This window comes from Cibotium barometz, chromosome 42 (assembly GCF_041138505.1).
Source record: "Cibotium barometz isolate CiBa-2024 chromosome 42, ASM4113850v1, whole genome shotgun sequence".
NCBI classification, from domain to species: domain Eukaryota; kingdom Viridiplantae; phylum Streptophyta; class Polypodiopsida; order Cyatheales; family Cibotiaceae; genus Cibotium; species Cibotium barometz.
Window position 1 is genome coordinate 44,890,620 of NC_141087.1, and position 72,089 is coordinate 44,962,708.

Sequence of the window (72,089 nt, forward strand, 5' to 3'; positions counted from 1 at the left end):
GGGATGACACCATCTTTCCCTTTGATAGAGAACTTCTCTATATCTTTGGGCATGGATTAAAAAAAGATTGTGGTTACATCGTTAATTCCAATAGAGGCACTAAATATTTTAAGTCTGGCGTTTGTAGATTTGGAGCCTTTGGGAGGGATTTTATCTACGGGATTAGGTCTGAGCATTCATAATTGTTTATTCTTGCTGCATCACCATGTATCCACAAGTTGTGCATTTTCTTGTAGATTGATCCAAAGGATTATGGACCATATTTGAATGGGAGTAGGCGGCCATTGCAAGTCTATTCACACCACCTTGAATTTTTCAAATTCATGTCTAAGCACAGCAATTGTCTTTATCCTAAAGACATCTTTAACATTTTTGTGAACCTTGATTTGTAGTTCTCGATCGAGTTAAAGAGACGGCTAAAATCATATGCGGGGTATCTCAATCGAGATAAATGGACAAATGAGATCACATGTAGATATCTCGATTGAGATACATGGTTGATGTTATAAGGGGGCACGAGTGCATTACATGGCATTACAATACATTTCTCGATCTAGATTTGAGTAGCACTTATGTTCATGTCAAATGAGATTCCTTATAGTAGTGACATGGATCCCAATCGATTAGCTATCTTGATTGAGATCTGCAAGCTTAATCGAGATATGTGATCCCTCTTGAGGCTACTGGCGTGGTGATGATTGACTGGTCTGAGAACTTCATTCCATTTGGACATCATCTCTTTTGAAATGTTGATCTTTGAGGTACCTGTAGGTTCTTGTGGAACTTATTCTTTGCCAATCCTAAAATTTGGATCAAGTTTTTGGGCAAAACTAGCTCGGTTACGCTCATCAAAACTTTGTTAGCATAAGACGCATCACACACAAATTTGTTAGCATAAGACGCATCAGACACAAATTTGTTAATGGTTTCTCTTAGGGATATAATAATGTTATGCACTTAGATAAAAGTTTATTTTTGTAAGGTTATTAGAATGCTTCACAAATTTGTCAATGGTTTCTCTTAGTGATATAATTATGTTATGCACCTTACTTAGATTAGAGTCTATTTTTGTAAGGTTACTAGAATGCTTCTGCATTTTATCATTGATTGACCTAAGAGCTTTTGTATGCCAATTCTAGTCTCTTTGAATCCATAGTGTCAACATAAGGGGTAAAGAATTTGTAATGTTTTGGGATGACACCATCTTTCCCTTTGATAGAGAACTTCTCTATATCTTTGGGCATGGATTAAAAAAAGATTGTAGTTACATCGTTAATTCCAATAGAGGCACTAAATATTTTAAGTCTAGCATTTGCAGATTTGGAGCCTTTGGGAGGGATTTTATCTATGGGATTAGCTCTGAGCATCTTGAATGTGGCATTCATAATTGTTTATTCGTGCTGCATCACCATGTATCCACAAGTTGTGCTTTTTCTTGTAGATTGATCCAAAGGATTATGGACCATATTTGAATGGGAGTAGGCGGCGATTGCAAGTCTTTTGACACCACCTTGAATTTTTCCAATTCATGTCTAACCACAGCAATTGTCTTTATCCTAAAGACATCTTTAACATTTTTGTGAACCTTGATTTGTAGTTCTTAATCGAGTTAAAGAGACGGCTAAGATCACATGTGGGGTATCTCGATCGAGATAAATGGACAAATGAGATCACATGTAGATATCTCGATTGAGATACATGGTTGATGTTATAAGGGGGCACGAGTGCATTACATGGCATTACAATCCATTTCTCAATCTAGATTTGAGTAGCACTTACGTCCATGTCAAATGAGATTCCTTATAGTAGTGACATGGATCCCAATCGATTAGCTATCTTGATTGCGATCTGCAAGCTTAATCGAGATATGTGATCCCTCGAGGCTACTGGCCTGGTGATGATTGACTGGTCTATGAACTTCATTCCATTTGGACATCATCTCTTTTGAAATGTTGATCTTTGAGGTACCTGTAGGTCCTTGTGGAACTTATTCTTTGCTAATCCTAAAATTTGGATCAAGTTTTTGGGCAAAACTAGCTTGGTTATGCTCATCAAAACTTTGTTAGCATAAGACGCATCACACACAAATTTGTTAATGGTTTCTCTTAGGGATATAATTATGTTATGCACTTAGATAAAAGTCCATTTTTGTAAGGTTATTAGAATGCTTCACAAATTTGTCAATGGTTTCTCTTAGTGATATAATTATGTTATGCACCTTACTTAGATTAGAGTCTATTTTTGTAAGGTTATTAGAATGCTTCTGCATTTCATCATTGATTGACCTAATAGCTTTTGTATGCCAATTCTAGTCTCTTTGAATCCATAGTGTCAACATAAGGGGTAAAGAATTTGTAATGTCGTGGGATAACACCATCTTTCCCTTTGATAGAGAACTTCTCTATATCTTTGGGCATGGATTAAAAAAAGATTGTAGTTACATAGTTAATTCCAATAGAGGCACTAAATATTTTAAGTCTGGCATTTGTAGATTTGGAGCCTTTGGGAGGGATTTTATCTATGGGATTATCTATGAGCATCTTGAATGTGGCATTCATAATTGTTTATTCTTGCTACATCACCACGTATCCACAAGTTGTGCATTTTCTTGTAGATTGATCCAAAGGAATATGGACCATCTTTGAATGGGAGTAGGCGGCGATTGCAAGTCTTTTCACACCACCTTGAATTTTTCAAATTCATGTCTAAGCGCGACACTTCTCCTTATCCTGAAGACATCTTTAACACTTTTGTGAACCTTGATTTGTAGTTTTCGATCGAGATAAAGAGACGGCTAAGATCACATGTGGGGTATCTCGATTGAGATAAATGGACAAATGAGATCACATGTGGATATCTCGATTGAGATACATGGTTGATGTTATAAGGGGGCACGAGTGCATTACATGGCATTACAATACATTTCTCAATCTAGATTTGAGTGGCACTTATGTGCATGTCAAATGAGATTCCTTATAGTAGTGACATGGATCCCAATTGATTAGCTATCTTGATCAAGATCTACAAGCTTGATCGAGATATGTGATCCCTCTTGAGGCTTTTGGCGTGGCGATGATTGAGATCTCGAATGAGATATTGGGCTTCTGGCTCAGGGGACACATGTCATGCTGTGAGTGCTCTAATCATCTCGATCAAGATACCTCGCCTATGACCTTGCCCCCTTGTGATGGATGTCCTATTTCCCTTAAGAGTAAACCGAAGTGATCAACCTTACCATGTATCCACCCCATAATGTATCGACATATTTATTTTCACTAAGTTATTGTAAATCTTAAAAGTAAACTTTTGCAAGTGAAAAAATTTGAATTAAACATAACTTTTTACTAGTAGTGGTATACAAGCTAGCTTGATTGATGTGTTCTTTTCCTTAATAAGGGGAAAAAACTTGTCCCTCAAGGCACCACATATCATGCTATCCTAAGCTCTCAAGGGTTCTTGAGCTAGCAATTGATCAAAATTCATAATACCTCCACATGTCCTGACTTCGGGAAACCATATTTGTTGTTCATTACTTTAGGCAACCTTCTTATGTCTTGCCATCTTATAGATTCTTAGTATAATTTACCATGTCAAACAACGTTCCTAATCTCAACAAATCAAACAATGTAGTTTTGCTTTAATAAACCTAAAGTGTAATTTTTTTATAAAATTTCCAAGTACAAGAGACTCTAAAATGACATTGCATGCACATAATAAATATGACATGCCTTCATTTGAACGCATGAAAGAGAATCTAGAGCACCCATCAATTCAGTGTATGAGTGTGCACACCAAGACAATATCACCCTGTAAAGCAAATTTCATCATTTATCACATTTCCCCCCCACAGAGTTGTGTCTTTGTAAAGTTCCTAAATCGTTGAAAAGAGCCTCATCATTAAGTACTTCATGAAGAAGGATCTTGATACTTAAAAGGACCCCACAATGAGAGGAGATGGTTACAAGATTTGTGGACAAGGGTGGAATTGAGCAAAGGAGGGAACTTGCTCATGTGTAGCCATCAGTTCAAGTTGCTAAATTGTGTGCTTAGTAGTTCAGAATGTTGCATGGGGACCTTTATAAATCTTGTAGCGTTGCCCAAAGTGCTCTACTTGTAAATCTTGGTAGAGTTGTGCTTGGTAGTTGAGAAGACCTTTGTAAATCTTGTAAAAGTGGTCTCCTTGTAAACCGTGTAGAGTTGCTTCAAAAGTCCTCTACTTGTTCTGACTTAACCATCATGGATACCTTTGTATTCATTGTAGATAAATCTCCACTTTTCCTAAATATAAACATAAATGCACGTTTCCATTTCTAGCTTTATCTTCTTCCTCTTAACAAGCATGGTGAAAGTGCTTAAGGGTACAAAAGCCACATGCCTACCTGGGAAAAGATGCAAGGACAACCTTTAATATCAAGGCTAAAAAATGCTATGCATGATAAATTTTCAATCAAGCACATGATTGTTTTTTTAATTAAAAATATTGACTTGAAAGTAAAAAATACACATGTTATCACCCACACACATGATTGATTTTTTTTCAATATTTCTTTTGATATATAAGTTTTTTATAAGAATTTATTTATTTTTGGCTTCCATTGGGCTTATCCATACAAAACACAACAAAGCCTTCGAACTCCCCATCAAGCCATGGCTGCAGCTACTGCGTATAGCCTCGTCTCTCTCGCCAAGGCTCTGGTAAATCTACCGTCTCTCTCTCTCTACGCACTCACTCACGGGGTTTTGCACTTTAAGCGGTACAACTGTGCGTATGTGTGTGTGTGTGTGTGTGTGTCTCCTCTCTCTCATCTAGGGTTTCGTTTTCCAGCATCGTTCTCAAGTTATTTCTACGTGATTTTGGTAACCCAGCATTTCCAGCCAACCAGCAATGTGAGCAGCAGCAGAAGTTGCTCTTTCATAGGGAGCAGGGTGTCCGGCCTCCCGGCCACCACTGTTCCCTGTGTGAGTTACAGGCCAGTGAAAGCCGTGATGATGGCTAAGAGAGAGCAGGAGCTGGAGGAGCTGAGGAAGATGAATGACGAGGACCTGAGGGAGGGCGTGGTGGAGCTCAAAGGAGAGCTCGTCGTCCTACGCATGATGCAAGTTGCCAGACAAGAGATCAAGAACAGCGAGTTCCTGAGAATGAGAAAGCGGGTAAGTTCGGAGCTCTAGTTTGTAGGCATACATCCGGATGCATGATTGTCAGCTATGTGTGTATGCATATGCATGAATGTACGTTCTTTATGTTTGCATGTGCCAACCTAAGGGCGTTTGCAGATATTCCCCCACCCACTCATCCGATGGGCTGGGGTTTGGTCGAGTGAGACCCCCAGACCGTCAATTTTGGGTGGCTAAGATGCTGGGAAAGAAGTGGATTTTCTATAGGCTGTAGACACCTGAAGCTATGTATGTATGTGCAGCTGCATATATGAGGCATGTGTGTGGTCTGTGTTGAATCTTGAGGAGAAATTGGTTGCAGGGATAAGCCTTAACGAGGACCATTTTGTACCCTAACCCCCAATGCTCATACTTTCGAGGAGATGGGCAATCAAATTTCTGCACAGTTTCAGCTGTATGTAACTAGAAAAACCAAAAGGTTATGGTTTCGTAGTGGTGGCTTGTCAAACCTAGTCTAAAGAGATCATATGCATGAGCTTCACAAACAGATGCATGTCTCGTGCTAGGGCTACTAGTTAGGGTTAGGTTTTAGCAAGGGAAGGATCCCATACCGCGTTCAGGGCATGGATTGGTTTCCATGCTTTCAAGAATGAATTCGATGACCCCTACGTGGGCAGTGTCATTGAGACCAGTAGCTGTAAAATGGTAAGGGCGTGGTAGCAGTAGGGAAAGCTAGTTGGGTTGAGGGCAGCCATTACTCTTTCCACGAAAAGGAGAGGAGACATTGTAATAATAGCACCGTTGTTTCGGAGAGCAAAATGTAGGATGAGGAGATGAGTAGGATATCGCCACAATCAAATTTATAAGAGCCTCTTTTTAAAAAGAATCCTGGAAAAGTTCACATCTTGAAATGTGAAGTGTTCGACACTTTGTAAGATAGGCCTTCTTAGATGAGGTTTTCCCACACTTCTCCCTTTTTTCTCAGATGAGGCTTTCCAAGGCAGCAACAGTTTGGGCTCCAACCTCGTGCTTTTAGTTGCATGCAATACTCATGTGAGCATGCAGTACTTTTGCTTAATCCCCTCTGTACCTGCACTTAAACATTCCAACTGCAAGATTGTAGACTTCATGTGTGACCCACCTGCAGGTACAGCCTGCAGCGCTCATGTGGCAGCAACATGTACAGGCCCAAGGACTTGTAGGCTGTTAAACCCTGAAAATACTGACCAAACAATTGGTGAAGTCATGGGCTGAATGCTGGCCCTTGAAGTTGCCTCTGCATGACAGCTTCTGTGTGGTGTTTTTTGCTTCTATTGGCTGAATTGCCTTGTGTTTATGTTTTAATGCAGATGTGGGACTGTTCTTGGCCTCATGTGCCTTGCGTTTATGGATGAGGGCTGCCTTCATTCAAACAGTGGTATCAACCATGCGTGTGCAAGAATGATGAGATGGTGAGCTTAGGGATGGGACAGCCCTTATATAAGAGCAGGAGGCTGGCCGACTTGCTGTGGGCTTAGTTAAGGCTGGCCGACTTGCTGTGGGCTTAGTTATGGGAAATGGGAAACAGAAATGGAAACAAAAACAAAAATGGGAATGGATACAAAAATGGCAATTTTGAAGGGGTTGAAAATGGAAATGCGGAAACACCACATCAGCAATGGGAGGAGAAACTGTAGCATGCAATAGGTTGATCATTGTAACGCGCAACAAAGCCTTCTTTAAACATGTGAGTTTATGCTATCCACTTTACGTTGAGAGAGAGAGAGAGAGAGAGAGAGAGAGAGAGAGAGAGAGAGTCGACACAGTATTGGGTCCCAATCACCCACTAAGCCCCCTCCTCCCCCCCCCCCCCCCCCCGGCCCTTGCAAGCAAGAGTATTTACTTGTATTTCTTTGGAGAACTTTGTACAATAACAATGAATGATGATTGAGGATTGCCCAACGCAAGGACAAAGTAGACCGAACGCAGGCCGAACCATATGCTATCCAAGATACCTTGAATAACTCTTCAATGACCACTATGCAAAACCAAAACTGAGGGATGCACATATGCTGGCTGAATGCTGAAGAGGATATTCACGGAGGCCTTCGGATTGTAGCACAATAAAGTGTTGAATGCTGAATGTATGCGCAAGAGGCGCTCTAGCTGCTGATCGTTTCGCTATTGATGCTGTTGGCCTGTTAATTGGACAAGAAAATGCTTTTTGCTACCATTAAATGCTGCGCATCGTTCCCAATGTTGTCCCTTAATGTTGGCTGATTGCAGTGTTGGCATTGCATGCCTCTGTGGGCTGCTGACTGGGTGTTGGATGCTTATGGGGCTGCCGATTGGCTGCCCATGCCAATCCAAGGTGTAGAAGGTAGCCGCCATTGTTGAATAGGCTAGCTAGGCTAGCCAACATGCTTAGGAGAGGTAGCATAGGGTTCTTAGACACATGTGCTAGGCACTCCCCACGATGGGGTGCCTTATGGTTTGGCCCATCTAGCCCTTGTGCATATGCCCCTATGACGCTTGCTAATGCAGTACCTAATGCTAGGGTTGACTTCTACATGTACCTATTTGATGAATTCTCCAAGTGGGTAAGAGGATTGACACATGCAAACGCTCTATGGCTTTGGAGACTGACATGTCCCGGACTTGGGCTCACAATGGAGCCATGACATATGACAAAATGTTTCTAAAAAGGTAAGCCTGTTGTAGAAATAGTGCACTGATGTTAGTCGTTTTTGCAGGTTGAATTAGGGTTTGCGTTTTAGGGTTTGAAAGCCAAAATTAGGGTTTCCTTGATTTGCATGAGTTCAACCCTAGCAACATTGTTTTCAGCCCTAGGTTCAATGTGAAAAGTGGAAAAACTAAATTAGGGTTTTTGTTTGTAAAGTTTCAATCTATTTTTGTTTGTAGCTTAGGTTGCGTGTAGGGTAGTATGTGCATAAGTCTTAGCTTAGGTCTAACCTAGGTAGGAAATGAGCTCTTTCGGGCGTTCCCTCAATAAGAACCTCACACTGATGGAGAGCTTTGACGACAATAAGGAAATGCATCGACTCGAGGAGCTCACAGAGGGGTCCCAACAAAGGCAAGAAGAGATTGAACAACTCCTTGAGGATATCTATGAGTCGGAGGAGAGTGTAGCCCCAATTAAATAGATAGGAGAGGCCAAGGAAGAGAACCGTCAAGGACGCGAAGAAGAAGCACAGCTTTGAGAATTTGCCGAGCCTCTCATCGACAAACCGTTGGCAGGATGGAGGAAGATAATGGCAACATGAGCAAAGGCCAAGGTGGAGTCACGTAGGTTTGTGAGGCAGCCCAAGATCGAGTGTTGGCCCAAGAAGGGGAGAGCTTCCAAGAGACGAGGAGCTCTTGAGAAATGCGATCATAAAAAGAGGTGTTCCTGAGGAGGCGTTGTTCGAGATGCATGTGCTAGAACCAGAACCATAACCCATATTAGAGCCAGAATTGAAATTCAAGTCGTAGATCGAGTAGGTGGATCTCTCTAACTTGTGTTCGGAGGAGAAAGAGGTCAGCCCAATTGTTTTCGAGGTGGTGGATCTCTCTAAATTTTGTTTGGAGAAGGATGAGGTCAATTGCCGACAGTTTTCGAGGAGCCTCCAAAGAGTCTCTCCGAATCCTGTGAGGAGGATGAGGCTACATTTGATCCCGAGTTTGTAGATGAAACAACATAGGCCGACTGTACATGTGGGGGCATATAAATAGGCCCCCACCAACCCCATACCACTCATTGTACCATACCTCGGGATTTTCTTGTGTATATCAGAGCAGAGTTACATGCCTACATCTCTCTCTCTCTTGTGCTGTTTTTCTGCCTGCGTTTTTTGCTCTTGTATTCCCAGATCTGGTCATCATCTCCGCTGCGTATTCTGACAAGATAGCCCACTATTATCCTCAAAAACATTACTAGAGATATCATCCTGGCAAGGAGAAGTATGCAAAGAAACTGAAGGCAAGGCAACATGAGAAACAACCTCCTCAAATGCAGAGCAAAACTAGCCCGCTATCCTTTGCTGTAGGAACATCTCCAAAAGAAGTATCCACAAAATCACTGGTTGCATAGCACCCAGAAGTAGAAACCATCTGCTACCACTGGCATGACCATACAGGTCACAAAGCAACTGCCACACATAGAAAGTAGAAGCATCATCAGGAGCATAAATGAAGTGTGGAAGAACCGAATCCTGACATTCAGGAGGAGAAAGCCATAGATCTGTCCGTCAGTCTTCCTCCACCGACACACATCCTCCGCAGAGGCAAGGTCCGGCAAGCACCACGAGAGAAACTCCATCAAACCATACTCCCTGAGAATAGAAGTAACCTGCAACTTCCATGACTGAAAGTTACCACCATCCAACTTGTCTGCCTCATCAAGGAAATAACAAGAGAGTGGTACGAGAGCCAAATCTGAAGCTGTCATCATTGATCCAATCAATAGGACCAACCCTCATAAGATAGAACTGTCCAAATCAGAAAATGTTGATATAGGGTCTTTCCTCCCACCAAAATGCAGCCCGAAGAGGCTGGACAGCACCCGAGAATCCTCCTGTAGCAAAAAACGCAGAAGCTTGTGTTGATTGTACCTCCAACCTTGAGGTCACCAGAAGAGGGAAGCAAAAAATGCAGATTTGATATAGAGAGGAAAGGCAGCCACACAGGGCTTGGGAATATGCTGTAAGAGGGTGCAAGAGGGAAAGGCAACAAGGACAGTAGCTTGGGCTCTCCTTAAAAAAAAACGCACAAACTCTGAAGTAGAAGTGTCCTCCACAGGTACCAAGAGTGCCACCAAAGCCTGAAACACCACAAACCCTCTCTGCAAAGGGGAAAGCCCACTGGAGAGGAAAGTACTGAAGCAAAACAGTCCCAAGCAAGAGACACTACAAGTGTCATAAGTGAGGGAGCAAATATGTACAAGACTGAATGAACAATGAGAGGCCAGCACCTCCTATTTATAGTTGAGGTGAGCTGGCCGACTGGAGCTGCAAAACAGGCCGATTGGAGCTACTGGACTGGCCGATTGGAAAATGCCAGAAAGGTTGGGAAAAATCCCAGGAAAATACATAAAAAAGGGGTGGCCAGCCCACAAGCAAGGGCCATGCAAAAGGGACCAAAAGGACACTAGAAATGGGGAGAAATTGGGGATGAATGTGCTAACAGGTGCAACACCTACAGCAGCACATAAGGGCCAAGGCACCAGAAGCATTTAGGGCATGTAGTATTTGCAAGTCATGGCTTGGGAACCAGCCGACAACATGTGAACCAACCAAGTAGGTATTATCACCAGTCATCGGAATTATTAGGCAGCCGATAGCATTTTAAAGCATTTAATGAGGTCGTGGAGGTCCCAGATAACTGGTCGAGAGGAGTAGGTACAACTAACCAGCAACAACATATCATATATAAGCAAAAGCACATCATTCAGTTTAGGCATCTTCTCTTCTCAACGTTTTCGGCTTGAGGAGCAAGGGCAACATATGTAGGCAGCAATTTAGTCATAGTCAGCATTCAGTTCAGCCTCCTGCCTCATACATAGAGGGAAGCCAACATCTCAAGGGTGGATCTCAGCATTGGAGAAGGAAACATTCAATCAGCATCAGCATTCAGCCTCTCTCTCTTCCTAAGATAGATGTTCATCTAGGACAGACAGAGATCTATTCATAGATCTTCATTGTAACCATTCATTTAATATAGCTGCATTGCATTTGCATTGATACCATTGTCTATCTCTTAAGTATAATTTAGTGCAGTTTAGGTAAGCCTAAGGTTGTTTTACTACGGTCAATTTTCCGCATGTCACGGAGAGCTATGTAGATTGACCGTCATTTTGGTCGGTATTGGCAGATGGTCTTGGCAACGAGCTCCATAGATTTAAACTGAGACTTAGGAGTCATGCCATATGTGAGTGTGGCAGGTGGTTAGTTCCTTATCTGGAATGGATTGCTGTTCCGGAATAAGAGGGTTTGTGTATCGGATAACGTTGAGATTAGCAAAGGATCCTGTATAAATGTCGTGAGGCTCCTATAGCGGGTCATCTAGGGGTACAATGAACCTATGAATTAGTAAAACGTTCATTTTACTGGTCTAAGATGAGGGTGAATGTTGAGGTCTATGTGGTTAAGTGTAGTCTATGTCAAGTAGTAAGGGTGAATGCCTTAGGGATGGAGGTATGTTACATTCTCTAGAGATCCCAAGAGGAAAATGGGAGAGTAGTTCCATGGGTTTCATTGTAGGTTTTCCATGGATCATAGTAGAGGGCATGGTACTACATGGGTGGTAGTAGATAGATTGACTAGATGGCATGGTTTTTACCTACAATAGTGACAATGAAGGCAATTAAATTGGCGCAATAGTTTGTTGAGCAGCTTTTTAGATTGTATTGACTGCCTTTTGATAGAGTCAGTGATAGGGACTTCAAGTTTTCTAGACATTTATGGCAGCTTATTTTCCACAGATTGGAGACTATGTTGAGTACAAGTTCCTCTAATCATCCTCGATCTGATGAGCAAACAGAGAGGGTGAATGAGGTTTCGGAAGATATGCTTCGTGCATACGTCTCCAAGAGACCATCAAATTGGGAGAATTACATCCCGATGGTTGAGGTTGCCTATTAGAGTGCTTAGCATGTGGCTACTGGTTATAGTCCGTTCTAGTCCGTTCATGTGGATGTATGGACACCAACCTAGATCTCCATAACTAGTTGGACTTAAGGGTATTCAGATTGATGTGGCTAGAGATTTCTTAAGCAGATATGCAAGAAATGCTAGTTAGTGCATGAGAGGCTGTTTGTTTGAGAGTGCCCGAGAGTTTAGAGCGTTATGTAAGGGGAAGGTTGTGAAGTTATTCCCTAGGTACTGAGGACCTTACAAGTTCTTGATAAAATTGGTGAGGTTGCTTCTAGACTTGAGTTGCCTTCGAATGTGAAAGTTCATCTAGTCTTTTAGGTCAGTTGATTGAAAGACATGCTGGTGTTGAGCATAACCTTGCTACTCGTCAGGAACTTGTTGAGGTTGAGGACTTGTCCTATGTTCCACATGAACCCAAGAGGGTGATAGATTTCAGGGAATGACTTCGGTGGTATGGGATGCCGGAGTTAGACATGGGCCTTGGCTCGGGGGAGATCGGCGGATACCGGTTGCGGTTAGGAGGTGAGCTAGCCTTCTACCTCATGATTTGGTTTAGGACTAATCTTGTTTTTAGCTATGTTTATGACAGATTTTGGAAAAGACTTCACAGGGAACTAGGGAAGTGGTTCTGGCAGGACCCAACATTTTGTTGGAGGCCCTTGGCATTGTCTTCTTTTAGGATTTGGCCGGGTTGGGCCTCCGCATTTTATTACAAGAGATGGATGGTCTTGCCGCCGCCACCGCTTGCTAGCAAGCCTTGGGCCTCTCTCCGAGTTTCCTCTCAGACTTCTGGAATGGGCTTTGGTATAGTTTTCCGTCTCACACTCACCTGCAGCCTTGTAACATGTGGAAGCTTTGGTATTATTCTTTCAGCCCCGAGTACTGCATAGGAACTTTTGATGCAAGAGCAACCAACATAGACAGAGAATAGAGAGAGAGAGAGATGGCTATGTATTCAATATATTCAGATGTTACAAAAAGGTACAATAGTCTGGCTACCTTTAGCAACCCCAAAATGTCCTATCTAATGACCAATCTCCATATGGGGGAGAGAGAGAACAACAATGATTCTTGGTATTGCCTTTTATAGGCTTTTGGAGGAATAACCAATTGGCTGACCTGTTGTCGGCTAGTTCCATGGACAACAATAAAACATATATGTTGCTCCACATGGGAGAGAGATAACAACAATAATTCTTGGTGAAACGGGAGGCGGACGCGTGTATTGGAATCATATAAATGTGAACAAGATTCTGAGCACTTAACACTTGAGCATTACAACCACAAAGCTGAAAATGACAGTACACCACATAAAGGGGCCGATGATAGGCTGACCCCCCCCCTTTAGGTTATATTACCAAAAGAGTCTGCAAAGTACAAGATTACGGGTGCCTGGGGATTCACCACCAGCCTGCACCTGATTCTTCCAAATACATCATGAATATTCGAATACATTTCAAACAAGAGAATCTGTAGGTACATCCGCCCTACACACAGGTACATCCGCCCTGCACAAGCCTCTTCACAGGTACATCCGCCCTGCACAAGAGTATCACAATCCTCACAGGTACTTCGCCGTGCACAGGATGTAAATGGATCTTTAGGCCCTGTTTCCACGCGAGAAACTGATCCAGAAACCTGTGTTCTCCGCGAGCAAGTGTCCCCAATGCTTGCCCTAAGCACCTGTTACACCAGGAATCCCTGAGACACATCCATGCTCACATATTCCATTGCTGTCCGGCCTGTTTTGTGCAATAACCAGTCCAAAACAGCAGCTTTCTATCGCGAGAAATCCACCTGTAAAGGGTCCTACAGCCCTGTGGAGGTCCCTAGAGCTGTCCTGTACTGTCCAAGTTGACTTTGGACACCTGTAACCAGCCCAAAACTTGCAATAACCAGAAATTACAGGTCTGAAATTTACCAACCAGCCCTTTAGAAGAGTGTGGAGATCATTATCCAAGCTTGTGTGAGTCCGGGAAGCAAGCAACCAGCCCTGTAGCAACTCCCAAAGCTTCAATCAGCTCTCCAATGTGTTAAGTTATGAATAAAACAGCCCAAATGGCCTCTTGAAGGAGGCGCCTTTCTCCAGTGCCACCTATGGGGCTTGGTGGGTACACAAACAGGCTGACAAGTGTCCCCATAAGGTGTCCAGGTAGGTGTCCAGCCCATAGTGTCCATTTGTCCTGTTTGTATAAGTTTAGGTCCAACCAAATGGGAAATGGCCATAAGTTGTCCGGACTTCATTAATTTTAGTCCAACCAAATGCGAACGCATTATAAGTTGTCCGGCCACTTATTAATGAGTGTGGACCTGCAAACCAATAAACTTTAGTAGTAAATGAAATAAGCTGTAAATTGAGTGTGGACGCACTTACCACCTGCAAAACCCATAAGCCCACAGTTTTAGGCCCAAACAGGAGTGCACACACGCGTCCACAAGGTGCTCGGGCGTCCCCGGTCCCTCGGACTTCACAAGCCAAAATAACAAGCATTGTCCAGGCAGCAAGACAATGTCACACAAAGTAAAATAAAGTTATGGCATGCATCATTTATGCATTGTGCACATGTAAACTTGGAGAACCACCTATCATCATTCTTGTACTTGAAAATATTCCGCCTGCCATCATAACACACCATGTGTGCATGGCCGGAATCCACACGGGCACCGCCCGAAAGTCCACAAATGTCCTGCCATGTCCTTGGACTCATATGCATCCACTCATATGATCCATACACATGCCCAGGTATAATACATACATGCATCCGCATGTTTCTAGGCCTGACACGCATCCACATGTCCCTAGAATATAGGGATTTGTGACATCCCCCCGGCTTCTAATCAGTTGACCGCAACTGAAAAGCCTCCAGATAGGCCTTCAAAAGATCTGGGTAATCCTCGAAGTAGGCCTCATCCATCCATTTCGCATCCAAAGCTGAATAATTCTTGAACTTCACAAGGTACCTACGAACAAGTTTGCCTCCCGCAAGCTTTCGTTCCTTGTGAAAAACAATCTGTTCAGGTTGAAGAATCTCTTCCAGCTCATCCACCTCGGGTGGGTCTTCCAAAACCGGCTCAAACGGTGTCGGTCCCACATAAGGCCTCAATAGGCTCACATGAAAAGCATTATGCATGTTCCAATGATCTGGGAGTACAAGCCGAAATGCAACATCATTGATCTTCTCCAAGATCTGAAAAGGTCCATAGTACCTGTTGGAAAGTTTAGGGTACTTTTCCTCTTTTCCTGGCCTCTTCCGAAGGCGTGCCTTTTCAAATTTCAGCAAGACCCAATCACCTTGTTTGAATTGTACATCCCTTCTATGCTTATCAGCTGCCTTTTTATTCTTGGTTTGAGACCTCTCTATGGCTGTCCGTACCTGTGCAAATGCAGTATCCAAGTCTTTGACATACTCATCTGCTGCAAAAATCTCATCCTTTGTACGAAGGATGGGTGGTAGTACTACCTTGCCATAGATAATCTCAAAGGGCGCCTTGCCCGTAGAAGTATGTACCGTATTGTTGTAGGCAAACTCCACAAGTGGTAAATACTTCTCCCAATCCGATTTGCGGTCAGATACATAAGATTTCAGCAAGTCGAGGACGGCTGAATTTGCTATTTCACTTTGCCCATCTGTCTGTGGATGGTAAGCTGATGAGAAGTTCAGCTTTGTACCCATATTGTCAAACAATGCGCGCCAAAATAAGCTTGTGGTTCTAGGATCTCTATCCCCCACAATAGATTTAGGCATGCCATGGTGTTTGAATATCTGTGCCAAAAACATCCTAGCCATATGATCTGGCTTTATTGTCTTGCGCACGGGAATGAAATGTGCCTGCTTGCTAAACCTGTCAATAATGGTCCAAATAGCATCATTTCCCTGTGGCGTCCTTGGCAAATCCATAATGAAATCCATAGCAATGCTTTCCCATGGTTCATTTGGTATAGGCAAAGGCTGAAGCAATCCAGCTGCTTTATGTCGATCAAACTTGACCTTTTGGCACACCATACATTCACGTACATATGCTTCAATATCCTTGCGAATATGTGGCCAAAAGAAATACCTCTCCAAAGCTTGTGCTGTGGCCAAAATGCCTCTATGACCTGCATATGGAGGAGCATGGCACTCATCCATAACCTTATGGCGAAGGTTCTTTACCACACACATACGATTTTGCATCATGAGATATCCATCTCTTATGACATAAGATGGGACAGCAATACCCTCTTGCAAATCAGCCCATACATGTGCAAAATCCTCATCCAGATGATAAGTATTACGCATATCCGATAAGTCCTCATGGTATGCAACTGTAATAGCATGAACCTGTGGTCGTCTAGATAAGGCATCCGCCACCACATGCTTTTTCCCTGGAGTGTGTAAAATCTGAAAATGAAACATTGAGAGGAAATTTGCCCATCTCATATGCTTCTCTGAGAGCTTACTTTGAGTCAAAAAGTATCTCAAACTTTGATGATCAGTTTTGACCATAAAATCAGCCCCTAAAAGATAGTGTTTCCAAATAGTAAGGGCATGAATTACAGCCAACAACTCCTTCTCATAAACCTGTAAGTGAAGCTCTGCATGTTGCAAGCGTCTGCTCTCATAGGCAATGGCATGTCCTTCTTGGTTCAAAACAGCCCCTATGCAGTCCCCACTTGCATCACATTCCACCACAAAAGGTTTGTGCAAATCCGGAATAATGAGTACCGGTCCCGAGATGATTGCACTCTTCAACTTTTGAAAGGCATCTCTCTCTTCTTGTGTCCATTTAAAGATTGCTTTCTTCTTCGTTAAGTCATGTAACGGAGCGGCAATGAAAGCAAAATGCTTGACGAACCTCCTGTAGTAAGCACATAAACCAAGGAAGCTCCTCACTTCATGGACTGATTTCAGCTCTGGCCATTCTTGCATGGCTTGTATCTTTGCGGGATCCATGCGCACACCATCTTTTGATACAATGTGACCAAGATAGTGAATCTCTGGAAGGAAGAATTCACTCTTTTTTGCATTTATGTAGAGCTGATTTTCCTTAAGCTCTTTAAACACAATAGCCAGGTGCTCACGATGTTGGGCTTCATTCTTTGAGAATACAATAATGTCATCAAAGAATATACCTGTGAACTTTCTATGCTTTCTGAACACCCTGTCCATCATCCTGTCGAAGGTAGCGGGTGCATTTGTAAGACCAAAAGGCACCACCAAAAACTCATAAAGACCAAAGGCTGTTCTAAATGCAGTCTTGTGAACATCTTGAGGTGCCACTCTCACTTGATGATATCCACTCTTGAGGTCTATTCGGCTGAAACATGCCGAACCTTCAAGCTTGTCCAAGATGTCATCAATGTGCGGAATCGGAAACCGATTCTTGATGGTTATCTTATTAAGGGCACGGTAATCAACACACATCCTGTAAGTACCATCCTTCTTTTGAACAAGGAGTACCGGCGAGCAATATGGCGAGGAACTTGGCCGAATCAAACCCTTTTCCAAAAGTTCATTCACCTGAGCCATAATCTCTTCTTGTTGACTAGCACTCACCCTGTATGGTGGCCTATTAGGTGGAGAGCTACCGGGAATTAGATCTATGCAATGATCTTCCGGCCTCTCTGGTGGCAACCTTGCTGGCAAAGCATTTGCAAAACAATCTTTGAACTCATTCAAAAAGTTAAGCTTGTCTTGATCTAATGCACTAACATCAACACTAGAATGTTCAATGGTATCACGTACAAAAACCAAGTAAGAACAAGCTGATTTCTTTATTGCCTTATTAATTTGTACATGGCTTACAAGAGGTATGGTACTTCCAGTAGTACCAGCATCTATAGAGTGCTCACGGCCTCTATGTACAAAGCTGATTTTCTTCTCTTTGTAAGCCTTAACAGGCTCTAAACGGTGATGCCAGGGCATCCCCAACAAAACATCACAACCTGTAAGAGGAGCCACCAGAAAGCTCTCATAGTCGAGGTAGTCCTGTATATGTACACGGAGCTTACCAATGACCGGAGTTACATCAACCTGTTTGCCCTCAAAGGCGGCATCTGCATTCATTTGCATTCCCATGTCATCCACATTGAGACCTATGGCGGCAGCCATCTGTACGGATATAAAGTTATATGTGGAAGCATCATCAAAAAGAAACAAAGCGGACTGATCCTTCAATTTGCCCCAAGCCTTGCATATGACTCTACTCTTGGGCTCATGCCCTGTATTACCCTGCACATCGGGTACAACATTCACAAGAGGCTTTTGCACATTAGGCTCAGCATTCTTAGGATTCTGTGGGCATTTAGGATATATATGATCTTTACTGCCACACTTAAAGCATTTTCCAGCCTTCCTGTACTCTTCCAATTGCTGTTTTGAGAGCCCAAAATTGTGGCGTTTACCCCCCGGCTTCTTTTCGGAGTCATCCTTTGTATCTCGGCCATCTTTGGGAGCATTCTTAGGTGGCTGTCCACCCTTTTTCTGGTCATAACCAGCCCTGAATTTGCTCTTGTTTTGACCTGCAAATGGCTTATTTGTGGGTGCTTTTATGTGCAAGTTCTCCGCAATCATGGCTGAGTGTATAAGCTCTTGTATGGTCTTATTTGCGTACACTCCCAAGCTTTGTTGGATGATGTGATGGAGCCCCGATTCAAACTTTCTCTTCTTCTCGTCCTCTCCAATCTTCATGAAGGGAGTAACCTTGAGGAGGACTTTCCAAAACTTTGCTATGTAAGAAGCAACGGACTCTCCCTCATCTTGGGACAGCCAATCCCACTCCTTGCGTACATCCTTTGCAAAGTTTGGTGGTAAGAATTGATCATAAAACTGAATTTTGAAAGAAGACCAAGTTGGGGCAGCACTTCCATCAAGTATTTTTGCAAGCCACCAATCACTTGCCGTATCCTTGAGATGCATTCCCACATGCCTGAGCATAGACTTTTCCGAAAAGTCTTCATTGCAAAAAGCTATCTCAAACTGTCTGATGAAAGCAAGTGCTTTGGTAGAGTCCATCCGTCCCTGAAAGTTTTCAAACTTTACATCCTTGTCACCGGACTTGAACTCTCGAGGCTTCTTCCTTCTATATGCATCCCTATGTACATCCTGTTCATCTGCATGATGATGATGCCGCGATGAAGATTCACGATCCCTCTTCGTTCTCTCTTGAGCCACACTCTCCAAATGAGTGGAAAGCTCAACACGAGAACGGACATGTCTTCTTGGAGCAAAGCGGGAATGAGTAGAGGATCCCTCATCCTTACTCTTCTCTTGACCTGCATCAAGCCTAGCACCAGGGACTCTTGTCCTTTCAGCATTTGGCACTTGCTGTGCACTTTCTGCTTGTTGTGCATCATATGCATCACCACGGGCAGCCATGAGGGGTGGCTTCTTGAAAGCCAAACTACCATCTGCTTCAGTGTATACATCACCCTTAACCATTAGGTATGCAAGTGCAAGCTCTCGGGGTTTCTCAACATCCATTTCCTTTGCAATTGCTTCAAAAGTGACTTCATGGACTGAAGCCTTTGCCTTCGCAGCCAACACCCTTTGTACATCCGGGTCATTTTTCAATGACCTAAGCTCTTCGGTTTCAGCCCTATAGCGTCGCACTTGACGCCTCAAAGATTCCAAATCAGAATGCATAGTGTCATGAGTACCTGCATCTCCATAGACATCATTGCCTGCAGCATCTCTTGCATCCCTTGTACCATGAAGTTCACGGTCCTGTGTGTTCTCCACACTGTCAGAAATGTGGCTGTCCATGACACTCAAATCAGGTCACCACTTATGATTCCAAGCCTCAAACCGTTTTCCAATGAGGGGAAAAACTGAGCTCTGATACCAATGAAACGGGAGGCGGACGCGTGTATTGGAATCGTATAAATGTGAACAAGATTCTGAGCACTTAACACTTGAGCATTACAACCACAAAGCTGAAAATGACAGTACACCACATAAAGGGGCCGATGATAGGCTGACCCCCCCCCTTTAGGTTATATTACCAAAAGAGTCTGCAAAGTACAAGATTACGGGTGCCTGGGGATTCACCACCAGCCTGCACCTGATTCTTCCAAATACATCATGAATGAATACATTTCAAACAAGAGAATCTGTAGGTACATCCGCCCTACACACAGGTACATCCGCCCTGCACAAGCCTCTTCACAGGTACATCCGCCCTGCACAAGAGTATCACAATCCTCACAGGTACTCCGCCCTGCACAGGATGTAAATGGATCTTTAGGCCCTGTTTCCACGCGAGAAACTGATCCAGAAACCTGTGTTCTCCGCGAGCAAGTGTCCCCAATGCTTGCCCTAAGCACCTGTTACACCAGGAATCCCTGAGACACATCCATGCTCACATATTCCATTGCTGTCCGGCCTGTTTTGTGCAATAACCAGTCCAAAACAGCAGCTTTCTATCGCGAGAAATCCACCTGTAAAGGGTCCTACAGCCCTGTGGAGGTCCCTAGAGCTGTCCTGTACTGTCCAAGTTGACTTTGGACACCTGTAACCAGCCCAAAACTTGCAATAACCAGAAATTACAGGTCTGAAATTTACCAACCAGCCCTTTAGAAGAGTGTGGAGATCATTATCCAAGCTTGTGTGAGTCCGGGAAGCAAGCAACCAGCCCTGTAGCAACTCCCAAAGCTTCAATCAGCTCTCCAATGTGTTAAGTTATGAATAAAACAGCCCAAATGGCCTCTTGAAGGAGGCGCCTTTCTCCAGTGCCACCTATGGGGCTTGGTGGGTACACAAACAGGCTGACAAGTGTCCCCATAAGGTGTCCAGGTAGGTGTCCAGCCCATAGTGTCCATTTGTCCTGTTTGTATAAGTTTAGGTCCAACCAAATGGGAAATGGCCACGGACTTCATTAATTTTAGTCCAACCAAATGCGAACGCATTATAAGTTGTCCGGCCACTTATTAATGAGTGTGGACCTGCAAACCAATAAACTTTAGTAGTAAATGAAATAAGCTGTAAATTGAGTGTGGACGCACTTACCACCTGCAAAACCCATAAGCCCACAGTTTTAGGCCCAAACAGGAGTGCACACACGCGTCCACAAGGTGCTCGGGCGTCCCCGGTCCCTCGGACTTCACAAGCCAAAATAACAAGCATTGTCCAGGCAGCAAGACAATGTCACACAAAGTAAAATAAAGTTATGGCATGCATCATTTATGCATTGTGTACATGTAAACTTGGAGAACCACCTATCATCATTCTTGTACTTGAAAATATTCCGCCTGCCATCATAACACACCATGTGTGCATGGCCGGAATCCACACGGGCACCACCCGAAAGTCCACAAATGTCCTGCCATGTCCTTGGACTCATATGCATCCACTCATATGATCCATACACATGCCCAGGTATAATACATACATGCATCCGCATGTTTCTAGGCCTGACACGCATTCACATGTCCCTAGAATATAGGGATTTGTGACACTTGGTATTGCCTTTTATAGGATTTTGGAGGAATAGCCAACTGGCCGACCTGCTTTCGGCTAGTTCCATGGACAACAATAAAACATTATGATCGAGTATGCTGTGCATCCCCGGAGTTTGATAGAAACTTAGTACGCATACCCTTCGTATGAATGTATGCTCTTATGTGTGTGTGTGTGTGTGTGTGGAGTTTGTGTGTGTGGGAGCATATATTGATACCAAGTTCTACACCCACTATTGGGCATTGATGATGTTAGTGGGGATGTTGTAGTATCTAGTCCATACTATGCATAATGGAGTTGATGGTTGTATTGTCTTGTGGATGGACTATCATGAGGTTATAACCAGCACTTTCTTATAAGGTGAATTTAGGCATGTTCCTGGATTCATCTAGGTATATATATATATATGCTGCCGACTTCTTTTGCAGGCTCAATTCCCCATGGCCGACTGCCCATGGGAAAAATTAGGTTTTCAAAAAATTAGGGTTTCTAAAAGCTTAACGTTTTTTGGAAATGATACTATTGGGAGATGTAGAAACACTCTAATGCTTGTAATGCACCCTCAATTTTGAAAAATGATAGGTAATTAAGATTAATGCTTTGATTAAGCTGGATACTGCAGGAAAATAAAAAGCCCCAAATTGGTTTGTACTTTCCTGTCAGATGCTTCATTTTGTGCCTTGAAAGTTGTGTCCTTTCTTGTGCTTCTGCTGGTTGATTTTCTTGCCCCTTTTTGCTGTTTTCTGATGACAATTTATGCTTTTTAGGTGCTGCTGTTCGTTGGGCAGCAGCTTCTTCTGATAGGGGGCCACAAGGCTTAGCTAGCTAAGCTAAGCTTGGCATGGCATGGCATGCTTGACAGATTGCACATGGTGGACAGCATGCGGACAGAAAATGGCGGGTAGCAGCTTGGTGAGAGGCGACAGAGGAGGAAGACTGGGGGATAGGTGGCAAGCAGCGTGGGCAGCAGAACACAGATGGAAATGTGGCTGTGATGGGCAGCAGGCAGAGAGTGGGTTGTAGACAGGCGGGCAGATCTGATACCAATTGAAGGGTTAGCACAATGGAGCTATGGGGGCTTAAACAGAAACATGGTTATGGTTGTGGCATTGGACAGAGAGAGAAGAGAGAGGCAATGGCACACTTGTAGAGAGATAAACACATGACTCGATGATGTGATAGTTGCTTGATTAATTTTCAATGAAGTACATGTACCTTTTATAAATACAAAGGTTCTCCTCTTGACATCATTGCTTATGTCACATCACACACAAATATCTAGATATTATTGATACCCCTCTAAGAGGTGGTTCACACACACATACTCTCTCATAAGAGTGGTTTCACACACAAGTAAGACCTTGATTCCCAACACTGGTTTCCGTAAGGTGGCTGGGTGATTGGTGTTAAATACCATCACTTTCATTTTGCCCAAATTGACCGTAAGGTCTCTCTCCTTGTAGAATGTATCCAAAGCATTTGAGTGTTTTTGCTGTCTCTCCTCTGAATATGAGATGGATGATGCAATCTCATCAATATATAGCCCAAATAGTGTTGGTGAGAGCAGAGAGCCTTGCTTAACCCCAATAGTGCTACATCTCTCTCCTGAGAGACCACTAGAGGTGCGCGCATTCAGCCCGTTCCTATCTCATGTAGTGACATAACAACCCAAATTGTATCATGTGGTTATTGGAGCTCTTGCAAGTGTCCAATGCATGGTTGTCACGGTATGAAAATATGATACCGTAGGGGAATTTTTGGTACGATATGAAATTTTCGGATATCGTACGATAAAATACGGTTTTTATTTTTTACACTTACAACCTATGGAGCTTCAAGCTTGAATGTGAGGGAAGGTTGGGAGGGGAGGAGTCTACAGTGCTTGAGGAACCAGAACATGGATACGTGTCTCTCTCGGTTAGATCTCCTGATTGTCTCCAAAAAAGAACCTGGATGGGTAATGCAATACCAAAGGTCTCCCAGTGTAGCGTTTATGACTAAGGGACCGTCCTTGCACAAATACGAGGAGTGCATCTAGGGTGATAAGTTTAGGGACTTCTCTCTAGATCAAAATGGCCATGTCCAAATCTTCTCCCTTGTACATAACTTGAGAATCTAATTGTCTAGCCTACCTATACCAGGGATCCCCAAGTGATGTAGCAAGATTCTCTCATCCTACCAATCAAGTGTACACTACCAGTCTACCTCGCGAGATTTTTTAGGTCTCTCAACAACCCCATATGGAATATTGAGTGGACACGAAAGTTGCGAAGTATTGCGAGCATTTGGGATCGTCGTAAAGCAGGGTTTCTATATATTTTTTAAGCATTTGGAATTTTTTTTTCAAGGAAAGAATTTTGGGAGGGGGGGGAACTCGTACCGTACGATATCGTACCGTGCGAACCCATTCGTACCGGTACGAGAAACAACTATGGTCCAATGAGCCGGGATCGAGGGACTGATTCAAAAGCCTTGCGAAAATCCACAAAGCAGCAATACACATGCTTTCTTCATGATCGTTCTTTCTCTATATGAGCCCGTAGAGTGAATATATGGTCCAATGTGGAGAAATTTCTCTTGAAATATGCTTGACCAACTGCCTTGTGACCTAGATACTCTGCCATAGAGCTGATTATGTTCTCAAGTACTATCCCATAGATCTTGGCCATGTGCTTATTCTTTCTATCTTTAGCGGTGCATTTGCCCTATCAACTACTTATTTGGTGGACTAATTCTTTCTATTTGCTACTTCCCTTAGTGCTAGGCTTCATTATGGCTGAGTCTGCCCAGCATCTCCAGAGGTTTGACAGAAACTCAGTATGAAGGGCTTGTGTGAATATATGCTCGTATGTGTGTGTGTGTGTGTTTGACAGAAACTCAGTATGAAGGGCTTGTGTGAATATATGCTCGTATGTGTGTGTGTGTGAGAGAGAGAGAGAGAGAGAGTATATCTTGATACAGAGTTCTACACCACTATTGGGCACTGATGACGTTAGTGGGGATATCGTAGTATCTAGTCCATACTATGGATAATGGAGTTGATAGTTATATAGTCTTGTGGGTTGACTACCATGAGTATATAACATGCACATTCCTAAAAGGTGAATTTGGGCATGTTCTTGGATTCATATAGGTATATAATTCAGCCGTATTAGTGACACGCAGATTTCACATTGTGAAGTTTTCGTCCGAGTTGCGGCTAGTTGATATTGTGCTTACTCTTTCTATCTTTAGCAATGCATTTACCCTATCAACTACTTATTTGCTGGACTAATTCTTTCTATTTGCTACTTCCCTTAGTGCTAGACTTCATTATGGCTAAGTTTGCCCAGCATCTCCGAAGGTTTGACAAAAACTCAGTAGGAAGGGCTTGTGTGAATATATGCTCTTATGTATGTGTGTGTGTGTGTGTGTGTGTGTGTGTGTGTGTGTGTGTAGAGTTGGAGCAAAGGTTCATGAAGTACTTTAGTGTTCTAAGTTTAGCAAGAGGGGATGTCATGTGCATTGTTAATCGTGATACTCATTGACATGATTATCCTCACTAGCACCTATTTGGGCAGATTTAGGTGTATATTCAGACCTGATTTTAAGGTCCCATAGGTGCTTGGAAGTGCCCAAAACAAAGGTCCATGGATGGGACACGTCTTGGGCATAGTTTGGAGGCCAAATGACTTATTGGACATTATTTAGGCAAATCTGACTTGAAAACGATTTTCCATCCTACTCTTATATAAAGGAGATCAAAGGGCATGGAAAGGTAGATATCTTACATATATCTCAAGTCTTTCAGGTGTTGGCAAGCTACCTTGCATCATAGAGGTAGCTCGAGGCTCAGAAGGCAAGCATCTGGAGAGCCTGATCAAGCTGTGGAATCAACAAGCTTTTGTATGCACGTAGATTGGCCAAGAGCCAAGATTATTGTACATATTCATGTTCCAGAACATACTTTCCGAACTCTCAAGCTTAAGGTGAAGAAGCACTTGTATTGGCCTTGTTGGATCCTAGCAATCAATCCTGGCAAACCATTTGTGGTCAAGATAGATGCTAATGATTTCGTGATAGGCACGGCATTGTTCTAGGATGGCCGACGTGTGGCATTTGAAAGGAAGAAGCTTGACGACACCCAGGTTCGATGGCACACTCCAGAGAAAGAGTTGTATGTTGTTATATACTTTGAAAACTTGGCAAGATTATCTTTAATGAACTAAGTTTGTTGTGCTGACTGACCACGAGTCCATTAAGTATATATGTGATAAGACCTGAGTCAAGGGGGATGAAGACACGGTACGGTGGACACAGCATTGTTCTAGGATGGCCAACTTGTGGCATTTGAAAGGAAGAAGCTTGATGACATCCAGGTCAGATGGCACACTCGAGAGAGACAGAGTTGTATGCGGTTATACGCTTTGAAAACTTGGCAAGATTATCTTTAATGAACTAAGTTTGCTGTGTTGACTGACCATGAGTCGATTAAGTATATATGTGATAGACCTGAGATGAGGGGGATGAAGACACGGTGAGTTGAATTGATGCAAGACTTTGATATGGAAATAAAGCATCAGAAAGTAGCCTGAATGGAGTGTTGAGTAGAATTGGGGAGGTGAACTCTTTGAGCTTCATTGAGATTAGGGCTGACCTTCATGACTCTCTCAGCGAGTGTCATGCGCACACCCAGTAGGTGTTCAAGTGACATGGCATTCTTAGCATCCATGAGCATTAAGCACAGCATTAAGCATGGCATTAATCCAGCATTTACAGAAGTAGAGCACAACATGTGCAGTGTAAGGGGCTGGTGCAGAACCTACAGCAGCACATAACCCACCAGAAGCATTTAGGGCATGCAGTATTTGCAGGTCGTGGTCTGGGAACCAGCCGGTAGCATGTGAACCAGCCGATTAGGTATTATCACCAGTCGTGGGAATTATGAGGCAGCCGACAGCATTTTAAAGCATTTAATGAAGTCGTGGAGGTCCCAGATAACTAACCGACAGCAGTAGGTACAACCGACCAGCAGCAGCATATCATATATAAGCAAAAGCGCATCATTCAGTTCAGGTATCTTCTCTTCTTAGCGTTTCTGGCATGAGGAGCAAGGGCAGCATTCGTAAGCAGCAATTCAGTCATAGTCAGCATTCAGTTCAGCCTCCTGCCTCCTACATAGAGGGAAGCCAATATCGCAAGCGTGGACCTCAACATTGGAGAAGGGAACATTCAATCAGCATCAACATTCAGCATCTCTCTTCCCGAGATAGATATTCATCTAGGAGACGCATAGATCTATTCATAGATTTTCATTGTAACCATTCATTGAATATAGCTGCATTGCATTTGCATTGACACCATTGTCTATCTCTTAAATATAATTAAGTGTAGTTTAGTTAAGCCTATGGTTGTTTTACTACGGTCAATTTCCCGCATGTCACGTTGGTATCAGAGCTTCTCAGGGTAAGCAACCTTAGTTCATGTTCATTTCAAAGGTCATTCAGTTAGTCAGCATATTAGTCCTTGTCTTTGCAGAAAAAAGCTAACCTCTGCATTGTTCCCATCTTGAATGTTGCTATTGTGATTGTTACACCACTGTGACGAACCCATTCTCCATGAATCTGTGTTGTGATTTTTTGTGCTACATATCGATCAAAGCATTGTCAAGCATAACAGTAGGTTGAAGCAACCACTAATCTCATCATGATTTTTGCTCCCCCTCGTCACCTGCTCACGTGCTCTTTTTGCAATAGGCTTTCAAGATGCTAGAGAAGGTCATTGCATTCGAAGACTGCATCCGTTGAAAACAATTATGAGCATCCCTTACCCTACCCTGTTGGGCATATGCTATGATGAGTGAATACACCTGTTCACTCGTGCATTTCTCCCTTTCTTGGAGACAGGTTAGAACCCATCACCTATGTCCTTTCTTGGTGAGAGGTTGGAACCCATTACCTATGTCCTTTCTTTGCTTCAGTACCTATGTTAGATTCACAAAAAAATCAACAAAATCAAAACTCACATGCTACATATTACCAGATGGCACCATCCTCACAGTGCCTTAAGACAGGCAACACCAAAAATTTGTCTTCAAAAAACTCGTTCATGAGTAAATCCCTCTCTTTTGATAAGGTTATCATTATGAAATTGTACTGCACAATAAAAATCAAATCACATTGGCAGATTGAGACAGTTCGCTATACTTGCAATTCATGGCAACCAACACGAAGTAATTTTCATCAATACATCTTGAAATTCTCCTCTCCACTCTTTAGATCTTTGAGTTCTGCAAACACAGATTAAGTTTTGGACAGCATTTAACAGAAGCAAAAGCTAAAGTGTGAAGCAAAGAACAGTACAAACACCTTTATGAGAATAGAAAACCAGATACCAATATGTAGTATAAAAGTCTTCAAAAAGATGGTATGAAAGAATATCTCCCCACTTGCAGGGAATAATACTAGCTTTACCAATGTTGATGAACAGTGCGTACAAAAATAACATGAGTTTATCATCAACATCTATATGACTAACCTAGGCTGATGTGTCAAAAAGAAAAATCTAATCATACATGATTCATTGGGAGTACTTCTCGCTTTCTTTTATGCGCATGAAGGGCAGAACCATAAGTCTGGCAACTTATCATGACGTACAAGGTTTACACAGTCAAAGTGGAACCACTGATGACAAGCAGGGTGACCACAACACACCATGTTCTCGTCAGCAAAGCCTTTCTTGCAAACCATGCAAGGTGCTTCTTGTCCCCGGTGATACTCTCCAGATTCATCGAGATACATTACCTTCTGATTTTCTTCGGCCTCGAGAATCAGCTGCTTAAGAATGAACTCTTGCAAGTCAAACAAGTCCAACGTGACTTGAAAATCACGAGAACCATCCACATTTGCTGTGACATAGCTGAAAGGAAACATGAAAACATACTCCTTTCGATTCTCTGGAGTGCACAAACCAGGACTGAATTCCTTGATTCTTGGCTTGTTATTTGACAGTCTTTGCTCAACCCAATACATGGAAATATCAAGACTCTCTTTCCTTGATTCTTTCACCAACACTTTTACACCCATGGAAAGGAGGACTCTAAAAGAGTGCCATTCTGCCACTTCTTCGATAAGCTTGCACAAGTCTTCATTCTTGTACGCCACTTCAAAGGTGACACGTGGCACGCGGGGGAGCTTTGCTGACATTGATGTGTAAGAACTATCCGGCTCTTTGACTCCGCGTGCAAGCTTCTGCGCCCCCCCTCCTAGAGGTTGCACAAGTCTCCTCCATGAGAGACCAGCCAAAGCAACTTGCTCCACCATGGAATAACTAAGCCACCTTACAAGTGATTCATGCAATATGGTTGGATCTCCATAAAGAAACACACACCCCTTATCATCGTCTGCATGCTGGACATAACATACCTTCCAACATGACTATAGGGCACTGCACCATTTCTCAAACGTTAACAGAGATATATCATCAGCAATCATTCATCTTCTCCACGTGCTGCTGCTCGTTGGTAAGCTTTAATGGCCTTCTTCATGCCCAAGACAAGCCGATCTACTTCGGAAGGTGATCTGTTAAATGAGGCTTGAAAAAACACTTGCTGTGTATCTGCACATCTTTTCAACTGCAGCACGTTGACGGCTTGATCTGAGTAGAAAGAATCCATGACTAAGAAATTTCTAAGAAAAAGAGAGATGAATGGGAGAGGAATGGCTATAGGGGAAAAAGGGTGCAGGGGAGGAAAGGAAAGGAATCTTTGTTTTTGAAGAAGATATGGCTACGGCGGAAAAAGGCTACAGAGACGGGCTTTTCTGAAGCTTTTCTTGATGAGGACAAATAATGGATAGATTTTCTTTTCTTTATATTGCAAAAGGCGTGAGTGGGGTGCTATAAAATTTGGGCCCCAAAAAATTCGCTGCCCTTGTGTGTAGAGATTTAAAGCAACTCTCTTTTGAATAGATGCCCTCTCTCCAAATGTAGTGACCGGTCCTAGCATCTTGAAAGCCTGTGGCAGTAGAGCAGTAGACAAGGGGGGGCTGTGTCAAATGGAGTGACCGGTCCTAGCATCTTGAAAGCCTGTGGCAGTAGAGCCAAAATGTAAAAAATTAAAAAAATCAATACATTAGTAGCATTAGGAGAAGAAGGGGTTGAAAAATCAAACTTTTTAGAATCGAACTGCCCTCCCTCGCTCTCTCTCTCTCTCTCGCCTACACTCCCTCTCTCTCACGTCTGAAGCTCTCTCTTTCTCTCTCTCTCTCTCTGCTGTTTCTTCCCCTCTTTCTCCGAAGGTACGTCTCTCTGTCTCTATCTCACAGAGAGAGAGAGAGAGAGAGAGAGAGAGAGAGAGAGAGAGAGAGAGAGAGAGAGAGAGGGGGGCACGCGCTAGAGAGAGAGAGAGAGTTGCTTTAAATCTCTACACACAAGGGCAGCGAATTTTTTGGGGCCCAAATTTTATAGCACCCCACTGACGCCTTTTGCCCTATAAAGAAAACAAAATCCATCCGTTATTTCTCCTCATCAAGAAAAGCTTCAGAAAAGCCTGTCTCTGCAGCCTTTTTCCGCCATAGCCATATCTTCTTCAGAAACAGAGATTCCTTTCCTTCCCTGCACCCTTTTTCCCCTATAGCCATTCCTCTCCCATTCATCCCCCTTTTTCTTAGAAATTTCTTGGTCATGGATTCTTTCTACTCATATCAAGCCGTCAACATGCTGCAGTTGAAAAGACGTGCAAATACACAGCAAGTGTTTTTTCAATGCTCATTTAATAGATCACCTTCCGAAGTAGATCGGCTTGTCTTGGGCATGAAGAAGGCCATTAAAGCTTACCAGCGAGCAGCAGCACGTGGAGAAGATGAAGGCCCCTTCATGAATGCTGATGATATATCTCTGTTAACGTTTGAGAAATGGTGTAGTGCCCTAGAGTCACGTTGGAAGGTATGTTATGTCCAGCATGCAGACGATGATAAGGGGTGTGTGTTTCTTTATGGAGATCCAACCATATTGCATGACTCAGTTGTTGTAAGGTGGCTTAGTTATTCCATGGTGGAGCAAGTTGCTTTGATTGGTCTCTCATGGAGGAGACTTGTGCAACCTCTTGGAGGGGGGACGCAAAAGCTTGCACGTGGAGTCGAAGAGCCGGATAGTTCTTACACATCAATGTCAGCAAAGCCCCCTCGCGTGCCACGTGTCACCTTTGAAGTGGCGTACAAGAATGAAGACTTGTGCAAGCTTATCGAAGAAGTGGCAGAATGGCACTCTTTTGGAGTCCTCCTTTCCATGGGTGTAAAAGTGTTGGTGAAAGAAGCAGGGAAAGGGAGTCTTGATATTTCCATGTATTGGGTTGAGCAAAGCCAAGAATCAAGGAATTCAGTCCTGGTTTGTGCATTGCAGAGAATCGAAAGGAGTATGATTTCATGTTTCCTTTCAGCTATGTCACAGCAGATGTGGATGGTTCTCGTGATTTTCAAGTCACGTTGGACTCGTTTGACTTGTAAGAGTTCATTCTTAAGCAGCTGATTCTCGAGGCCGAAGAAAATCAGAAGGTAATGTATCTCGATGAATCTGGAGAGTATCACCGGGGACAAGAAGCACCTTGCACGGTTTGCAAGAAAGGCTTTGCTGTGTAAACCTTGTACGTCATGATAAGTTGCCGGACTTATGGTTCTGCCCTTCATGCATAAAAGAAAGCGAGAAGTACTCCCAATAGATCATGTATGATTAGATTTTTCTTTTTGACACATCAGCCTAGGTTAGTCATGTAGATGTTGATGATAAACTCATGTTATTTTTGTACGCACTGTTCATCAACATTGGTAAAGCTAGTATTATTCCCTGCAAGTGGGGAGATATTATTTCATACCATCTATTTGAAGACTTTTATACTACGTTTTGGTATCTGGTTTTCTATTCTCATAAAGGTGTCTGTACTGTTCTTTGCTTCACACTTTAGCTTTTGCTTCTGTTAAATGCTCTCCAAAACTTAATCTGTGTTTGCAGAACTCAAAGATATAAAGAGAGGAGAGGAGAATTTGAAGATGTATTGATGAAAATTACTGTGGTTGCCATGAATTGCAAGTATAGCGAAGTGTCTCAATCTGCCAATGTGATTTGATTTTTATTGTGCAGTACAATTTCATAATGATAACCTTATCAGAAGAGAGAGATTTACTCATGAACGAGTTTTTTGAAGACAAATTTTTGGTGTTGCCTGTCCTAAGGCACTGTGAGGATGGTGCCATCTGGTGATATGTAGTATTTGAGTTTTGATTTTGTTGATTTTTTTTGTGAATATAACGTAGGTGCTGAAGCAAAGAAAGGACATAGGTAATGGGTTCCAACCTGTCACCAAGAAAGGACATAGGTGATGGGTTCTAACCTGTCTCCAAGAAAGGAAGAAATGCACGAGTGAACAGGTGTATTCACTCATCATAGCATATGCCCAACAGGGTAGGGTAATGGATGCTCATAATTGTTTTCAACGGATGCAGTCTTCGAATGCAATGACCTTCTCTAGCATCTTGAAAGCCTATTGCAAAAAGAGTACATGAGCAGGTGACAAGGGGGAGCAAAAATCATGATGAGATTAGTGGTTGCTTCAACCTAATGTTATGCTTGACAATGCTTTGATCGATATGTAGCACAAAATATCACAACACAGATTCATGGAGAATGGGTTCGTCACAGTGGTGTAACAATCACAATAGCAGCATTCAAGATGGGAACAATGTAGAGGTTAGCTTTTTTCTGCAAAGACAAGGACGGAGGGCTTGTGCAAAGAACAGTGATTTGTGTAGAGACCCTACAGTATGTGGTGATATTATGAAAATTGGATTGCTGAAACAGAGCTTTAGTGACTATGTATGCAAAAGAATTGCTTGATATGCATATGATTGCAGAAGTGTATTCACTTGGACTCCAGTTTGGGCAATGTGAGCATGCTCTTTTGAGCAAATACAATACTAGGACCTCTAATCTTTTATCACGAGCAGTTGACATGGTGGAAGAAAAACGTGATGAGATTAGTATACAGGACACATATTCTATGATTTATGGCTACAACGATCTGTACTTTGGCACCAAGAACAGGAATATGTACAAAAGAAGGTTGCCCAAAAACAGCTTCACTGACCATGTCCTGCTTACCAAAACTATAACATATGCCTAGCACCTTTAGTGACCATGGATGCAAAAAGATTTTCTTGACACGCATAAGAGGAGAGGTCATGTTCAGTAATCAATGCATATGCCCAACAAGGCAAGGTAGGTGTCAAGATGGTCTTAACTGTTTTGAATGGATGCAGTGCAAGGCCCTCTCTCCAAATGCAGTGACCTACCCTAGCATCTTGGCAGGGCATAGTAGGGGTCAAGATGCTCTTAACTGTTTTGAATGGATGTCCTCTCTCCAAATGTAGTGACCGGTTCTAGCATCTTGAAAGCCTGTGGTGGCAGTAGAGCAGTAGACAAGGGGGAGCTGTGTCAAATGTAGTGACTGGTCCTAACATCTTGAAAGCCTGTGTTGGCAGTAGAGCCAAAATGTAAAAAATTAAAAAAATCAATACATTAGCAGCATTAAGAGAAGAATGGGTTGAAAAATCAAACGTTTTAGAATCTAACTGTCCTCCCTCTCCCTCTCTCTCTCTCTCTCACGTCTGAAGCTCTCTCTCTCTCTCTCTCTCTCTCTCTCTCTCTCTCTCTCTCGTTTCTTGTCCTCTTTCTCTGAAGGTACGTCTCTCCGTCTCTATCTCACACAGATAGAGAGAGAGAGAAAGAAAGAAAGAAAGATATATTAACGTCTACGAGAGGCCAAAGTCGGCCTATGAGACAAAAAATAATACAACTATGTTCTTCCGATCATCGGAAGAAAAGAAACAAAAGAAAAAGTGTGCATGTGTCTTAGCGAATTTTTTGGGGCCCAAAGTTTCTAGCACCTCACTCACGCCTTTTGCCCTATAAAGAAAAAAAAATCCATCCGTTATTTGTCCTCATCAAGAAAAGCTTCAGAAAAGTCCGTCTCTGCAGCCTTTTTCCGCCATAGCTATATCTTCTTCAGAAACAGAGATTCCTTTCCTTTCCTTCCCTGCACCCTTTTTTCCCTATAGCCATTCCTCTCCCATTCATCCCCCTTTTTCTTAGAAATTTCTTGGTCATGGAGTCTTTCTACTCATATCAAGCAGTCAACATGCAAGGTTGAAAAGATGTGCAGATACACAGCAAGTGTTTTTTCAAGCCTCATTTAACAGATCACCTTCCGAAGTAGATCGGCTTGTCTTGGGCATGAAGAAGGCCATTAAAGCTTACCAGCGAGCAGCAGCACGTGGAGAAGATGAAGACTCCTTCATGAATGCTGATGATATATCTGTAAACGTTTGAGAAATGGTGCAGTGTCCTAGAGTCATGTTGGAAGGTATGTTATGTCCAGCATGCAGACGATGATAAGGGGTGTGTTTCTTTATGGAGATCCAACCATATTGCATGAATCAGTTGTTGTAAGGTGGCTTAGTTATTCCATGGTGGAGCAAGTTGCTTTGGCTGGTCTCTCATGGAGGAGACTTGTGCAACCTCTTGGAGGGGAGGCGCAAAAGCTTGCACGTGGAGTCAAAGAGCCGGATAGTTCTTACACATCAATGTCAGCAAAGCCTCCTCGCGTGCCACGTGTCACCTATGAAGTGGCGTACAAGAATGAAGACTTGTGCAAGCTTCTTGAAGAAGTGGCAGAATGCCACTCTTTTGGAGTCCTCCTTTCCATGGGTGTAAAAGTGTTGGTGAAAGAATCAGGGAAAGGGAGTCTTGATATTTCCATGTATTGGGTTGAGCAAAGACTGTCAGATAACAAGCCAAGAATCAAGGAATTCAGTCCTGGTTCGTGCACTGCAGAGAATTGAAAGGAGTATGTTTTTATGTTTCCTTTCAGTTATGTCACAGCAGATGTGGATGGTTCTCGTGGTTTTCAAGTCACGTTGGACTTGTTTGACTTGCAAGAGTTCATTCTTAAGCAGCTGATTCTCGAGGCCGAAGAAAATCATAAGGTAATGTATCTCGATGAATCTGGAGAGTATCACCGGGAACAAGAAGCACCTTGCATGGTTTGCAAGAAAGGCTTTGCTGACGAGAACATGGTGTGTTGTGGTCACCCTGCTTGTCATCAGTGGTTCCACTTTGACTGTGTAAACCTTGTACGTCATGATAAGTTGCCGGACTTATGGTTCTGCCCTTCATGCATAAAAGAAAGCGAGAAGTACTCCCAATGGATCATGTATGATTAGATTTTTCTTTTTGACACATCAGCCTAGGTTAGTCATGTAGATGTTGATGATATACTCATGTTATTTTTGTACGCACTGTTCATCAACATTGATAAAGCTAGTATTATTCCTTGCAAGTGGGGAGATATTGTTTCATACCATCTATTTGAAGACTTTTATACTACATATTGGTATCTGGTTTTCTATTCTCATAAAGGTGTTTGTACTGTTCTTTGCTTCACACTTTAGCTTTTGCTTCTGTTAAATGCTCTCCAAAACTTAATCTGTGTTTGCAGGAGAGGAGAATTTGAAGATATATTGATGAAAATTACTTCGTGGTTGCCATGAATTGCAAGTATAGCGAAGTGTCTCAATCTGCCAATGTGATTTGATTTTTATTGTACAGTACAATTTCATAATGATAACCTTATCAGAAGAGAGGGATTTACTCATGAACGAGTTTTTTGAAGACAAATTTTTGGTGTTGACTGTCCTAAGGCACTGTGAGGATGGGGCCATCTGGTGATATGTGGCAGTTGAGTTTTGATTTTGTTGATTTTTTGTGTGAATCTAACGTATGTGCTGAAGCAAAGAAAGGACATAGGTAATGGGTTCCAACCTGTCACCAAGAAAGGACATAGGTGATGGGTTCTAACCTGTCTCCAAGAAAGGGAGAAATGCACGAGTGAACAGGTGTATTCACTCATCATAGCATATGCCCAACAGGGTAGGGTAAGGGATGCTCATAATTGTTTTCAACGGATGCAGTCTTCGAATGCAATGACCTTCTCTATCATCTTGAAAGGCTATTGCAAAAAGAGCACGTGAGCAGGTGACGAGGGGGAGCAAAAATCATGATGAGATTAGTGGTTGCTTCAACCTAATGTTATGCTTGACAATGCTTTGATCGATATGTAGCACAAAAAATCACAACACAGATTCATGGAGAATGGGTTCGTCACAGTGGTGTAACAATCACAATAGCAACATTCAAGATGGGAACAATGTAGAGGTTAGCTTTTTTCTGCAAAGACAAGGACGGAGGGCTTGTGTAAAGAACAGGGATTTGTGTAGAGACCCTACAGTACGTGGTGATATTATGAAAATTGGATTGCTGAAACAGAGCTTTAGTGACTATGTATGCAAAAGAATTGCTTGATATGCATATGATTGCAGAAGTGTATTCACTTGGACTCCAGTTTGGGCAATGTGAGCATGCTCTTTTGAGCAAATACAATACAAGGAGCTCTAATCTTTTATCACGAGCAGTTGACATGGTGGAAGAAAAACGTGATAAGATTAGTATACACAGGACACATATTCTATGATTTATCGCTACAACGATCTGTACTTTGGCACCAAGAACAAGAATATTTACAAAAGAAGGTTGCCCAAAAACAGCTTCACTGACCATGTCTGCAAAAGAATTGCTTGATATAGAGAAGAGCAGAGTTATGTTTGCTTACCAAAACCATAACATATGCCCAACACCTTTAGTGACCATGGATGCAAAAAGATTTTCTTGACACGCATAAGAGGAGAGGTCATGTTCAGTAATCAATGCATATGCCCAACAAGGTAAGGTAGGGGTCAAGATGGTCTCAACTGTTTTGAATGGATGCAGTGCAAGGCCCTCTCTTCAAATGCAATGATCTACCCTAGCATCTTGGCAGGGCATAGTAGGGCTCAAGATGCTCTTAACTGTTTTGAATGGATGCCCTCTCTCCAAATGTAGTGACCGGTCCTAGCATCTTGAAAGCCTGTGGCAGTAGAGCAGTAGACAAGGGGGGCTGTGTCAAATGTAGTGACCGGTCCTAACATCTTGAAAGCCTGTGGTGGCAGTAGAGCCAAAATGTAAAAAATTAAAAAAATCAATACATTAGTAGCATTAGGAGAAGAAGGGGTTGAAAAATCAAACGTTTTAGAATCTAACTGCCCTCCCTATCTCTCTCTCTCTCTCTCTCTCTCACGTCTGAAGCTCTCTCTCTCTCTCTCTCTCTCTCTCTCTCCTGTTTCTTGCCCTCTTTCTCCGAAGGTACGTCTCTCCGTCTCTATCTCACACACATAGAGAGAGAGAGAGAGAGAGAGAGAGAGAGAGAGAGAGAGAGGCACGTGCTAGACATAGAGAGAGAGTTGCTTTAAATCTCTACGTCTCTCCGTCTCTCTCTCACACATAGAGAGAGAGAGAGAGAGAGAGAGAGAGAGAGAGAGAGAGAGGCACGTGCTAGACATAGAGAGAGAGTTGCTTTAAATCTCTACACACATGGGCAGCGAATTTTTTGGGGCCCAAATTTTATAGCACCCCACTTACGTCTTTTATCCTATAAGGAAAAAAAATCCATCCGTTATTTGTCTCATCAAGAAAAGCTTCAGAAAAGCCCGTCTCTGCAGCCTTTTTCTGCCATAGCCATATCTTCTTCAGAAACAGAGATGCCTTTCCTTTCCTCCCCTGCACCTTTTTTCCCCTATAGCCATTCCTCTCCCATTCATCCCCCTTTTTCTTAGAAATTTCTTGGTCATGGATTCTTTCTACTCATATCAAGCCGTCAACATGCAAGATTGAAAAGATGTGCAGATACACAGCAAGTGTTTTTTCAAGCCTCATTTAACATATCACCTTCCGAAGTAGATTTGCTTGTCTTGGGCATGAAGAAGGCCATTAAAGCTTACCAGCGAGCAGCAGCACGTGGAGAAGATGAAGGCCCCTTCATGATTGCTGATGATATATCTCTGTTAACGTTTGAGAAATGGTGCAGTGCCCTAGAGTCATGTTGGAAGGTATGTTATGTCCAGCATGCAGACGATGATAAGGGGTGTGTATTTCTTTATGGAGATCCAACCATATTGCATGAATTAGTTGTAAGGTGGCTTAGTTATTCCATGGTGGAGGAAGTTGCTTTGGCTGGTCTCTCATGGAGGAGACTTGTGCAACCTGTTGGAGGGGGGACGCAAAAGCTTGCACGCGGAGCATAGTCACAAGGGAACGTCGTTCCAAGCTCTTGGAACGGGGGAACGCGTTCCATAGAGATAGCCGTTCCCGTTCCCGTTCCAAAATGGCACCGCAGACCATGTAAGAAATATAAGTGAACTATGTATCATGTAGAACACATCTATGCATTATCATGGCCACTACTGAGATGGTTTGAGGTTCTTTCTTTACTATGCCTCTTTCCAAAGCATTTACAGATATATAAAGTAAATTTATAAACACATTTATGCAATGATGTGGCGTTCCCGATTCTGTTCCCTTTTATTCAAGCTTTTTGTTCCCGTTCCAAACAGTCATCCGTTCTCCAAAACGTTCCCGTTCCCTTGTGACTATGACGCGGAGTCAAAGAGCCGGATAGTTCTTACACATCAATGTCAGCAAAGTCCCCTCGCGTGCCACGTGTCACCTTTGAAGTGGCGTACAAGAATGAAGACTTGTGCAAGCTTATCGAAGAAGTGGCAGAATGACACTCTTTTGGAGTCCTTTCCGTTGTTGTAAAAGTGTTGGTGAAAGAATCAGGGAAAGGGAGTCTTGATATTTCCATGTATTGGGTTGAGCAAAGACTGTCACATAACAAGCCAAGAATCAAGGAATTCAGTCCTGGTTTGTGCACTGCAGAGAATCGAAAGGAGTATGTTTTCATGTTTCCTTTCAGCTATGTCACAGCAGATGTAGATGGTTCTCGTGATTTTTAAGTCACGTTGGACTTGTTTAACTTGCAAGAGTTCATTCTTAAGTAGCTGATTCTCGAGGCCGAAGAAAATGAGAAGGTAATGTATCTCGATGAATTTGGAGAGTATCACCGGGAACGAGAAGCACCTTGCATGGTTTGCAAGAAAGGCTTTGCTGACCAGAACATGGTGTGTTGTGGTCACCCTGCTTGTCATCAGTGGTTCCACTTTGACTGTGTAAACCTTGTACGTCATGATAAGTTGCTGGACTTATGGTTCTGCCCTTCATGCATAAAAGAAAGTGAGAAGTACTCCCAATGGATCATGTATGATTAGATTTTTCTTTTTCACACATCAGCCTAGGTTAGTCATGTAGATGTTGATGATAAACTCATGTTATTTTTGTACGCACTGTTCATCAACATTGGTAAAGCTAGTATTATTCCCTGCAAGTGGAGAGATATTCTTTCATACCATCTATTTGAAGACTTTTATACTACATATTGGTATCTGGTTTTCTATACTCATAAAGTTGTCTGTACTATTCTTTGCTTCACACTTTAGCTTTTGCTTTTGTTAAATGCTCTCCAAAACTTAATTTGTGTTTGCAGAACTCAAAGATCTAAAGAGAGGAGAGGAGAATTTGAAGATGTATTGATGAAAATTACTTCGTGGTTGCTATGAATTGCAAGTATAGCGAAATGTCTCAATCTGCCAATGTGATTTGATTTTTATTGTGCAGTACAATTTCATAATGATAACCTTATCAGAAAATAGGGATTTACTTTTGAACGAGTTTTTTGAAGATAAATTTTTAGTGTTGCGTGTCCTAAGGCACTGTGAGGATGGTGCCATCTGGTGATATGTAGCATTTGAGTTTTGATTTTGTTGATTTTTTTTGTGAATCTAATGTAGGTGTTGAAGGAAAGAAAGGACATAGGTAATGGGTTCCAACCTCTCACCAAGAAAGGACATAGGTGATGGGTTCTAACCTGTCTCCAAGAAAGGGAGAAATGCACGAGTGAACAGGTGTATTCACTCATCATAGCATATGCCCAACAGGGTAGGATAATGGATGCTCATAATTATTTTCAACGGATGCAGTCTTCGAATGCAATGACCTTCTCTAGCATCTTGAAAGTGTATTGCAAAAAGAGCACGTGAGCAGGTGACGAGGGGGAGCAAAAATCATGATGAGATTAGTGGTTGCTTCAACCTAATGTTATGCTTGACAATGCTTTGATCGATATGTAGCACAAAAAATCACAACACAGATTCATGGAGAATGGGTTCGTCACAGTGGTGTAACAATCACAATAGCAACATTCAAGATGGGAACAATGCAGAGGTTAGTTTTTTTCTGCAAAGACAAGGACGGAGGGCTTGTGCAAAGAACATGGATTTGTGTAGAGACCCTACAGTACGTGGTGATATTATGAAAATTGGATTGCTGAAACAGAGCTTTAGTGACTATGTATGCAAAAGAATTGCTTGACATGCATATGATTGCAGAAGTGTATTCACTTGGACTCCAGTTTGGGCAATGTGAGCATGCTCTTTTGAGCAAATACAATACAAGGACCTCTAATCTTTTATCACGAGCAGTTGACATGGTGGAAGAAAAATGTGATAAGATTAGTATACACAGGACACATATTCTATGATTTATCGCTACAACGATCTGTACTTTGGCACCAAGAACAAGAATATTTACAAAAGAAGGTTGCCCAAAAACAGCTTCACTGACCATGTCTGCAAAAGAATTGCTTGATATAGAGAAGAGCAGAGTTATGTTTGCTTACCAAAACCATAATATATGCCCAGCACCTTTAGTGACCATGGATGCAAAAAGATTTTCTTGACACGCATAAGAGGAGAGGTCATGTTCAGTAATTAATGCATATGCCCAACAAGGCAAGGTAGGGGTCAAGATGGTCTCAACTGTTTTGAATGGATGCAGTGCAAGGCCCTCTCTCCAAATGCAGTGACCTACCTTAGCATCTTGGCAGGACATAGTAGGGGTCAAGATGCTCTTAACTGTTTTGAATGGATGTCCTCTCTCCAAATGTAGTGACTGGTCCTAGCATCTTGAAAGCCTGTGGCAGTAGAGTAGTAGATAAGGGGGGGCTGTGTCAAATGTAGTGACCGGTCCTAGCATCTTGAAAGCGTGTGGCAGTAGAGCCAAAATGTAAAAAATTAAAAAAATCAATACATTAGTAGCATTAGGAGAAGAAGAGGTTGAAAAATCAAACTTTTTAGAATCTAACTGCCCTCCCTCTCTCTCTCTCTCTCTCTCTCTCTCTCTCTCTCTCTCTGTGCTGTTTCTTGCCCTTTTTCTCCGAAGGTACGTCTCTCCGTCTCTATCTCACACATAGAGAGAGAGAGAGAGAGAGAGAGAGAGAGAGAGAGAGAGAGAGGCACGCGTTAGCATCTTGCTAGGGTAGGTCACTGCATTTGGAGACATTCAAAGCAGTTGAGACCATCTTGACTCCTACCTTACCTTGTTGGGCATATGCATTGATTACTGAACATGACCTCTTCTCTTATGCGTGTCAAGAAAATCTTTTTGCATCCATGGTCACTAAAGGTGCTGGGCATATGTTATGGTTTTGGTAAGCAAACATAACTCTGCTCTTCTCTATATCAAGCAATTCTTTTGCAGACATGGTCAATGAAGCTGTTTTTGTACATATTCCTGTTCTTGGTGCCAAAGTACAGATCGTTGTAGCGATAAATCATAGAATATGTGTCCTGTATACTAATCTCATCACGTTTTTCTTCCACCATGTCAACTGCTCGTGATAAAAGATTAGAGGTCCTTGTATTGTATTTGCTCAAAAGAGCATGCTCACATTGCCCAAACTGGAGTCCAAGTGAATACACTTCTGCAATCATATGCATGTCAAGCAAGTCTTTTGCATACATAGTCACTAAAGCTCTGTTTCAGCAATCCAATTTTCATAATATCACCACGTACTGTAGGGTCTCTACACAAATCCCTGTTCTTTGCACAAGCTCTCCGTCCTTGTCTTTGCAGAAAAAAGCTAACCTCTACATTGTTCCCATCTTGAATGTTGCTATTGTGATTGTTACACCACTGTGACGAACCCATTCTCCATGAATCTGTGTTGTGATTTTTTGTGCTACATATCGATCAAAGCATTGCTAAGCATAACATTAGGTTGAAGCAACCACTAATCTCATCATGATTTTTGCTCCTCCTTGTCACCTGCTCATGTGCTCTTTTTGCAATAGACTTTCAAGATGCTAGAGAAGGTCATTGCATTCGAAGACTGCATCCGTTGAAAACAATTATGAGCATCCATTACCCTACCTTGTTGGGCATATGCTATGATGAGTGAATACACCTTTTCACTCGTGCATTTCTCCCTTTCTTGGAGACAGGTTAGAACCCATCACCTATGTCCTTTCTTGGTGAGAGGTTGGAACCCATTACCTATGTCCTTTCTTTGCTTTAGCACCTACGTTAGATTCACAAAAAAAAATCAACAAAATCAAAACTCAAATGCTACATATCACCGGATGGCACCATCCTCACAGTGCCTTAGGACAGGCAACACCAAAAATTTGTCTTCAAAAAACTCATTCATGAGTAAATCCCTCTCTTCTGATAAGGTTATCATTATGAAATTGTACTGTACAATAAAAATCAAATCACATTGGCAGATTGAGACAGTTCGCTATACTTGCAATTCATGGCAACCACGAAGTAATTTTCATCAATACATCTTCAAATTCTCCTCTCCTCTCTTTAGATCTTTGAGTTCTGCAAACACAGATTAAGTTTTGGAAAGCATTTAACAGAAGCCAAAGCTAAAGTGTGAAGCAAAGAACAGTACAGACAACTTTAGTAGAATAGAAAACCAGATACCAATATGTAGTATAAAAGTCTTCAAATAGATGGTATGAAACAATATCTCCCCCCTTGCAGGGAATAATACTAGCTTTACCAATGTTGATGAATAGTGCGTACAAAAATAACATGAGTTTATCATCATCTACATGACTAACCTAGGCTGATTTGTCAAAAAGAAAAATCTAATGATACATGATCCATTGGGAGTACTTCTCGCTTTCTTTTATGCATGAAGGGCAGAACCATAAGTCCGACAACTTATCATCACGTACAAGGTTTACACAGTCAAAGTGGAACCACTGATGACAAGCAGGGTGACCACAACACACCATGTTCTGGTCAACAAAGTCTTTCTTGCAAACCATGCAAGGTGCTTCTTGTCCCCGGTGATACTCTCCAGATTCATCGAGATACATTATCTTATGATTTTCTTCGGCCTCGAGAATCAGCTGCTTAAGAATGAACTCTTGCAAGTCAAACAAGTCCAACGTGACTTGAAAACCACGAGAACCATCCACATCTGCTGTGACATAGCTGAAAGGAAACATGAAAACATACTCCTTTCGATTCTCTGCAGTGCACAAACCAGGACTGAATTTCTTGATTCTTGGCTTGTTATCTGACAGTCTTTGCTCAACCCAATACATGGAAATATCAAGACTCCCTTTCCCTGATTCTTTCACCAACACTTTTACACCCATGGAAAAGAGGACTCCAAAAGAGTGCCATTCTGCCACTTCTTCGATAAGCTTGCACAAGTCTTCATTCTTGTACGCCACTTCAAAGGTGACACGTGGCACACGAGAGGGCTTTGCTGACATTGATGTGTAAGAACTATCCGGCTCTTTGACTCCGCGTGCAAGCTTCTGTGTCCCCCCTCCAAGAGGTTGCACAAGTCTCCTCCATGAGAGACCAGCCAAAGCAACTTGCTCCACCATGGAATAACTAAGCCACCTTACAACTGATTCATGCAATATGGTTGGATCTCCATAAAGAAACACACACCCCTTATCATCGTCTGCATGCTGGACATAACATACCTTCCAACATGACTCTAGGGCACTGCACCATTTCTCAAACGTTAACAGAGATATATCATCAGCAATCATGAAGGGGCCTTCATCTTCTTCACGTGTTGCTGCTCGCTGGTAAGCTTTAATGGCCTTCTTCATGCCCAAGACAAGCCGATCTACTTCGGAAGGTGATCTGTTAAATGAGGCTTGAAAAAACACGTGCTGTGTATCAGCACATCTTTTCAACTGCAGCATGTTGACGGCTTGATCTGAGTAGAAAGAATCCATGACCAAGAAATTTCTAAGAAAAAGGGAGATGAATGGGAGAGGAATGGATATAGGGGAAAAAGGGTGCAAGGGAGGAAAGGAAAAGAATCTCTGTTTCTGAAGAAGATATGGCTATGGCGGAAAAAGGTTGTAGAGACGTGCACATTAATTGTTGGAACGTTGCTGGGGCATTGGTGAGACCAAAAGGCATGACTTTGTAAGCAAACGTCCCCCATATTGTATGGAAGGTTGTCTTATGCTAGTCTTCTGGTGCTCTAGACACCTGATTGTAGCTTGAAAATCTATCCAAGAAGCTGTAAGCTTATTCAGCACCTACTCTCTCCAAAACATGTTCCGGATAGGGCAACGGATAATGGTCCCTCCTAGTAGCTACGTTGACCTTTTTACGATCGACATATACCCTAAGTTTTCCATTCTTCTTTGGCACCATTACGATTGGTGACAACCAACTGTAGGTTCTATCTCATAGATGAAATCCGCAGCAATGAACGAGTTTATTGATTTCCTCTTTTACAATTGTTGCATATTTTGGATTCATCTGGTATGGTTTTTGCTTGGATGGCCTTAATCCTTCCATGATTGGGATCGTATGTTGCACCACCTCAGGTGGTACACCCTTCGCTTCCGCTCAGTTAAATCCAGTTCTCAAGATCTTGCAAGCCATCCATAGGGTTTTCTCCTTAGGCATGCATCAATAACCCATTCGTTTGCATTCTTGCACACCATATAGGCTTGCATCAGCATAGTAGTCATTCTAGTAGTCAGTCTAGCATCTCGCATTTGCAAGGCATACAGGTTTTACGCATGAGTTTTCTTGGGAAGAATGACATCCATCATCAAAGGAGTAAATGGAGTTTTGGGCTTCAACTGGTAGCAGGGGATTCTCTTCCACATAAGAAGATGGAACTTTGCTCCAACATCGCCTCAGGAGGTTCAGAGGTTTAGGAACGATGGAGATGGCGTGTGAAAGGATTCCATAGACAGGTCAGTGGTGACTAGGTATTTCCAAGCAGATTTATCGGCATTTGCCATGTAGTTGCCACAGTGGAGAAGTCTTTGCCTCAAAGGATTCTACTCCTATAGTTGATCTCAGTCTCGACAGAAGAAGTCAAAGTGGGGCAGTGGTTTCAATGGAGGACACCAGAAATGGGCAAAAACTGGGGATGAATGTGCTAACACTCCCTCTCAGCACCAGATGCTGAACATACTCCGAGAAGCCGAAGAAGTCGTTCTTTGTCAAAGACAAAAGAAAGTAGCAACAACAGGTTAGGAAAGCTCCACAAGCAATCTCTACAACAACTCAGCTACAAAAGTAACAGAGAAAGCTGCCAAATACACTGTTCTTCTAGAAGAAATCAACCATGAAGGTTGCGTCGTGTTGCTCCAAATATCGGTGCCAAACCCAAATGTAAACACAGTGTCACAGGAATCCCTAGAAGCCTGTAGCTCCAAGAAGATAATATCCTCAAAGGAAACAGAGTCCATCTACCCCAACTTTGTACCAAGAGTAGCCAAATGCTGGACAATAGCATCCTCCTCGAAGGTCGGCATCGCCAGATATAAGACCTCATTGCCCTCTTTGAAAACTGATATCGGGACTCCACAAGCCCAACCAAATCCAAATCCCAATCCTTCAATCCTTGGAAGTACCACTATGCCCGAGGCACGGTCACGGACACAAATAACCACAATCCAGAATCCTCACACAGAGTAAGGGAAATAGGAACATTCATAGTAGTGGTAACTGAAGCCTCCTCAATAGCATCACACAGCGTAGAAGCAAGCTCCTCCATAGAAGGCAAAGGGACCAGTAACACATCTTGGTCACTGGTTGACGAAGAAAGAATTGGAGGCAAAGCAATAGGAGACAAATCCCCCTTAGAAGCTGAGCAAAGATATGTTAGAAGTCATCTCCTGTCTAGATTTATACACCAGGGCCTTTGTTGTGGGTGTGCCCGCCCTTATGACGTGTTTTATCATTTTTCCCCACTCTCCGCATTTTTCCCTTATTTTTTCCATTTTTTTCTTGTGGCTTGGGAGGCAGCCCTGAGGTGGCGGGAGGGCCCAGTTGCTGGCCGACTGAAGGCACTGGTTCATGACTCCCTTACTGAGTTGGCCGACTGTTGTCACACTGGCCGACTGGCTGTTTTTAGCTGGTCGTGGAGATTCAGCAACAGTCGGCTGCCTACAGCGTGTGTAGAGTGCGTGTGTGAGAGCATCCTTGATATAGAGTTCACTATTGGGCACTGATGACGTTAGTGGGGATGTTGTAGTATCTAGCCCATACTATGCATAATGGAGTTGATAGTTATATAGTCTTGTGGATTGACTACGATGAGTATATAACATGCACATTCCTAAAAGGTGAATTTGGGCATATTCTTGGATTCATCCAGGTATATAATTCAGCCGTATTAGCGGACATGTAGATTTCACATTGTGAAGTTTTCGTCCGAGTTGCGGCCAGTTGATATTGTACTTATTCTTTCTATCTGTAGCGGTGCATTTACCCTATCAACTACTTATTTGTTGTACTAATTCTTTCTATTTGCTACTTCCCTTAGTGCTAGGCTTCATTATGGCTGAGTCTGCCCAACATCTCGAGGTTTGATAGAAACTCAGTACGAAGGGCTTGTGTGAATATATGCTCTTATGTGTGTGTGTGTGTGTGTGTGTGTGGAGTGTGTGTGTGAGAACATATCTTGATACAGAGTTCTACACCCACTATTGGGCACTGATGACGTTAGTGGGGATGTCGTAGTATCTAGTCCATACTATGCATAATGGAGTTGATAATTATATAGTCTTGTGGGTTGACTACCATGAGTATATAACATACACGTTCCTAAAAGGTGAATTTGGGCATGTTCGTGGATTCATCAAGGTATATATACTATGCATGTTCATAATAGTCTTGTAGTTATTGGGATTTGTGGGGTCCCCCCGCTTTATGAATGGGAACGATGGTGTTGGTGATCTAGGAAAGGGGGAAGCCCTCACATATTGCTCTATTTAGTATTAAATAAGCTTGCAAGAATGGGGGCTAAACATGGTGTCCATGTGCAAAGCAAAGTGCTTTGCTCGTAAGTCCCCATGATCTTTTGCCCTTTCATTATGCAGATTCTTTAGGGCTGTAGTGACATTTTTAGTGTTTAAAAGATGGCATGATGTGGGCTTAGGGATGTGTGCCATCTGTGCTATAGGCTGATCTGGCACTTCATATAGCTGCCTCTCATTCGCCTCCCATAAGACGGGGTCTGTGATGGGGTTGGGGGGTTTTTTTGTCATCCAAAATGTGCCAAGCCTTCGAATTGTCTTCACTCAGGAAAAGCTGATACAATTCCTGTTCCCATCTGGCAAGGAAGGCCCTCTTCTTGCATCGGGTGAGTCGGCGAAAGCTACGCTGCATCTTGCGTATTGTGATTTGTCCAGATTCCCTCACACAAGAGGCACAGTTCGGTGGTCCGGCACTCATCATCATACCACCCATTCTGGGGTTGGGAACGTACTGGTAGGCTAGCTGGAGAGTGGTGTGGGGGAATCGGGGTCATGGATGATAGAGGAGAGTTAGGCTGTGATGTGTGTGTGTGTGTGAGAGAGAGAGAGAGAGAGAGAGAGAGAGAGAGAGAGTGTGTGTCCTTCTAGTGTGGAATGATATAGAGTGGGTCATTCCACACTACAAGGATTCTCTCTCTCTCTCTCTCTCTCACACACACACACACACACACACACACACACATCAGGTGTCCTTTAATTGTTGATTCAGTTTCTAGTCTAATCATATAATCCTGAATGTGTTAATAGGTTTAAGGTGGCTGTCTTCAGTAGAGTTGCAAATGCGTTCAGTTTTTCTTTACTTCCAAATTCCAGGACTAAAGCAGTAAGGAAGTGTGATTTGGAGCTTGGTTAATTGAGCAGATTTTTGTAGTCATTGAGTAGGGTGACTACAAGTTTCGGCCCTTTATTTCATGTTTTCCTGTGCTTATGCATATGTTTTGTATTTTGTGACAGATAGCACGTATGCTGACAGTTCACAGGGAGAGAGAGTTGGAAAATGGTATAAAAAAGAGAGCCTCGCGCAAGCTGGACCGGGCTTGGAAACGCAGCGTAGTTGTCAAGCCCCCACCATCACTTGTAGCTTTGATGGAGAAGAAGAAAGCAGAAAGCTAACATCCAGCTTAAGTGAGGTCAAGTGATGCATGAAACTGTCATATGCTATAGCTGTGTATCATCATTGCACTTAGATAGTGACACACTTGGGCTTTTTTGCTGGTCCTATAAAAGCTCTTCAAGTGGCTTATTTCTTTTGTTACTGCATGTCCAGGCTTTGCAGTGCTGAAAATTGCCTATGTCTAATTTTGGATGCACAACCAAGAATTTAGTGTGCTCTAGAATTCATTGTGGTCTCTAAGAGGGTGATGAGTGAAACTAACCACCTAAATATTCTGCCTCCTAAAGGAAAAAAATGCTACCTAGGTAGGTTTCTTTGATTGAATGTGAAGAAGTGATGCCCTCATCATGAGCAGGTGTGTTATTAACGGATCTTTATGTGAAGTTGAAACTTGACTAGGCACACTTTACGCAGCCAAACACCCTCCTTGAAATCCTGGAATAGGGGGACCACCTTTCAAAAAGGTAACTTTATGTCGATGGCTCCTTCCCAGGTTGCCCATCCCATGTCCAGCCGTGGGCCCGTAAGCTCAGCTTTTTGTGTAAAAAGGTAGTGCCCACGTTTAGATTTGGCTCTTTTGTTTGGCTATTCAGAACAAGAAGTTGAGCAGGCTTTGCTGTAAGGAGCCTGAATGCAACGAAGTGACTCCTAAATGCAAATGACATTACATTATAATGGCCTTCAATGGGGTTCTCTCTCTCTCTCTCTCTCTCTCTCTCTCTCTCTCTCTCTCTCCCCCCCCCCCCCCCCCCCAGATTCAGCTTTTTTAGTTCAGTACTTTTTCATTTTGTTGGGATGATAGAGGATACCCCATACAGGTACACCAGGCCGAGTTCGGTCTTTTGGAAGACGTTAATAAAATCTTTCTTTCTTTCTCTCTCTCTCTCTCTCTCTACCATGATGAGACATACCATGGATAGCATTATCACTTGGTCTTTGGAAGAAGTTTAATATAACACACTCTCTCTCTCTCTCTCTCTCTCTCTCTCTCTCTCTCCCCCCCCCCCCCCCCCCCCCCCCCCCCCAAAATATGATTCATGAGATAGCAACAAAGAAAAATGATTGGGATATATATATATATCCCAATCATTTTTCTTTGTGCTATCTCATGAATCATATTGGTAAATTGGCTTGGTTATGAAATGCATTGGGAAATATGAGAGGTTGTGGGCTCAATGTATGATCTTAAGTATCCTTAGTTTGGATCTTGCTGGGCTGTTGGCTTAACTAAGGTGTTTAAAGATCTCTCTCTCTCTCTCTCTCTCTCTCTATTGGACCACACTAGAATTGTAATGGATCTCTACGCCTTGATGTAGGTGCTTTTGAGGATAGTTTCACTGGGAGGGACATGATTTTCTACTTTGAGACGCATCAGGCTCTTGGACAGTCCATGCCACATGTTAGTGGTGGATATAGTGGTGGATATCGATGGGACCACACTCAAAGTTGCTACTTGGAATTGTAATAGATCTCTACGCCTTGATGTAGGGGCTTTTGAGGATAGTTTGATTGGGAGGGACGTCATCTTCTACTCTGAGAGACTCATCAAGCTCCTAGACGGTCCATGCCACATGTTAGTGGATACCGATGGGAGACAGCTTGTAGACAAGAGACTCGTTCAGAGCATAGAGGACGGGGCTCAGGAGAAGCGGCAGTATTGCTTAGAGAGGGGCTGCAGCCATTGATACATATAGTCTGCAGAGATGAGCACCCTAGGTACATGTAGGTTAGACTGAGGGCAGAGACGGGCAGATATTTCTACATTGCTATATGCTATTTTGCTCCTAGTACATTAGTGTATGCATCACCTAGAGGGCAGTCTTCCTTTTCTATTTTGGATGATGACATTTGGGAGTTCTCTAGGGATGGTGACATCACTCTCTTGGGGGATTTCAATGCCAGGATTGCTCATAACCAGACATTATTTTATGATACCTCAGAGGAGATGTTGAGGGAGCTTGATGTTAGGGATATGGGCCTATCTAGACTCTCACAGGATGAGGAACGCACTGAGTATGGGCGGTATTTGATAGACATGGGATTTGCACATGGATTGGCCATCCTGAATGGCCTACAGAGATTCCCGACAGCGAGCGGTTTTACTTGCTTTCCACATAGGCATGGTGTAAGTACAGTGGACTATGTTATGGCTCAGTCCAGTCTCATTTCAATTCAGCACAGCTCCATTGGGACAGGTCTCCACACACTCGTTATACCTTTACGAGAGAGACTGATATCGTGTACACGGATGAGATATACAGACGCTTATGTGTCGAGGCATCGGGATGGCCATTAGATGAGGTCACTTAGATATTGATAGAGACGCTTCATGCTGCAACATCAGAGGCATATCCCCATAGTCAGCCTACACGGTGACGATCTGGGAACATGCCCCAAAATAGCTGGTATGATGAGGAGTGTAGAGAGATGAGGATCAGATTACAGAGAGGTGCTCATGGGTGTTACCACTCACAGACAGTCACAGATTACCTTCCGGCGCTTAGTGCGACGGAAGAAGAGGGCTTATCTTGCTCGGTTAGAGAGGGATTTGTATTAGTTATTTATGAGTCAGGACTCAGGCGAGGCATGGAGACTATTCCATGAGCATTAACCATCACTAGCCATTACCTCCACAGAGATTTGGGGTGAGTATGCAGCATCCCTGTACATAGCACGAGGACAGCCACCCTTGCCAAACCCATCGGAGCCATGTCCAGAGACATGCGCTTTCTTTACTGCTGAGATGGTAAGGAAAGCTATCGGCAGGATGAGGACTGGGAGAGCATATGATCATGATAGTTTGGTAGCAGATCACTTTATTCATGCCAGAGATATGCTTGCAGAGCTTATTGATATGATGTTTAACCGAGCCATGTGTGAGGGTTTTCCTGAGACTTGGAATATGTCCACGATTGTGCCTATCTTCAAGTCAGGGGATCCCATGCTTCCTGGGAATTATCATATCATCATGATTGGTCACACATTGGCTAGATTATATGCATCTATTCTTGAGCAGGAGTTGAGTAGATGGGCAGAGAAAGAGGGCATACGTGCATCAGGGCAAGCAGGGTTCAGGAGAGGTTTCTCCACTCTTGACCATATCTTGACACTCCGAGCTATTATTGAGGAGGGCAGATCATATGACAGGAGGATTTATTGTTGCTTTGTGGATTTTCGCAAAGCTTTTGACACAGTACTGAGAGCCAGACTGATGCGCAGACTACAGGAGATGGGAGTGCCCACCATAGAGCTGATTTGGGGAATCATGGCTTTATACAGGACAGTTGTGGGGTAGGTACGTACTACTCAGGGTATATCTGAGATGGTTCACTCCACTATTGGGGTGAAACAGGGTTGTCCCCTTTCTCCCACCTTATTTGGGACGTATGTGGATGAGGTTTCGGTCTATGTAGAGCGCGAGGGTGACAGAGGAGTACAACTAGCAGGGACATGGATTTCGATGTTATTGTATGCTGATGATATTGCGTTGATCTCAGATTCTCCAGAGGGGATGCAACGTCATTTGGATGCATTGCACATGTTTGCACAGGACAATGGATTGTCTGTTAACCTTGGTAAAACCAAGGTGATGGTGTTTAACACCACAGCACAGTGGGTTAGGAGGTCAGCACCCACCTTTACATATGGTCAGGAGAGACAGTGGAGTATACAGATGCATATACTTACCTTGGTGTGGTTTTTAGTGGCCCAATATTTTCCTTGAGGAGAGCAGCGAAGACCAGATTGACCAGAGTTTATGCAGAATTGGGGACACGAGAGGATGTGTTCGCACGTTCAGTTTTAGGAACCTCGAACAAAGCTCTGGCACACTTTGGTCACTTCAGCCATGCTGTATGGAGTGGAGATAGCCGAGCTGGTAGCACTGATGGATGGAGATGTATGAGAGGCCCTTGGTTTCTATGATTTCTCGGATGATTAGGCCAAGGCCTCCGTACCACATGATATTATCCATGCACAGATGGCTGCCCCCCATTGGTAGTAGAGGCACTCACTCGATCAGTCTCCTTCATACATAGCACTTGGGCTCTCCCTAAAGACAGATATGCTCGCTTAGCCATGGAGTCTTCACGATAGTTGGCATCACAGGGAGAGCCCTGGAGTCTTCACGATAGTTGGCATCATAGGGAGACGGATCATGTTGGTATGCACAGATGACAGCTTGGTTCCAACTGCATGGCTTTAGTATGGACAGGCTACCTCCATTTCAGTACTCCTTGGATGCACCCTCCCTCTCTCTCACACGGGCAGAGATTACCAGACTTATCAGGCAGGACTTGACTCAGCTGGACACTAGGAGGACATGGATATAGCCGACACACGAGCTTGGTACGAAGATGGCTTTCTATAGAGATCATCTTCTCAGCTCACGGAGGATGGGTTTGTGATTAGACCCAGCTACATGGATACTCATCTTTCTCATGGGGTACGGTGTGCTATTGGTCAGATGCGCACATCCTCACACTAGCTAGAGATTGAGACTGGTAGGTTCAGAGGAGTACCAGCTGAGGCTAGGATTTGTCAGTTGTGCCAGCAGATGGAGCAAGAGATAGAGTTACATTACATATGTCACTGTCTAGTATATTATGAGATACGAGGTCGTTTTCACTGCCTGTTCAGAGAGGGTTTCAGGCCACTTTCCAGAGTCATTTAGCTTTTCTTACACAGACATTGTATCAGATCCACCAATTGTTGTAACCTTTTTGGTCTCATAGGTCATTTTGGCCTTTTGAAGACATTAATATATCATTTCATTTCATTTCATTTCTCTCTCTCTCTCTCTCTCTCTCTCTCTCTCTCTCTCTCTCTCTCTCTATGAACATCCAGAAGACATTGACAGTTGTACATTGATTCGTCTCATAGGTCGAGTTCGGCCTCTAGTAGACATTAATATAGCTTTCTCTCTCTCTCTCTCTCTCTCTCTCTCTCTCTCACACACACACACACACACACACACGCACACACGCACATCTCACATTTTTTGAAAACCTTTAGTAATGGTTTGAAGGCTTCGTGAGTAGCTTTGCACAAACACCTAGGGGGTTATTCAAATTTGCACGAATTTCTAGAAAAGAAGCTAAATATTGAAACCCTTGCATGCGAACTTTGCATGCTTCACAAGGTCTCCATTTTGAGTGCACTTGGCTATGGTCGGTTGTGGGTGAATACTCTGTGTATAGATTCAGTGTTGGTATGGTGCTTTCATGGAGACGGTTGGTAGATGCAACTTGGTTTCACCTATAAAAACCATGCAAGGTTGCCATATATATAGGCAGTGATGTGTGTGAACACACCTAGGACCGTCGGGGCACTTTTTTCCTCTTTAGGAGGTTTTTTTTCTCGGCTTGTATATACGCCCATCATTCTAGGGTCAACTTATCTTTTGTACATTGACACAATCTAATACATTGTGTGTTGTGTGCATTCTTGCTTCTTCTTCTCTCCAAGCTTTGTGTGCTTTCTTGTAACCTTAATTCCAACAATTGGTATCAGAGCAGGCAGCATCGGCTCCCAGGGCTACGCCGCTAGCACCCTCCGACTCACGTTCTCCGATTGAGAAATTTCGACAGTGCAGTTTTCTGCAAAACAGGCATACGTATTCTATTGTGGACCATGCTACATAGCACGAGTTGTTTTTTCTATTCACTCTTTGCTTCATTACAGGTAGCTTTTGCATCAATTTCAGTCAGTGGCCATGGCTGATAACAGCAATGATGTATTTCGCATGTTGTCTGCTCTGCTGTGATGATGACAAATTGGATGGAGACAACAACTACCCACTTTGGGCATACATGATACAGTATGTTTTGGTTGCAAAAGGAGTGTGGAACATTGTGCAGGGTATGGATGTACGTCCAGGTTCTATGGATGTAGGATCTGTTGAGGATGTTGCAGGTTCTAGCAGCTCTACTGTTGCTGCTGTTTTACCCACTGCTGAACAAGCTCGTTGGGATGGTAAAGATGCGCACGCTCATGCCGTGATTGCACTTTCTGTCAAACGTAATATCACTTCATATATTTGTTCAGCTAAAAAAATAGCAAAACAGGCTTGGGATATTCTAGCTAGTTTGTATGCAGGTCGTAACACGGTAAAAATTTCTTACCTGCGTAAAGAGCTAGAATCGAAGATTATGCAGGAAGATGATGACATGAATGTTTTTCTTGCTGAGATTAAAGATCTTAAGGAACAGTTGATTTCTGCAGGTGAGATTATTCCTGATCATTCTCTTGTGCAGACTGTTCTTGATGCTTTACCTGAGTCATATCAGACTTTTGCTTCCACGTGGAGACTTGTTACTGAGAGGACAGACCTGATGTTGTCAAGTATGATACTTTAGTCAACAAGCTCTTGCAAGACGCGCAGTCCAAGCAAAACAGGGCTAGGCAGCGTGCAGTTGATAAGGCATTTGTTGCCGCCCAGTAGAGAAGAAGTGGTAAGGCAGTCCCTTCCAATATTTCTTCTCCTATTAGCAGGTCTACAACTCTTCTCCTTCCACAGGTAGCAACAATAGGTCTGAGAAGGCTCTTGATAAAGGCAAGAAAAAGATCAGGTGCAACTATTGTAAGGCAACTGATCATGTCATTAAGAATTGCCCTAAGCTAAAGCCAAAAGAGGCAAAGAAGAAAGAGTCAAATGCAGCCACAATAGCGGATGCTTCTACAAATGTAGATTCTGCAAATGTTGTGCAGGATACAAAATGGGCATTTAGCGTGTATTGCCAGTATGACCCATCTGTACATGATGCATGTTTGGCAGTTTCTGTTGACTCTGATGTATGGTATTTTGACAGTGGTGCTACAAAGCACATTACCTTGCATCGTGATATGTTCACTTGTCTTGAGGCTCTCCCTAATGGGAATACTGTCACATGTGCCAATAATGCAGGGCATTGGTAAAATTATGCTTACTACTTTAAATGGTAGCACTTTCACACTTTCAGATGCTTTGTATGTGCCAGGGATAAAGAAGAATCTATTGTCTGTCTCTGCGCTTGCTAGACTTGGACTTGTAGTCAAATTTGTGGATGACAGATATACTGTTCATGATTTGACTTCTGGTGATACGATTATTGTATCTGGCACCTTGTTTCGTGGGCTGTATAGGCTCAATTCTTATGATAAGTGTGTGGAAGATTCAGCAAATGCAGTGTTTGATGAAAAGGCAATTTCAGATGCAAAACTATGGCATGCTCGTTTTGGTCATCTGAACTTTGCTAGTTTGCTGCGTTTGCAGAAATTTGATATGGTTGCTTCATTGTCCCTTCTTGAGGTACCATTAAAACATGTTTGTGAAGGCTGTATTTTGGGCAAAATGCAGCGTTCTGCGTTTCCAAAGGATGGTTCTGTGCGGGCCACTCGCAAATTGTAACTTGTACTACATAGTGATGTATGTGGGCCTATGCAAATTTCGTCATTTGGTATAACTTGTACTTCGTGACTTTCATTGATGATTACTCAAGGCATGCATGGGTATATCCACTGAAGGCAAAGTCCGAAGTATTTTTGTGCTTCAAACAGTTTTTGCTTATGGTTGAAAATGTATCCAATTGTACTGTGGGCACTCTCCATTCTGATCGAGGGGGGAGTACATGTCTAAAGAGTTTGATGCATTTCTGGCTAGTCGTGGGATAAAACACCAATGTACAGTGCCGTATACCCCTCAGCAAAATGGTGTTGCTGAGAGAAAAAACAGGTCACTTATGAAGATGGCACGATGTATGGTCAAGAGCCAAGCTTTGCCACATGCGTTTTGGCTTGAGGCTGTCATGTGTACTGCATATGTACTCAATAGGTGTCCCACTAAGGCCTTGCAGTCTGTTACTCCATACGAAGCCTGGCATGGCAGGAAGCCTTCTATTGGTCACTTGCGTGTCTTTGGTTGCTTGGCCTATGCTTTAGTGCCTGTGCAACAACGTAGAAAATTGGATGATAAGACTGTCAAATGCATTTTGTTGGTTACAGTGCGCTGAGAGCAAGGGTTACAGATTGTATCATCCGTAGTTAAAGCGTATCTTGATTAGTCGAGATGTTTTTATGGAAGATGCTGTGCAGTCTTTGTTATCATGTACCAAAGAGACAGGTGTGAGCTCACGCGATGTATTTGATACGTTGTTGCCTCTGTTTACAAGTGGGAATTCAAATGTAATGAGGCAAATATTCAGCCTATGCAGATTTCAAACGACATCATAGATCAACCTATTTCTGATGCAGATTTACAGGATGTAATTTATGAGGATAGGGCTGAAAATGAGCAGGCTAGAGGTATGCCTAAATGGCTAGTGCAAACCTTGCGTGATAGTAAAATTGATGCACCTATGTCTAGTCGTACTCGTTCAGGTTTTCAGCATTGCTCTTATGCATCAGATTGTTATGCTTTGGCTGTGTCTAGCATGTGTGAAGAGGAAGAACCTCTTTCATTTGATGAGGCACAAAAATCAAAAAATTGGTTGGCTGCAATGCAAAGTGAATATGATGCTATAATGAAGAATGGTACATGGTCTTTGTGTGATTTATCTATTGGTAAAAAGGCCATTGGATGTAAGTGGGTTTTTAAGTTGAAACGAAAGCCAGATGGCAGTGTTGATCACTATAAGGCTAGACTTGTTGCAAAGGGTTATGCTCAAGAAAAGGGCATTGATTTTGATGAGACCTTTGCTCCCACTTGTCGTATGACTACCATTTGTAGCATTTTTGCATTGGCAGCTCATAATGGTTGGAATGTACATCAGTTGGACATAAAGACTGCGTTCTTGAATGGAGATTTGCATGAGGAGGTGTATGTATCGCAGCCTCGTGGTTTTGTTCAAAGAGGGTAGGAAAACAAAGTGTGCAGGTTGAAAAAGGCTTTGTATGGTTTAAAGCAAGCTCCACGAGCTTGGTATGAAAAGATACATGTATATTTGACTGCACATGGTTTTCAGAATAGTCCAACAGAAAGCACTTTGTATGTTAAATGTGTGGATGATGAACATCTAATCATTGCTCTCTATGTCGATGACATGCTGCTCACAGGACTAAATGAGAGTCATATTGCTGATTTTAAGGTTGATTTGAATGCCTCTTTTGAGATGTCAGATTTGGGGCATTTGCATCATTATTTGGGGATACAATTTAAGCAGTGTGATGGAGGTATTGCTTTGTGTCAGACAAAGTATATTGAGACATTGTTGCGGAGATTTGGCCTTGAAGACTGCAAGCCTATTGCTACTCCAATGGAGACAAGTTTGAAGTTGAGTCTTTATGATGTTGGAGATCACTTTGATGTCACACTCTATCAGACAGCTGTTGGTTGCCTTATTTATGTATGCATTACGAGGCTGGACATTCAGTTTGCAGTCTCACAGGTGAGCAGGTTTATGCATAGCCCAGGGTCTCAGCATTGGAAGGCAGTTAAATGCATCTTTCGCTACTTGAGTGGCACCATACATCTGGGGTTGTTTTATCCCAAGGAGAAATCATTGCCGCCAGATCTACACGCTTTTTCAGACTCAGATTGGGCTGGTTGCTATGACACAAGAGTGTCCACAAGTGGTTTTTGTTTCATGCTTGGTAGCTCATGCATATCTTGGTTGAGCAAGAAGCAACTTACTGTGGCCACTTCTAGTTGTGAAGCTGAGTACAGGGCAGCTTTCACAGCTACAGTTGAGTGTGTGTGGCTCAGACGCCGCCGAGGCACTTTTTTCCTCTTTAGGAGGTTTTTTTCCCCGGCTAGGGCTAACTTATCTTTTGTACATTGACACAATCTAATACATTGTGTGTTGTGTGCATTCTTGCTTCTTCTTCTCCAAGCTTTGTGTGCTTTCCTCCTGTAACCCTAATTCCAATAGAAGCTTTCGTTATATTACTATTGGGATTATGTTTTGAATCCCACTTTTGCTATTATGATGCTTTTTGCATGCAAATTTCTTGACTTTGTACAAGATTATGGGTAAATGATTGTTGAGATCCATTTTGTTCTTTACTTCAAAGCATTTGTGCTAGTATTGGATAATGGTTTTTTTAGGGGATCCTATCTAAGATTAAAGCTGTGTAATTCTTGAATGCTGATTAAATAGGCCTTTACGTTGTGTTGTAAGTGTTTTTTGATGTGACTAACACTATGCTTAATCCATTAACATGGCATATTCTTTAAATCTATGGATGAGTTATTCTTCTATGGACACAGATTATCAGATTATTGTGGATTTTAGATTGTGCATAATATCTCTGGTTTCCTTCAGAGACTGATATACGAGGCCTAGTTTTCTTGGTCACAGCCTTATAATTAGATTTAAGCAAAAATAGCTTCTTGACTTCTTTAGTCTCGAGAATGCATGGTTGATTGTCTGTGGTGGTGATTCACTATCAATGATGGATCTAAACAGTCCTTATCAGGTATGATTGGATGATGGAATTTTTATATATGTTAACAACACGTTAAAAATGCATGCATTAAGCTTTTCGGTCTTTCTCTGAATTCTTGCAGGACATTTCAATCATATGGATTATTTTATTGTATTAAGTTTTTCGGTCTTTCTCTGAAGACTTACTAAGTTTTTAGGTCTTTCTCTGAAGACTTACTAAGACGCACGATGTGTATATTTGGGAAGGTTTGAATAAATATATATGTTGTGGTTTCTGTTGATACCATATGATTACGATACTAAGATTATTAGGTAGGTTTACGATCATTAATCTTTGCATCTTAAATGGGATCTTTTTTAAACATCATGATTATTGTATACAAATGTGTTGTTATATAATCATGTTTAAAGTTTTTTACTGGTGGTCAAGTTGGATATGGTTCTTGGATTTTTTTGATTTGTTGATGTAGAATCTTAAAAACACACTTTAGTTGCAGTATATATCTCTTTTAAAAGGAAGATATATGGAACCTCTAGCTTGATATTTTTGACCTTAGAAGTTTAGCTCTTCTCACTATCATTATGCTCTATGAGTTGATAGGTATCAAGTAGGTGGCTTTCATATTTAAAATGTGCCTGCAAATTTCTTGATCCTATTGCCCCATGTGACTCTAGCGTAATTTGGTTCGACCATGCCATATGGTATGTGTTCTGAATCACTTGGAGGATCTGTTTCCTGTGTGACACAACAAACTAGTGGTGTTCCATCTCTTGCTTCTTTGTTCTTCGCTAGGAGGTCTAGCTAGAAACCTGGTTTTAGCACAAATTGTCTTTCTACAATTTAGACAGCTCATGCTTGCTAGATGTACTAATGGAACTCAAAGGAACAGAACCATGGACCATTCTTAATAGTTATGGTCAATTTAAAGGGATTAAGCTCATAAATGCGCTTCTTAACTCTTGTATTGATAGCAAATCCCCTTCTAGAATGTAATCCAACTCATCGTTTGGTACACGTAGTACTTTTACTTCTTTTCTCTCTCCTTCTTCTAGCTATAGCTCTGCTAGAAATAAATCAAAATCCTTTACTTCAAAGAGCCGCGGGCATGGTTTTCCTATCCAAAATTTGCAAGACATGTAATTCTAGATTTTGTGTCCACAGATTTGAAAAACCCACACCGAGAGAAGGATTCTTGGTACCAAAGATGATATGCAAAAAGATAATTTCTCTCATTGTCTTTTTACTAAGAAATTATTGGAATTTTCCTCTCCAAAAGAAGTATTAATAGCAACTTTCGACTTGGTTTTAGAAAATCATGATGCTTTGCTAAATGTCAAAATAGCTTGGAGATATACGGCTAGTCTAAAGAAGATTTTTGCAAACAATGTTTTTGTTCTGAATTCACTACATATGTTAAAGAATTCTCTGACTTTGGTTTACATGTTTGCACGACAAATCTGAACATTGTTCCAAATACGAACATCACAACTTTACTTTCTAAAGGGCTAAATCACATTCCCACTGAACCTCTAAATCCACATTTGGCCATCAGTGCCATACTAGACTGTCTGTGGTGGTGGCAAACATTGCCAGTAAACTCCAACGGGAGTCTTCACAACTTAATGCAATTGCAGATGTTGTGCCTCACTTATTTATGGAAAAAATTAAATGGATTCCCAAAAAATGGATGTCAAAAGAAATCTCTTGGATTAATCTTGCCTTTTTACACTCAGTAAAAACATTACTTGACAAATTCATGGGGGTGATTGGGCTGGATAAAGCACCCAACAATGTATCCATCATTTGTAAAAAGCTTGCCTACGTGGCAGGCAGAAGGCGATTATTTGGGGATGAGTTTTACCAACTTACTGACAATTCGTTCAAGATTGCCAATGATCTACAAGAGGAATTAAGAAATATAAATATTGATATGCCTAACATTACGAAACCAGTATTGGTCCCTACATTCAAAATCCACAAAAATAAATTCAGATGGATTTCTAATTGCATCTTCACAGATATTACTTTAATCATTACCAAAGTGCTTAGCCTAGTACTTGATGACTTTCATAAAATATGTGGCATAAAGCAACGAGAGCTTAAAACCTTTCTAAATATACAGTCTAATCCCTTCTGGATTATTAGAAACTCTACAGAGGTAATCTTAAACCTACCTAATTCTATCTTCCACATTTTCACCGCCCGGCGATATCACACAATACTATGAGAACATACCACTAATTGGGAAAACGGGACTCATGAACATACTATACAAAGTATACAACATTATATTTGAAAAAAGAAGGAAGGATTCCCTAAAATATCCCTTAGTCATAACCTTCCCCGATGATGGGTTAAAAAACCATCTGCTGAATTCCCGGTTATAGTTGATGGGGTAGAGATTCAACATTTTCTCTTCTGGCTCTTTAACCACAATTTGATTCAACTAGGCTCACAGGTTTTTAAACAAACTAAAGGCATTCCTATGGGGTTCTCATGTTCCCTAGTAACATGTAACATATACTTTGCTTGTTTTGCATATTGCTTTGTCACATCTCATGCGGATGTTGTCCACAAATCTATGCTAGAAAGCATCACACATTCCTTTTGATACATGGATGATATTCTCAATCTTAACTATCCTATGTTTGCTTCTTTTTTCAAAGAAATTTATCCAACTAACTTTATCTCAATAGAACCCACCTGGATTCATGGGATAAATATTGACGATACTCTTTCATCACTAAAATTAACTATATGAATATCAAATTCTCCCTCATAAGTCCTTATACGGGTAACTTTGTTACGAGGTATACCTAGAAACGTGAAAAACTCCCTATCTTACATTTTGAGTTTGTAAAAAGAAAAAGCAACCGTCCTTTTGTCCAAAGCCTAAAAACGATTCTAGGACCCTTTCACCTAGTAATTTATTCTTCAACTAACCCATTTGTTGCCTTTGAGGAGATATCCAAACTAATCAATAAATTTTGTAACAATGGATTTAGGAAGAAAGATGTAATCATTGAGAGTCTAGCCTGTAAAAAAAACAAATGGATTGGGGCTAGATTAAATCCCTCTTTACTGACCAATCTTTTGAGGCAGTAGGCCCATACTCATGGGGCCTATTGCCTCAAACATTTATGAGTATGGTGCTTGGGAATGGGTGGGCAGACACACACACACACACACACACACACACACACACACACACACACACACACACACACACACACACACACACACACACACTTCTCATCTATTATAAATCTCACTTCACTATGGTCTCTTGAAGTGGAAACTCTCTCTCTCTCTCTCTCTCTCTCTCTCTCTCTCACACACACACACACACACACACACACACACACACACACGCACACACACACACACACACACACACACACACACACACACACACACAAAATCACACACATCTCATAATTTTTTTGAAAACCTTTACTAATGGTTTGAAGGCTTTGTGAGTAGCTTTACACAAACACCTTCACTAAGGAGGTTTTTCACATTCGCACGAATTTCTAAAAAGAAGCTAAACATTAAAACTCTTACATGCGAAGTTTGCACGCCTCACAAGGTCTTCATTTTGAGTGCACCCGCTATGGCCGGTTGTGGGTGAATACTCTGTGCATTGATTTGGCATTGTTATCGTGCTTTTATGGAGATAGTTGGTAGATACAACTTGGCTTCACCTATAAAAACCATGCAAGGTGAGTGTTTATACACTCACTTAGCTCGGATATTGGTATTCTTCGCCATGTCTGTTGTTTTAGCATCAGGTGGGGAGTTCTTCCTCTCAGGTATTGCATATTGAAGCTTTCGTTATATTACTACTGGGATAATGTTTTGAATTCCACTTTTGCTATTATGATGCTTTCTACATGCAAATTTCTTGACTCTGTACAAGATTATGGGTTTATGACACTACTGAGACCCATTTTGTGCTATACTTCAAAGCGTTTGTGATAGTATTGGATAATGGTTTTTTTTAAGGGGATCCTATCTAGGATTAAAGCTGCGTAATTTATGAATGCTGATTAAACAAGCCTTTACATTGCATTGTGAGTGTTTTTTAATGTGATTAACCTTGTGCTTAATCCATTGACATGGCATATCCTTTGAATCTATGGTGGATGCCTTATTTTTCTATGCACACAGATTGTTAGATTATTGTGGATTTTAGACTGCATAATCTCTCTGGTTTCCCTCTAAGATCGATAAATAGCTTCTTGACTTCTTTAATCTCGACAGTGCTTGGTTGATTGTCCGTGTGGTGGTGATTCACTATCAATGATGCATCAAAATAGTCCTTATTTAGTTTGATTAGATGATGGAAATTTGTATATATGTTAATAGCACGTTGTTAAAAATGCATGCATTAAGATTTTCGGTCTTTCTTCGAATTCTTGCAGGACATTTCAATCATATGGGTTATTTTATTATATTAAGTTCTTGGGTCTTTCTATGAAGACTTGTTGAGATACACGGTTTGTATATTTAGGAAGGTTTGAACAAATATACATGTTCTAGTTTCTATTGATACCATGTGATTACGATACTAAGATTATTAGGCATGTTTACAGTTTCTAACATGCTGATGGTATATGATCTTGAGCTACTATACCTAGACATGCATTGGTTTAGCACCATGAATACTTACTGTCAACCGTGCCTCTATTTATTTGGTTGGTGGGAACACATACAAAAAAAAGCTCCCGGCTGTCTAAAGTAGAAATATGAATTATAATGTTTTAAACCTATATGCACGTCCAGTACACAGGGCTCTGTAGAAATATCGTGAATTTTTGGATACAGTTGACTTACTTCTCATTTTCAGCCTATGAATTTAAAAACAGAGAGTGAATACCCATTTGGGATTATTCTCTTAAGCTATCACTCTATGCACATTCATGGTCTATGAACAAAAGGATATAGCTCTTAATCTATGTACCTTGGGCTAGGTCTATGTATGCAAACCTTGCCTATACATAGAAAAATATATACCTATGTGAGATAGGGTAACTGATCCTATTATAGCAAAAAATCGAGGCTATTTTAAGTGACAACTATAACACATGATAGGTCCTAAGACACCTACAATACACATATGGACTAACGATTGGTTTGTCTATTTGGATGGATGCAGGTAACATGATCTATTCTCTCAAAATATCTTTGGGTTTATGCTCTACGCCAAATGTTTCCAAATAATGTAGTCAGTGGCTCCACTAACTGTAACATGATTACTGTATACAAATATGCTATTATATAATCATGTTTAAACATTTTTACTGGTCAAGTTGGATAAGGTTCTTGGATTTTTTTTGACTACTACTGATGTACAAGACTGAAAACACACACACACACACACACACACACACACACACACACACACACACACACACACACATTTTTAAGGTTAAAACCAATGTTTTATTACAAAGAAACAATATACATGGGGAGCATGTACTTCAGAGACAAGTCACCCAAGGAAGACAGCTAGAAACAATAGAAAATGACTTCAAATTGTGGGATATCAATAGCCTCCAGCTACTATCGACAGTCTTGTAGGGATTGGTGAAGATTGACACAAAAGAAAGCATAAGCATCTAGAGAAGGTTGTTGAAAAATAATATGGTTCGTAGCCTTTCAAAAATTCAAAAATGCCTAGAATCTCATCCAAATGATGAAAATGTCAAATCTAGCTATGTAAGGTGGCAAAACACCAAAAATCTAGAAGAGTTTTTCTCCTTTGAGAACGATGCAAAACGTCCTTAGAGGTTATGAGTCAGTGCTTGTGCAAGAAATTTATGGACTCCGTACAATGCGAAAGAAGATAAAGACAACGGAGTTTGCATGTCCTCCACATTTACAATATCTATCCACTGGAGATATGTTGTTTTGCTAGAATAATTGAAACTATAAATATTTCCACAAGGCATCTCCATAGATGTTGTTTCAGAGGTAGCTTACAACCATAGATTATTTGAAGCCTTTGTTTCCATCATTTAGTATTCTTATGCAAGTCTTGTAAAGTATCGGTAGCATGAGGTTGAATCCACGGTGAAGAAAGCAACAATTTGTACACAATACTTGCCAAAAGTGCATCTAATCGAAGAGAGCTAGTACAATAAAGAAGTTGCCAATCATGAAGTTTGTCCTGATCACCCAAGGGTGGGAGGGGTTCAAAGGGCCACAACAACATAGTAATAGTTTTCCAAACTTGCCTATGATGCAAACCCAAGTTGTGTTTCAAATAGGCTCATGGGAAAGTCATCACAAATCCCTCATCTGTGATGACATCTGCCATAGTGGTAACTCCCATAGAGGCCAAAAAGCAGGCCTTTCATGGTTCTTGTACTGCAAGTGGTTGAGGAAACAAAACGAAGACCAATAGATGCTTATCAATTGAAAAGAAGTCCCAGTTAGTACATCTCTACCATGCCAATGAATATAAGATAGTTAATTTCCAATCACGAAGAAAGGAAGATGCATAAGGGCATCTCGGAATTTTCCCTTCAAATTTACTAAGCACTGCTTTCAGAGAGTGAGAAATGTGCCAATTGCCATACGCTCTAGTCTTGATGGAAGCACACATGTTTAGTCCATGGCTGCTAAAGTTGAAAAAAAGTGGGAAACATGGTGGCCCTTCTTGCCAAGAGATGATAATGCAGATCAAGTATATTTGATCCACTATGCATTTTAGGAGTGAAGACCAAAGATTGTCTCAGAAGACGTAGTGCTCTTGTATGATGTTTGGTTTTCCACAACAATTCCAAGCCATCAGACATAAAAGTATCAATATCAATTTTGCGCCAAATCAACAACAACAAATAATATTGCACGCAGGCCATAATGATCGATTAAGCAATTCTGAGAGGCGAAGTTTCCAATATGCTAGCTTGGCCTTCAGTTTGTTCAATACCCAATTTGTTCAATGAATGGCATCCTACATAGACATATATCATGCCAATGGATATATGTCTAACTAGGTGATCGAGTGGAATAATTTATCTTGGCCATTGTAGTGCATGCCAATCACAAGAAGTCAACGAAAGCAGTGTTTAACTTAGAAAAGTCAATATAAAATCCAACTGCTTTACCAAATAATTTCAAAGTCGATATAAAATCCAACTGCTTTACCAAATAATTTCAAAGTTGTCATGATGCATTTGAGATAATTTGGATCATTTTAGGCATGAAAAAAGAATCATCTACAGCATAGACTTGGGCCACAAAATGCAAACCATTATGTAATTGTAGACCATGTAATTGGCTCTGTGCAGTTAAGAGATCCATATACATTAAGTGGATGTGTGGCAATCACATAGGGCAATGCACTAAGAGGGCATCCTTTCCGCATAGATTTTTGCAATGTCCAATTCGATGAAAGAACATGACCAAAAACACATTAGGCAATATTATCCTGGTATAACCAAAAGATAGCTTGTTGCATTTTACAACCAAAGCCCATTTTTGCAGCCATGACCTCATCTATGTAGTCCCATTGAACTGTATCAAAAGCTTTTGTTACATCCATTTGCATAACAAGAATATCCTAATGAGTATATTTGGCATATTCCATTGCAAGATATACATTAGCAATATTATACATAATTTGTCTTCTTGGGACAAAACCATATTATTGCAAACCATGGAAAAGTAGACCACCAATACTATTTGCAATCATTTTATTTTGCCAATTTATAGATAACTAGCATTAACGTGATTGGTCTCCAATCATTAAAGGATTTTCCCAATGCTTTTTAGATACCAGCATCACAAGGCCTTCTTTCCAAGAACTAGCACACGCGACAATCATGTTCAAGATCGAAGTTTATAAAAGAAGGCAACAAAGAATTCAATTGTCAGACCATCCTAACCAGGTGACTTCCAAATTCCCACGTAAAAGAATGAATGTGTGAGTTCTTTCTGTTAGTGAAGGGAATTCATATTTGAAAGCAGATTCATTGTCAACAATGAGATGCACACAATTTAAGAAAAATTTTCAAGCATCATGAACATTAGCACCCACAACATTGGCACATTCAGTTGTAAGCTCCATTTTTATGGATGTCCAAATTTCTTAACATGCTCACTTTTGTGTCTTTGCCTATCAGCATGCAAACTTCATGCAAACTTTTGTGAAAAATTGTTTCAATGAGTAACCTTTATCTTGGATTTTCTTACATCTTGATCAAATTTGCCATTCCTATATTCTTTTTTGATTATGCATAAGTGTTTGAAGATGGCTAAGTGTTGTGAGCAATTGGATTTGTCAATTAGCCGTTTCAACTTTCAGCCTAGCTTCACACTTTCCATAGTCAACAATGCCGATATGCATTTGTTGCACAAAATGAAACCAAGCAATGTCAGCATTATTTAATAGCTAAGCAGAAAGCAGAGAAATGGCATCTTGTACTAAAGCTCTAAAGGCATCATGTGAGAGATAGCTGTTATTTATGTGTAATAGTGTCTGATGCTATATGGAGGTTCCCATAAGGGCATATGAAAATATAAATCCAACCATAATGGTGTATGATCAAAGAGTGTTGAGGCATAATCAACCCAAAGCTTGTATAAAAAGGAGTCATATTGTTGAGTATGCAACAAATACCATCTGTCCAATCTAGCCCAATATCGAGTTAGAGCATTATGGAATTTGTCCCAAGCTTGACGCTCAACATGTAACATATGAGAAAAGCAAGATGTATTATTCTCCCTTTTTGGAGAGTTGTTAAAATCTCCACAAACAAAAGCATTTGTCAGCCAATGATATGAATTGAAGAAATTCCAAATCCTCTGCCGACCATGGGAAGATTGAGATGCATACACTCCTGAAACTAGAAAATTTCACCATACAAAATACATTGGACAATTATACATCAGCCCAATGAATCATTATATTCCAATGTTGGATTCAATTCATATCGCAAAAAAAGAAAAGAAACACCCGAGAATTATTTTCTTCTGGCATAGAAAATGTCATATTCAGCAAAATGGCCCAACTGGTCACCATACTCATTTTGATTGTGTTCTTGCAAACAAACTATATTTGGTCTTATCGTATGTACATAATCCCATAAACATTTCCATTTATGAGGATTGCGAATACCATGTACATTATAGGTAACACCACACACTTTATTGGAAGCATCTTATGTACATGACAGAGAAATGAGGGGATTTAACTCTCATCAATATGCGCAGATTCCCCCGATCCCACCATACATTCCAAATATCATCATGGTTATCAAAAAGATGAGTAACTCCAGTACAAACTAGAACCCAAATATGTAAGACTGCATTGGCAACGAGATTCACTTTTGTATTGAGAACATTAGCCCACTAATGAATACACATTGTGAGCTACATAGTCTGGGTCCAATTATGAGTTTTGTCCACAGGCACTTTGAAAGTCTTTTTCGGGCCAATAAAACCATCTTGATCCATTGTACTTTTCCCTTTAGACTTAGCACATGGCACAACCTTATTGGTGGAGGCTTGCTGATTAACTATAGGTAATTAGCCTTTGAGTATTTCTTGCTACTTAGTCAAAGGGTGACATGAGAATGGTATTTGCAGTAGTAGAATTAGAAAGCGAAATTGACACGTGGACATTGTTCTCGTTGCAGATTTCCATAAACCAAATCCAAAAATAAATCCCTCTTTTTAATTGAGATGAATATATATGATGCCTAGCATCATAGCTCTACTAAACAATTGAGATTTTCTTTTCTTTCTTTTGTTGGACTAGAAATTTTGCTCGAGACTTTTATATCTGTTTTCTTTTCTCATTGTGTCTTTGAGAGAAAAATGTTAAAATTGTTGAAATGATCATGGAAAGAACTACCAATCGTGATATGCGACCTATTTAATGCACCCTGTTTAATCGAGCATGGTAAAATATTTCTCATAAATACATGCACACATTAGCACACAATTATATAAAAGGGTATGGGTCCTTACCTTTTCTATTTACTGTAGATTTCTTGCCTTATGTTTAAGATCCTTACTTTAGACTTATGCTCATCTTGATTTGAAAATCAACATTATTGAGGCTATCATTTAAATATCTTTTTTCTAATGATCAAAGATCTCACAAATTTTGGTAGGCTCACCCCCTTACTACATCCTTCCAAGTGGCAAGGATGTGTGTAGTTTTTACACTTTATTTGCAAAAAGACGTGTAGTTTTTACACTTTACTTACAAACCATGTACTTTGTTGATTTTGGAATGTAATATTAACCCATTCCTAGGGTTAACAAGAGCTATCGCCATTATCTTACATCAAGGAGTCAAGGTAGATACACCAAAGGGTCATACAACTTGGAAGGGCGCTCGTAATGGTGTAACGGAGTATTTATGGCAATTCCCACTTCCAAAGCATGTGGTATCATGTAGGATGAAGTCCCAAGTGATTTACTTCATGGATATATTATGAAAGTAGTCATTGTAATAGCATTAGGCCTCTTATGAGCCTAAAGTGCTCGGTCGGTCACAGTTTAAGTGAGTGTGAACACTTATGGCCATGTATATAAGTGAATTTCTCTCATAATACGACGTACTCTCCCATTGTGTAATTGAGTCTTGATCTTGCTAATATCTCTCTATACTGCATGCTAGTGAGTGTGTGTGAGTGATGTGAGGTGAGGTGAGAGGAGGGATGAGTACCCATAGTGCAACGTCGGCGGTGTGACAATGCTCATGGGAGGCACAGTGGAATTGCTTTTCTTAAGGAGTTGTAGAGCTTGGAGACCTCAAGGGTTACGAGCTTGGCCATTGGAAAGACCTCACGACAGTTGCGGTTCACTAGGTAATCTCTTGTTGGATGTGTTTCAAGGGGGGTTAGAGTGAGCCATAACATTTTTGGTGCCACTGTTGGGAAGCCATCCCTTGGCTTTTTCTATCGTTTTTTCTCTAATATACACATTATCCACCATTGCCCATTGTCTTGATTAATGGTTTCCCATGAAAAAGATGTGGTTTTGATGGTGATTTGTGTTTGATTTGGTTAGAATATCTCTCTTTTTTGTTTTTGTAAAGAATATTTTTTGCTTAATTTTTAGCTTAATTTGTTGTTTTTGTTGTTAATGTGGTTTTTCATGTTCTTTAGGACTTGCACATAGAGCGTATTAGGCTTAGTTTGCATCCATTGCATCATCAAACAATGCAACAGAATGTAATTTTTAGTGAATGTTACATAGAACTAAAATCATTAATTTTAGCTTAATTTGTGTGTTTTTGTTGGAATTGTATGCATTAGAGTGTTAGAAACCATTAGGAGTAGCTTAATCCTTTTTCTAAAAATTTCTCCAAAACATAAAAAAACCATTGAATTGCTCTTAATGGATTGGTTTTTGTCGTTAAGGGTTAATCTTGTGCAAGAGATTAAAAAATTAGAAAATGGGTTATTTGGGGTCCAAATTGATTATGTAGCCAAAATTAGTGTTTTTGAGTGTTTTGAGAGCATATGCTTCAAAACACCTAATTACATCAATTAGAAGAATTTGACTCTCTTTTTCTTAATTTTACCTTAAAAGGAGAGACCAAAATTAGGAGTCTAATTAATCTCCTATTTTAGATTAATTTACACATTTTTTGATGCACATAGCTTAGCATTCCCTTTATCTAAATTTTGTGAATTAATTAGAGATTAGTGGTTAATTTGAGTCCTTGATTAGTATAAAAGAGAGAAAGATTAGTGAAAAGATTAATCTTTGATTAGTTTTTAATCATCTTTTTACATAACTCATTAAGGCTAATGAGCATTCAATGAGTTGTCAAATTGTCCATTTTGGGAGTCATTCATGAAGAGTGTAAGGGGGTGTCATAAAAAGGTTGACTTTTTTTATTCCCACATATCTTTTTGGAAAAATGTCCATATCTTTCCATTTTAAAATTAAAAAAATATCCCCCCTCCCCCCTGTTAGATATCCGTAACGCCGCTACGGGCGTTACCACGAGAGGGGACGGCCTCTGGCTCACCACCCAGCCATAGAGGAAGAATGAGGATTGCCCCTCATCCCCCAGGCTATATAGTGTGTGGCCTGCCGTCCACACTAGCCTGGCCGCCCATGACTCCGCATGGGCGTCCTCTCCCACTGAACCCCGGATATGGCCATCCGGTCTGCCGTCGGACACAGGCATTACAGCCTACGTGACATTACCCCCCCTTAAGAAGAGTTTTCGTCCTCGAAAACAAACTGGGGAAACCTTTTGGAAATTGCACTACGGCGTTCCCAGGTAGCTACCTCCTCATCCCTATCTGTCCATTTAACAAGTACCTCCTGGTACACTCTATGTCGGGTCTGTCTATCACGATACTGTAGAATCTTTTTAGGTTCATGTGGTATCTTTGGTGGTTCTATCAAGTCCACCAAAATCTCTGGAGAAACTGCGTTCTCTAACCCGTGAACTGATTTCTTCAGTTTACTGACATGGAAGACAGGATGGACTTGAGAACTCTCCGGTAACTCAAGTTTGTATGCTACGTCCCCAATCTTCTTAAGGATTTTAAAAGGACCACAATATCTCGGAGAAAGTTTATCACACTTTCCCGGTTTCATGGTTTCTGACTGCGCAGGAACCTTGAGGAATACAAAGTCACCTTCTGCAAAGGTCACCTTTCTTCGTCCTTTATCCGCATAAGTTTTAGCGCGATCCTGAGCGCTACGAATGCTCTCACGTGCGGCTCTGAGCATATCATTCATATCTTCAAGGAAATCCTTGACAGATTGAATCTTCTCCTTTTCTAGGCCTACAGCCATTGGAGATCTCGGCTGGAATCCATACATTAACATGAATGGTGTAAATCCAGTTGCTGAGTGTTTGGAGCTATTATAGGCAAACTCCAGTAAGGGTAAGTACTCTTCCCAATTAGATTGCTTCTTACTAACATAAGAACGCAACATATCCTCTAGAATTTGGTTAACTCTTTCAGTTTGACCATCAGACTCCGAATGATCTGCCGTACTCATACTCAGAGTAGTATCCAGCTTTTTGAAGACTTCCCTTCAAAAATGACTGTTGAACTTTCTATCTCTATCCGACACTATATCTGCGGGCAGGCCATATAGCTTGTAGAGATGTTCAATAAAGAGTTTTGCCAACTCTGGCGTTTTAACAGTTTTCTTCGTGGCAATAAACTTTGCCATTTTAGTTAACCTGTCCACTACCACCCACACCGAGTCATTCCCTCGACTCGTCTTGGGTAAACCAGTAATGAAATCCATGGAAATGCTTTCCCATTTCCCTTGAGGAATCTCCAACGGATGGAGTAGTCCTCCAACCTTAAGACGTTCATGTTTATTGACCTGGCACTTATTGCATTTCAGCACATAAGTCTGGACGTCCTTAAACAAACTAGGCCAATAAAACTGTCTTTTTACTAGTGCATAGGTCTTCTGAATCCCGGGATGACCCGCACTTGGACTATCATGACTTTCTTTAAGAATTTGGGCCCGAAAGTCACCAATAGTTGGTACACATATTCTACCCTTGTAGAGTAAGTACCCGTCGTCAATGGAGTAACTAGCATATTTCTCCCCCCGACGAAGTTTATCACTCCCCTTTGAAGCCGTGGCAGTCAAAGGTGATGAAGGGCCTACGTCAGAACTCTCCGGTTCCAAACTATACCCAGAAGACACGGCTAGTCTCTCCGGACTAACTCTCGCTTCCCTTCCCGTTGCACCTTCGGCCAGTCTCTCCGGACTAGCAATATGTGCCAACGAGGGAGGTGGTCGCGTCTGTGAAGAAGTGCGTACGCGTACAGCGCGCCAGACCTCTGTAAAAGATGGATCATGCTCACATAAACCACGTAGGGACTCCAAAAAATCATTCTTGAAGACTGTGAAACTAAGTTCATTAATTTGTGGCATGCGACTAAGTGCATCTGCCACCACGTTATACTTACCTTTCTGGTAACGTATCTCAAGGTCAAACTCCTGTAGAATCTCCGCCCACCGAGCTTTTCTACCCTTCAGTTCATTTTGACTTGAAAGCCATTTCAGACTTTCATGGTCCATCCGGACCTCAAAAGTGGCACCATATAAATAGTGTCTCCACTTTTTCAGTGCATGAACTATCGCTAGTAACTCTCGCTCGTAAGCCGAGTAGTTACGCTGCGCACGATCTAACTTTTTACTTTCAAATGCAATTGGGCGTCCCTTTTGCATAAGTACGGCCCCAATGGCCTCATTACTAGCGTCTGTTTCCAAAACAAACGGCTCATTTGGATCGACAATTGTCAAAACAGGTGCAGCTGCTACGGTCACCTTGAGCTTGTCAAAGCTC

The 72,089-nt window shown here is 41.7% G+C and overlaps 1 protein-coding gene and 1 pseudogene across 1 annotated transcript; both read left to right on the forward strand.

Annotated features, from left to right (window-relative positions):
- Nucleotides 1-4,595: 4,595 nt before the first annotated feature.
- On the forward strand, nt 4,596-47,764 carry LOC147614532 (Ribosomal L29 family protein). The gene is made up of 3 exons (XM_086781084.1): nt 4,596-4,695; nt 4,867-5,151; nt 47,260-47,764. The coding sequence occupies exons 1-3, from the start codon at nt 4,648-4,650 to the stop codon at nt 47,416-47,418; spliced, it is 492 nt and encodes a 163-aa protein (XP_086637210.1). The 5' UTR covers nt 4,596-4,647; the 3' UTR covers nt 47,419-47,764.
- Nucleotides 47,765-49,139: 1,375 nt separating this feature from the next.
- LOC147614533 (uncharacterized) lies at nt 49,140-49,715 on the forward strand (annotated as a pseudogene).
- The last annotated feature ends 22,374 nt before the right edge of the window (nt 49,716-72,089 follow it).

Excerpts from the sequence above, each read along its gene's own strand:
- LOC147614532 (XM_086781084.1), top strand. The coding sequence starts at position 4,648 with ATGGCTGCAGCTACTGCGTATAGCCTCGTCTCTCTCGCCAAGGCTCTG. Across the intron at positions 4,696-4,866 it reads TCTCTCTCGCCAAGGCTCTG|CATTTCCAGCCAACCAGCAA; the intron begins GTAAATCTACCG and ends TTGGTAACCCAG. Across the intron at positions 5,152-47,259 it reads TCCTGAGAATGAGAAAGCGG|ATAGCACGTATGCTGACAGT; the intron begins GTAAGTTCGGAG and ends ATTTTGTGACAG.